This window comes from Pituophis catenifer, unplaced genomic scaffold (genome assembly GCF_029215685.1).
Source record: "Pituophis catenifer annectens isolate HBS135680 unplaced genomic scaffold, rPitCat1.0.hap2 SCAF_15, whole genome shotgun sequence".
NCBI classification, from domain to species: Eukaryota; Metazoa; Chordata; class Lepidosauria; order Squamata; family Colubridae; genus Pituophis; species Pituophis catenifer.
The window spans coordinates 6,135,872-6,207,327 of NW_027256895.1; the positions used below are offsets into that span (position 1 = coordinate 6,135,872).

Here is a 71,456-nt window from a genome sequence, read left to right on the forward strand (position 1 = left end):
CAGAGAAGATATCTAACAGACCTTCTTCCTTCTGTTATATCATATGATTGATATGATATGATATGATATGATATGATATGATATGGTATAGGATAGGATAGGATAGGATAGGATAGGATAGGATAGGATAGGATAGGATAGGATAGGATAGACATGATAGGAGTTTTCCAATATCTAAGGAGTTGCCATAAAGAAGAGGAAGGGTCAACCTATTCTCCAAAGCATTTGGAGGCAGGACACAAAGCAATAGATCGAAAATAATCAAGGAGAGAACTAACCTAGAACTAAGAAAAAATTCCTGACAGTGAAAATAATTAATAAGTGGGATGACCTGCCTCCAGAAGCTCTGAGTGCTCCATCACTGGAGGTTTTTAAGAAGAGATTGGACAACTGTTTGTCTGAAATGGTATAGGATTTTGTGCTGGAGCAGGGGATGGCACTAGAAGACCTCCAAGGTCCCTTCTAACTCTGTTATTCTGTTATTCCTATTTTCCTCACCAAATCAAAAAGGTGGGTTGGGCTGAGAGAGATTGACTGGCTCAAAGTTACCTAGTAGGCTGTCATGGCTAAGGTGAGGCTTGAACTCATAACCTTCTGCTTTCTAACCTGATGCATAAATCACTGGACCAAACTGACTCTCATATCTGAATCTGGCTCTTAAGTCAAATATTTCACTTATGAGTGAATGGAGCAATCTTTTTTTTGAGCAGGGAAGTCCAAAGCCACCAACCAGAGTAGGAGATATTGAACTGATACTCAAAAATTAGAAAAAATTGTGGTTGTTGGGTGTGACTGTCATAATTTCAATGGCTCTGTTTCAGTAGGTTGTGTGTTCCTCAGTGAATCCTTATCTTCATGTATGTTGTCACACAAGGACACTTGAATGTCTACTATGAAACTTTTATTGCTATCTTATGAAATTATGCAAAGTATTTCCAGAGTGCTGGTTCCATTATTTTTAGTTGTCCCAAAAGTGATTTTCCAAAAGCAACTGGACTGGGCATAGAAGCTCTATAACATTCACATTTCAAAGACCCCACACTTATCCAAAAAGGATATTCCCTTGATACCATGTTAAATATATCTTCATAAAATGCAATTCCCTTTTGACTATATTTATGAAGTCATTTATAAATAGACAATAGAAAAACCATGAAAATGTCCCTTAAGGCGGTACATTTGGTGGGACAGAGAAGAAGGGCCTTCTCTGTGGTGGCTCTAATCCTCTGGAATACCATTCCTTCAAAAATGAGACTGGCCCTCACTTGGACAGTCTTACGTAAGGCCGTGAAGGCCTGGTTTTACTTGCAGGTGTAGAGAGCCCATCAAATGGCTTATTTGACTGTGTGTTGTTGCCAGAGGGGAATATAGCTTTATTATTATTATTATTTTCTTTATTGTGTTTTAATGCTTGTAAACTGACTAGAGTCACTGTGAGAAAGTAGGCGGCTATATAAATTTTCTACATAAATAAATAAGGAAACTGCAAACATTGGACATGATTTTATTCAATATCTCTAATCTTCTAACATGAGAACAGTGATTCTCAGTGTCTTGCTATCTTGGGGTGTTGAAAGACAGAAAATGTTTAATTAAAGAATCTTGGAGAATGATTGCAAATGCAGCAGCATGAGCATTTTATTTGCAATTGGCAACTATAATAAATCTTAGTTGTCAGTATAATCCTCCATCAATGCTCTGTTGCAGTGGTGATATCCAATTTTTTTTTACTACCGATTCTCTGGGTGTGGCTTTCTGGGTGTGGGTTGTTGGGCATGGTAGGGGAAGGATACTGCAAAATCTCCATTCCCATCCCACTCTGGGGCTAGCCAGAGGTGGTATTTGCCGGTTGTCTGAACAACTCAAAATGTCTGCTGCCAGTTCTCTGAACTACTCAAAATGTCCGCTATCGGTTTTACAGAACCTGTCAGAATCTGTCAGAACTTGCTGCATTTCATCCCTACTCTGTTGTCAGAATTAAGGACTTCTATATGTCTCCTATGGATAGCAAAAAATCCTTCTCTCTTTTTTTTCTTGAGCAATTTCTCAAAGACAGAAATGTTACATGATGTTCTCATTCCTCTTTATCAGTTGCTCCCTGTGGTTGAGGTCAGGCCGCAAAACAATGATGTAACACTTTGGCAAGAATATGCATCCCAGTAATGCAGCACTGGAGGAGAAGATGGAGAAAACCTCCACAGCTACCATGGCTTTTCCTTTTGTGCTCAGATAGGCTGGAAAGAAGGAGATCCACACACTGCAAAAGGCCAACATGCTGAAGGTGATGAACTTGGCTTCATTAAAGCTGTCAGGCAATTTACGGGCAAAAAAAGCCACAATAAAGCTGGCAATGGCCAAGATACCCATGTAGCCCAAGACACAGAAGAAGAAGAAAGCTGACCCCTCATTGCACTGTAGAATTATTTCTTGGAGCTCTGAGTGCATGTCCAACTCAGGGAATGGGGGAAATGTTGACAACCAAATTATACAAATACATACTTGTAAGAGGGAGCATGAAAGGACAATAGCAAAGGCCAATCTTTTCCCCACCCATCTCCTCATCTGAGATCCTGGTTTAGTAGCCATGAAAGCCACAACCACGGTGATGGTTTTAGCCAGTACAGTAGAAATGGCCACTGAGAAGGTGATGCCAAAAGTTGGTTGTCGGAGAAGGCAGGTCACCTTGCCAGGTTGACTGAGGAAGAGCAAAGAGGAGAGAAAACAGAGCAGAAGAGAGACAAGGAGGTTGTATGTGAGGGACCGATTGTTGGCTTTGACAATGGGAGTATCCCTGTACTTAATAAAAGTTCCAAGTACCCAAGAAGTCAAGAAGAAGAAACAAAGAACTGCTGAGGATAAACCAATTCCTAAGGTTTCTTCAACAGTTAGAAAGACCAGCAATTTCAAGATACAGCCTCTCTTTTCTTTATTTGGATAATGATCTTCTGAACATTCAAAACAGTCATCCATATCTGAAAGCAAAGTCAAGGCAAGTTTTTATGCATTCCATATTTTTGAAAAAAATTCAAATTTATTAAAATTTAGAGCATTTTGTCTTTTCCTATTTTTCCAAAACACAAAGAAGAAATCTGAGGGGGGGGGGGGGTTATAAGAGTTTAGCTTTTATGGAAAAACTTTACATTCAGAACAACAGAATGTGATTCACAAGTATAGAAATGAATATTCACCTTGAAGAACTCACAAAACTATTTGCTACACGAAAACAGGGTATTATAGTTTGCTTAAGTCTATCCAATGAGAACTTGCTGGAATGTCTAACTTACCCTTTTCATTTGAAATCTTCCCTTCTGGGCAAGGAACACAGTTGTAGCAACAGAACTGCTCTCCTTCCAACCCTTTCTTCCAGTATCCAGGGGAGCAATGGTCATTACACTGAGAAAATGGAATAACCTGGTGATAAGCATAAAAGATTTTTGCAAAGGGAATTTTTAAAGCAGTTTATAATGTTCTCATTTGTGATAGTGGGAAGAATATTTGATTTCCTTAAGGGTTTGTCCAGGTTTATTATAAGGGAAAAGTTTCCCTCTGCAGTCATGTCCAACTCTAGGGCACAGTGCTCATCTCCATTTCTTGGCCAAGGGATCCAGCATTCTCTGAAGATATTTTCCATGGTCATGTAGCCAGCATGGCTATGTGCCAAAGGCACAAGGAACATTGTTACCTTCCCACCAAAGTGGTACCTATGAATCTACTCTCATTAGCATGCTTTGGAATTCCTAGATGGGAAGGAGCTGAGGCAGGAATGGGAGCTCACCCTATTGCATGAAACACAGGTCTCAAATCTTTCATCTTTCCAGCTGACAAGCTCAGTGTCTTTAACCAGTGAGCCATCACATATTTATAGTATCCATTAAAATGTTGACATTATAAGGATGTGCAAAGGGCGTGTTTGGAGAATGGCAGAGTAAATAAAGAAATACATGTGACTACAATATTATGGGAACACTATCTTATGATTTCAAATGGAAATGCAACCCAAATGTGAATACTTATCTTTTAAATTGCAATGTCATTTTGTCAATTTGATGAAAGCTTGATCATTGACAATATTTCTACAGATTATACCATTTCAAAAATCACAAATTAGATTCCTAAAGAGACTGTGTTCAATATTGGATCATAATGGATCAAGGAAGAGTTGATTAAATGAGTCCACACCTGGTTAAAAGCTGGGTGCCACACAATCAGTTCTTCATCAATGATTAATTCCTTCGCATTGGGAATATGAGGATCCATCTTTCCAACTCTAATTCTCTGAAAAGATCTGTTTGGAAAAGTGATCAAGTTGGTGATGTCAAGTCCACTTGTTGCTTCCCCTTTCTGGTTCAGGAACACACTCTCTCCAGCTGAATTGTTAAAAGAAATGCCTTGAAGAAATGAATGGAGCTGCTTGAAAGAGGATGAAAGAGAAAGAGGGAGAGAGGGAGGGAGGGAGGGGGAGGGAGTTGGAAGGATAATAATGAAAAAGTGGCCAGTATATTTAACTTTCACTTCCCATTGCTCTCACAAATAACAAATAACAACCCTTAGAATATAGATAATCTATATTTTAGAGAAAGACGCTGTTCTAGTATTAATTTAATATTACTTCCAGGGGAAAAATGAAAACAGCAGTTAATAAATCAAAATCAAAACGAGGTATTGACATTATACAACTTGATTCAGATATGATTTATATTCACTATTTAAACATCTAGACAATCAAATGTGGACCATATCTAAACACATCCTATATTTTTTGTTCTCTGTTAGTAGAAACGTATTTAACATCATGAGTCCTAACAAATTTCCTTTAGCCAGATTTGATCATCTGAGATTCAATTTTTCAGAGAGAGAGAGAGAGGGAGGGAGGGAGGGAGGGAGGGGGAGAGAGAGGGAGGGAGGGAGGGAGGGAGGGAGGGATTTTTTCAAACATAGAGTTGTTTTAAAGGGTGGATGCCAGAGCTGAAAAAAAAATGACATTTGGTCCATTCCTCTTGAACATTGATAGAGAGACAATGTTCTGCATCCCTACTTTGAAATGTTCATGAGCCAAGGAGAAGTAGATTAGAGAACTGGTTGAGGATAATTTTGGATAGCAATAGCACTTAGACTTATATACAGCTTCACAGTGCTTTACAATCTTCTCTAAGCAGTTTACAGAGTGGGCATACTGCCCATATCTGGCTCCTCATTTTACCAACCTCAGAAGGATGGAAGGCTGAGTCAACCTTGAGCCAGTGGGAATCGAACATATTAAATCCTAGTAAATATTAATATGAAATCATATTAAAACATATTAGATCATATTAGATCATATCAAAAGCAACTGCATTCTCATCGCTGCTGATGTAAAACTATTCAACACCACCGACAATACTGCTACCCTTCAAAAAGAACTTGACTATGTGTCAGAATGGTCAAATAAGTGGCAACTTCAAATCTCAACCAACAAATGCTCTCTCTTTTACATCGGCAAAAAAAAAAAATCAGAACATAAAATACAAGCTGGATGGACACGACCTTGTAGACGACCCTCATTTTGTTAAGGACCTTGGAGTACTCATCTCTAAAAATCTAAGTGCCAGAGTCCACTGTTACATTGTAACACTGTAACATTGCCAAAAAAGGCATTAAGAGTTGTTAACCTAATCTTGCGTAGCTTCTTCTTTGGTAATGTTGTACTACTAACTAGATCATACAAAACATTTGCTAGACTAATTCTCAAATACAGCTCATCTGTCTGGAACCTACACTGCATATTGGATATAAATACAATTGAAAGATTCCAGAGATATTTTCCTCCATTCTTCTACTCGTAATAAAACACCTAATGCCACCAGACTTCAAATTTTGGGCTTAGACAACTTTATGTTTTAAGTTTATGTTCATTCTCTTACTTTATAAAACTAATAGCTTTGTTGCCTCAGTCTCTATTGAGTTGTGGCCATAGACTAGGGTAAATAAGCTTTATTACATTTTGGATGATTGTGGATAATCATTGAAATACAAGATAGGTGAGGAATGGAACAATTACCTGCCAAGCCAGCAGATTTGGAAATTCAACCCTTTGCATCTTTCTTGGTTGGGATTTTGATCTCACTGCCTCATGCAAAGAATGTGCCACTGCATAAACAGCATTGTAGATACTGTAGCTTTCACCAGTCATCTGAAATTCAAAGAGAGGTGCGGGCAGATTCTCCAAATTCTCTTCCCCACTACAGGTTTCATTGATCAATGAAGGTAAGTCTGCCTTTGAAAATGAACAATCGAACAATCGCTCCCAAACCTCTTGAATAAATCCATCTTTGTGGGTTGAAGGTTTGATGACTTGAAGAAATTCTTTAAAGCCTTGAATGTCTCCTGAATGGACAGCAAAGGAAAAAGCCCCATGGAACATCTGGAGATCCCAACTCCTTTGAAATCCCATCAGGATGAAATCAATTGGATTCATCAGGATCCAAACCTTCCTAAATGATGCACTCTCTTTATTTTCAGGATCACTTAGAAACATGATAGTTCTGAGCCACACTATTGTGATGGATTCTCCGTGGACAAGAAAAACATTTACTTTTCGATCTATCAGTTTCTCAGAAATAATTGAGATTGAATTAGACAATTCAGGCATGTCTTCCAAGTCAAGATATTGTGGAATTTTTTGTGTGAAAGCTAAACAGACCCCCTTCTGTGAAAGCAATGGCTGCACTTTCTGAAAAAAACGTTCTTCCTTATTTTCAAAAGCAAAGACTCCAATCCATGTCCATTCAAAATGGAGAAGAAGTTGTATAAGTCCAGTGTACTGATGCTCCTCTTTTTGGACCATGTAATAAAGTGGAAATAACTCAGTAATTTGAAAGTCTTCTTGAGCAAAGGAACCATAAGTCAACTAAAGAAACGAAAAAGAGAAATACCGTTATTCATGAAAATCATGGGAAAAATATGAAGACTGCTTGTTAGAAACTTAATGATGAACATTTGTCCAATTCTATGTAGATTATCACAATTCTGATGAAAAAGAGAAGCAACTAAAATTCCTTGATGAAATATTTTCTCATCTGAAATTTAACTAGATTACAACCATACTGTTTCCTAATACAGAGTTCCAGTATGTTCATCCCCCTAGAACATCTGGAAACTTGCTAAATATCTGAGCTTGTGAACTCTTCTCAGCCTAAGGAAAGGATTCTTAAGAGCTAGACTTAATGGATTACCTTCTTGCCTTATTTGTAGCAGATAAAAAAAAAATACTTATAGATGGAAGACTATGCCCATGAGATTCCAGAGGAATAGAAAGAGTTAATCATCTCTTCGTTTACTACAATTATTATGGAGATCTCCAAAAGTACCTCACAGGCTCAATCCTTGAGTGTTAAATTCAATTATTACTATCATACCCAACCAAAATATACCAAGGGGAGTTGTCACCTATTGTCGGATAGCTTGATGGAATCTGGAGCTGAGTTGAGGGCATCAGTGAAAATGCTGATAGCTTTGATTTCAGGAAGTGGTTGAAAGGAAACCAACGGAAGAACTTAACTTCAGATGTTGTGGGTGCTCGATCACTGGAGGCTTTCAAAAATAGACTGGACATTTATCAGAAATGGTATAGGGTCTCCTGCTCGAAGAGGGGTTTGAACTAGAATACCCCCAAAAAACCTTCCCATTCTATTATTCTATGTTCTATGTTCTGTGTTCTATGTGTTAGTTGGCCTTTTCTACCCTCTTCTTGACACAGCTCCAGATTTCACCAGAGATAGTGGTCAAATCATCAGGTTACCCTCTCAATTAAGATAGACTTTAATTTATGATTTAAATTTAAATTTTCTAATCTATCATTGTAATAAAAGATTTAGATTCTCTTGAGTGATTATTTTGAGCCAACATTTTGAGTTGTGGGAACAATTGCAGAAGGGAGAGCAAAAATTGAAGTCCTGCAGAAAGACATGGCAAAATACTAACTTACCCTACAGCACCATCGGTCAACAACTGCTAAGAAAAACAGTTGAGTTTTACACTAAACTACTTTTATCCTACACCAAGCAAATTGTAGTAAGAATAGTTGTAACCTATTGTTGCATGGAAGTCAAATCACATGCATGATTGTAATGAAAGATTTTGATTTAATTGGATTACCTTGAGCCAGTCTATTGAGTTGTGGGAAAAACAGATGAGGGGTGATAAAAAGTGTATTTAATTGAATTTCTGGAGAAACGTATGGCAAGCAATTAGTATCTACTATCAATTACAAAAGACTTTTCTCTCTTACTCCACCCCAAACTACCTGTGGAATTTTGTAGACATGTACACTTTCTGCCATAAAGGATGATGTATCAGGACTTAGTCCCCCAATGATGGCCATGAGATTCTTCTGGCTATCACATTTGTAGTTTGGGAGAAATTGCTGTGATTTGAAAAGCAGGTCCAGGGTAGTGCGATAGGTCATCCTTGGGTTGTAGTAACTGTCACAGATGTGGAACCCGAGAGTGATGTTAGGTAAGATCTGGGAATCCTCATTGATCTCCTTCACAGCAAAGGCCAAGGCAAGGGCATGCTGGTAGAATTTGGTTATTACACTGCAAATAGGTTAAACACCCCCATTGAACAAAATAAGTTGACAATTCTTTTATGGTGAAAGCATTGATATATGAGTAACAACCATTTCTGTCTCTTTTGTAAATGAGAAGATGAGAGTCTTTGTAAAACCCTCAATAATTTGTGTAGTTTTCAACCACATACAGCATTTCCATGATTTGCAACAAATATGTATAGAACAAAGTTGTGATTATTTTTTTCAAGCTATGACATGTATTTCTATCAGTTTGGCACAAAATAGAATTTAGCTAGCAAGTATCACTCTTTTAATCTATGTAAGTTATGCAAGGAGTGACTGCATAGACTAGAAAATTATATTCCCTAAATATTGTCCAAAAAACTTCCTTCAGAATAGTTTCAGACATTTTGTGATTAAAATTTTAATACAATGAAAATGATTTGTTTTCCCACAATCAGATAATTTTGAAAGACAAGGAAGCAAGAGTAAGTTTATATTTTAAAAAACATGCATTTATTCTCAAAGAGCTATTAGTTATGTAAGCTATTTTGGGAGTCTGGCTAAGTTTAGAAAATGAATGGAAAGAAAAAGAAATCCTTACAGTGGTAAATGTTTTAGAGATGGCTGCTTTTTAAATTCAAGTCCAAAAACGTTGTGAATTATCTGAGACACCATCCCACCCACAATGAGATCCCCAGGCTGGTACCACTCATGGGGAATCAGGAAAGCATCAGTCTCAGGGCAGCTAAGAGTAACTGCTTTCTGCACCAAGAGCATCAGAAGAAACAATATCTTCAGGCATTTGTCATAGTGAAAATATTTGTGTCTCCTGTCCATAAGGAAGTTTGTATTTCAGTGGTTCATTCAATGATTGAGCCAAGGTTGATATCTGACAATGCACCTAATCAGAAATCCCATCAATTTCTATTTGAAGTTCCTTGTGTGTGCAAATTTTATACTGACTGTCACTAGGATTGAACAGATGTTCTGGAAAAGAAGAAAGGAGGGAGGAAACTTATAGCAATGAATCTGACAGAGCCATAATTATCCCTTTGTGACAAACTCCCTGGGGTTCAAGAGCTACTTTATAACCAAATTGATACCTTAATTGTTGCTGAATTTCAATACCTTTATGCACGGCTCTTGATGTTTTGGCCTAGCTAAAAGAAAATGCAGTGATTCCTGTAGGAGATAATTATTTTGTTTTTTTGTGAGTTCAACTGAAGGTTCAACTTTTTTTTCAAATTCTAATAAAATTAATCTAAGGGACATTGGCAATTGAAAATAGCCTTAAGTGTTATTAACCTTAAGGTCATGTTCATTCCTTACAATGGAGCAGAGTCCCCATTTTCCATATAACATGAATAGAATTGTTCAGTAGAGAAGAGGAAATATTTTTACATGTTTAAGGACTGACGAAAAAGCCAAAAATTTCTTTGAAATTTTATCCACATTTTCAGTCAAAGAATGTTGAAGAATGAAAAGATGACAACATTTATGCTGATATTTGGAAAGTAGCATTAGCCATTGGCTTGAGTTTAATAATCTAAATATCCATATCTTTAGTTATTTATTTACTTATTTGTGTCCTTAGTTGTATTATTTTTACAAATAACTCAAGGCAGAGAAGATATCTTACATACCTTCCTCCTCCTATTTAGCATATGATAGATATGATATGGTATATGATATGATATGACATGATATGATATGATATGATAGATATCATTGGATGTGATAGGATGTGATAGATAGGATAGGATAGGATAGGATAGGATAGGATAGGATAGGATAGGATAGGATAGGATAGGAGTTTTCCAATATCTAAGAAGGTGCCACAAAGAAGAGGAAGGGTCATCGTATTATCCAAAGCATTTGAAGGCAGGACACAAAGCAATGGATGGAAAATAATCCAGGGGAGAATTAACCTAGAACTAAGGAAAAATTTCCTGATAATGAAAATAATTAATAAGTGGGATGACCTTCCTCCAGAAGTTGTGACTGCTCCATCTCTGGAGGTTTTTAAGAAGAGATTGGACAACCGTTTGTCTGAAACAGTAATAGGGTTTTGTGCTTGAGCAGGAAGTGGTATAATCCAGTTTTATAAAACTATGTTTAATCACATCCCCATTTCTAATGGATATTGCCAGGTTTCTATTTCATGCAGTTGCCAAAGGCCACAATAATACTAACAACCTGCCTTCCATTGAAGACCTGTGTACTGCACGAGTCAAAAAGAGGGCTGTGAAAATATTGACAGACCCTTCGCATCCTGGACATAAACTGTTTCAACTCCTACCCTCAAAATGACGCTATAGAGCACTGCACCCCAGAACAACTAGATACAGGAACAGTTTTTTCCTGAACGCCATCACTCTGCGAAACAAATAATTCCCTCAACACTGTCAAACTATTTACTAAGTTTGCACTACTATTAATCTTCTCATCATTTCCATCACCCATCTTCTTCCACTTATGACTGCATGACTGTAATTTTGTTACTTGTATCCTTATGATTTATATTGACATTGTTTCCTCATTGCTTACTTGTACCTTATGACTATCATTAAGTGTTGTAACTTATGATTCTTGATGAATGTATCTTTTCCTTTATGTACACTGAGAGCGTATGCACCAAGAGAAATTCCTAGTGTGCCAATAAAGAATTCTCTTCTCTTCTCTTCTCTTCTCTTCTCTTCTCTTCTCTTCTCTTCTCTTCTCTTCTCTTCTCTTCTCTTCTCTTCTCTTCTCTTCTCTTCTATTCTATTCTATTCTATTCTATTCTAATTTTATTCTAATATCTTTTAATAACATGTTTATTAATTTTGCAACTTTGCTAAATGGTTGTGCATCTTGTGGCAAGTGACTCCTGACAGCATTCAAAAATCCAATACGCATGTGATAAGCATTAGTTAAAATCATTCTGTAACAATTAGTTAAAATAATGAAAAGTTATAAAGCTAAAATAGGAAAAGATGAAATCAAATCAAATAATTCTTTATGATGCTTATTGGCTAGCATACGCTTCTAGTAAAGGGTGAGATGGAAGGAAGAATACATTTCATTCCCCTTCACTAATTCTTTTTGTATTATTAAAAGAATAGGTCACAGTGGAAATAGGTAGATGAATAGAAAGTGGGCATGCTTTTAAAAAAAATGATATTTCAAAAACTCTATAGCATTCACATTTCAAAGACCCCAGACCAATCAAAAAAGGATATCCCTGATACCGTGTTGAGTACGTCTATAGTAAAATGCAATTCCCTTTTTACTATATTTATGAATTAAAATATATATTTGAAAAAGATGAACATGGCAACATTTGGTGGGACCCAGAAGAAGGACCTTCCCCAGGGTGGCTCCCACCCTCTGGAACCCCATCCCTTCAAAAATGATACTGGTCCCCACTTTGATACCCTTTTGAGAGGCCCTGAAGGCCTGGTTTTGTCAGCGGCCTGGGGAACTCAGAGTGGGATGGAGCCCATTAAATGGTGTATTTGAGTTTGTGTTGTCAACCGGGGAGATAGCATTTTTTAATTTCATTTTTGTCTATATTGTGTTTTATTGCTTATGAGCTGCCTAGAGTCACTGTGAGCAAGTAGTCAACTACATAAATTTGCTTCATTAATACAGTAAGTAAACTACAAACATTGCACATGATTTGATTCAATATCTCTCATCTTCTAACAAGACAACTGGATTCCCAATCTCTTGCAATCTTGGGGTGTTGAAAGAGGGAAGGTGTTTCATTAAAGAATTTTGGAGAATGATTGCAAACGCAGAAGCATGAGCATTTCTTTTGCAATTGGCAACTATAATAAATCTTAGTGATCAGGATAATCCCCCATCAATCCTCTGTTGTCAGAATTAAGGACTTCTATATGTCTCCTATGGATATCAAACAATTCTTCTGTCTTTTGTTTGTGTGAGCAATTTCTCAAAGGCAGAAATATTACACCAAGTGTTAATTCCTCTTTATCAGTTGCTCCCTGTGGTTGAGGTCAGGTCTGAAAACAATGATGTAGCACTTTGGCAAGAATATACACCCCAGTAATGCAGCGCTGGAGGACAAGATGGAGAAGACCTCCACAGCTACCATGGCTTTGCCTTTTGTGCTCAGATAGGCTGGAAAGAAGGAGATCCACACACTGCAAAAGGCCAACATGCTGAAGGTGATGAACTTGGCTTCATTAAAGCTGTCAGGTAAATTACGGGCAAGAAAAGCCACAATAAAGCTGGCGATGGCCAAAATACCCATGTAGCCCAAGACACAGTAGAAGAAGAAAGCTGACCCCTCATTGCACTGTAGAATTATTTCTTGGTGCACTGAGTGCTTGTCCAACTCAGGGAATGGGGGAAATGTTGACAACCAAATTATACAAATACATACTTGTAAGAGGGAGCATGAAAGGACAATAGCAAAGGCCAATCTTTTCCCCACCCATCTCCTCATCTGAGATCCTGGTTTAGTGGCCATGAAAGCCACAACCACAGTGATGGTTTTAGCCAGTACACTAGAAACGGCCACTGAGAAGGTGATGCCAAAAGTTGGTTGTCGGAGAAGGCAGGTCACTTTGCCAGGTTGACTGAGGAAGAGCAAAGAGGAGAGAAAACAGAGCAGAAGAGAGATAAGTAGGGTGTAGGTGAGGGACCGATTGTTGGCTCTTACAATGGGAGTATCCCTGTGCTTAATAAAAGTTCCAAGTACCCAACATGTCAAGAAGAAGAAACAAAGAGCTGCTGAGGTTAAACCAATTCCTAAGGTTTCTTGAAAAGTTAGAAAGACCAGCAGTTTCTGGATACATCCTTTCTTTTCTTTATTTGGATAACGATCTTCTGAACATTGAAAACAGTCATCCATATCTGAAAGCAAAGTCAAGGCAAGTTTTTATACATTCCATATTTTTGTTTTTTGTTTTTTTAAAAATAATTTTTATTGAATATAAATATTAAAAAAGACATATATAACATATACACAACAAACATTTATACAACATATACACAAACAGAGTATAATTTCTTCTTAAGCATTTTTTCAGAGTGACATTCTACAATTCTACTTATGATATATTCCTTCACCTCTCCTTAATCTAATAACATTTTTAATGATATATATATATATTTAAATTGGTAATATTTCCCCCTATATTTTTTGTATATTTCTGATTTTTAACCAATTATACCAATTATTCCATATTTTGTAATAATCTGATTCTTCTCTTTCTTTTAATTCTCTGGTTAACCTATCCATTTCAGTGCATTCTAAAATTTTTCCTATTACTTCTGTTTCACTTGGTGTTTTTTCTTGCTTCCAATTTTTTGCGTAGGTTATTCTTGCAGCAGTTAATATGTGAATTGTGAGATATTTTATATCCTTAGGATATGATTTGTTAAAGATTCCTAATAAAAATGTTTCTGGTTCTTTTTCAATCTGAGTTTCTGTTATTTGTTCCAACCATTTTTTGATGTTAGACCAAAATTTCTTTGCTGCCGGGCAAGTCCACCATAAATGATAGAAAGTCCCTTGTGCCTTTTGGCACTTCCAACAAATCGGTCTATTTTTAGGTTGTATTTTTGCCAATCTGGTTGGAGACATATGCCACCTATAAAACATTTTCAGTTGGTTTTCCTTGTACGCCATTGCTTTTGTTAAATTTAGGTTTACCTGCCAGAACTTTTCCCATTTTTCCAAAGGTATTGTGTGTTTGATGTTTTGAGCCCACTTAATCATCTTTTCTTTGACTGTCTCTTCTTCCAATTTATAACGTAGAAGAAATTTATAAATTCTACTAATTAATTTATTTTCTGAGTCTAATATAATTTTATCTATTTCTTGTTTTTGATTATAAATTTCATATGTTTTTATATGTTCTCTGTATTTGGATTGTATTTGAGTATAAGTCCACCAGTCTATTTCTCTGTGTAAATCTGTCTCCAATTGTTGTTTTGTCTTTAATTTGCCTTGATAGTCAATTATATCTTTATATCTAATTATTTTTATCTTCTCTGTTAAATTTGGGTGTCTAATTGATTCTGCCGGTGCTAGCCAATTTGGTATCTTCATATAATGTTGTTTTTTAATTTTAAGCCAAATTTGTAATAATGAGTTTCTTATTGTGTGTCTTTTAAAATATGAATGTGTTTTGTATTTCTCATCCCACATAAAAGAGTGCCAGCCAGTTTGGAGTTCATGTCCCTCAATTGTTAAAATTCTAGAGTCCTTTAATTCTATCCAATCTTTGACCCACAATAGTACTGCTGCTTGGTAATATACCTCCCAGTCAGGGAGTGCAGCTCCTCCTCTGTCTTTTGTATCCTGAAGCAGCTTAAATTTTATTTGTGGCCTTTTCCCTTGCCATATAAATTTAGATGTTATTTTATTCAGCTTTTCAAAAAACGGTTTATCTATTTTAATTGGGGTGACCTGAAACAAATATAAAAATTTAGGTAAAATAGACATTTTGATGGGCAAAATTCTTCCTAGGAATGAAATATGTAAATTTCCCCATTTTTCTAAGTCTTTCTTTGTTTGTTCTAGTAATTTATCATAATTGTTTTCTTTAATTGCTGATGTTCTTGTAGATAACCAGATTCCTAGATATTTTATTTTTGTTGTTGTTTGGATTAGTATATTATCTGTCAATTCTTTTGTTTGGATTTCTGTAAGGTTTTTTACAATTAGCTTCAATTTACTTTTATTGATTTTTAGTCCGGCCACTTCTCCAAATTCTTCTATTTTTTGGAACAAATTAGCTATAGATTCCATAGGATTTTCTATCAAAAACACTAGGTCATCAGCAAAGGCCTGAGCTTTGTATTCTTGTCTATTGATCCTTAAACCTTCAACTCCTTGGTCTTTTCTAATTTTTTTCAACAGGATTTCCAACGATAGAATATATAGTAAGGGGGAAAGTGGGCAGCCTTGTCTGACTCCTTTTGTTATATTAAATTTGTCTGTTATATCATCGTTCATAATTATCCTTGCTGATTGCTTGGTATAGATTTCTGCTATAATTTTCCCAAATTTTTCCCCAATTTGCATATTTTGTAATTGTTCAATCATAAATTTCCAATTTTGATTATCGAAGGCCTTTTGGGCGTCAAAAAAAACCAACGCTGCCTGCTTCTCTGGGTGTGATTCATAATATTCTAGAGCATTAAGTACTATTCTCATGTTGTTCTTTATTTGGCATCCCGGCAGAAATCCATTTTGGTCTGGGTGTATATATGTATTTAATACTGATTTAATCCTTTCAGCCAAGATTGCTGCAAATATTTTGTAATCGGCATTCAATAATGAAATAGGTCTGTAGTTTTGAATTAACTGGGGATCTGTATCTTCTTTTGGAATGATTGTTATTATGGCTTCTGTCCATGAATTTGGTATTTTGGCTTTCTCCATAGCTTCATTATATAATCGCAACATATTCTCTCCCAATACTTCTTGCATTGTTTTATATATTTCTACCGGTAGCCCATCGGGTCCCGGTGTTTTATTGTTTTTTTTTTTTTTTTTTTTTGCTTTTTCAGTACTTCATCTAGTTCTAATTTGGTTATTGGCCTATTGAGAGTTGTTCTTTGTTCTTCTGTGAATTTTGGCATTCCTGATTTCCCTATGTACTGTTTTATCTTGTCTTCCTCTATTTTTCCCTGATTATATAAATTCGCATAAAATTTCTTAATAATTTCTTTTTTGGCCTCTTTACTATGTTGAATTTCTCCTTTATCATCTTTCAATTGGTATATTGTTCTATACATTCCATATTTTTGAAAATAATATTTTTCATGGGTGCCAACCATTATCCCTCTCAAGTTTTTTTCCCCTATTTACTACCAGTTAGATCATGTTTCTATAGAAACACAGTTTTTCCATCATTGTATAAACTGGCAACCACCATAACAGAAGTACAATGGAAAGAGCAACTATTCACTGAAATACAGTCTTGTCTAATAAATCTTCCAATTTTTTAAATTTTGGCCATTTTGACATTTCCCATTTTTCCAAAACACAGAGAAGAAATCTGTAGGGGTAAGATATAAGAGCTCAGCTCTCATGGGCGTTCTGTTTCAGAGGTATAGAAACTAATATTCACCTTGAAGAACTCACAAAACTATTTTCTATACTAAAGTAGTATATTAAAATTTGCTTCTATTGAGGAGTTGCCGGAATGTCTAACCTACCTTTTTGATCTGAAATCTTCCCTTCTGGACACAGAACACAGTCATAGCAACAGAATTGCTTTCCTTCCAACCCTTTCTTCCAGTATCCAGGGGAGCAATGCTCATTACACAGAGAAATTGGAAGAACCTGGTGATAAATGTAAAAGGATTTTGCAAAGAGGGTTTTTTAAGCAGTTTGTATTGTCCTCCTTTCTTATGGGAGGAAGAATATTTGAATCCTCAAAGGGTTAGTCCAGGTGTTTTTATGAGGTAAAGGTTTCCCTGTCCAGTTGTGTTCAACTGTAAGGCACAGAGCTCACAGTGTTTCTTGGGCGAGGGAGCCAATAATATCTGAAGATATTTTCCATGGTCATGTGGCCAGCATGGCTATATGCCAAAGGCACAAGGAACATAGTTACCTTCCCACCAAAATGGTACCAATGACTCTACTCATAATTCCATCCTTTTGAATTCCTAGGTGTGAAGGAGCTGAGGCAGGAATGGGAGCTCAACCTATTGCATAGTGCTCAGGTCTCAAACCCTGGCTGTCAGATTTCCAGCTGTCAAGCTCAGTTTCTTTAACCACTGAGCCATCACATATTTATACTATCTATATTAAAATATTGACATTATAAGGATGGCAAAGGACATGTTTGGAGAATGGCAGGGTGAATAAAGAAATATATCTGATTTCAATATGATGGAAACAGTATCTTATTATTTCAAATAGAAATGCAACCCAAATTTGAATACTTGTTTTTTAAATTGTAATGTCAATCTGTCTATTTGATGAATGCTTGATCATTGACAATATTTCTACAGAAGATGGCATTTCAAAAATCACAAATTAGATTTCTAAAGAGGACTGCGTTCAATATTGGATCATAATGGATCAAGAAAGAGTTGATTAATTGATTCCACACCTGGTTAAAAGCGGGATGCCACACAATCAGCTCTTCATCAATGATTAATTCCTTCACATTGGGAATATGAGGATCCATCTTTCCAACTCTAATTCTCTGAAAGGATCCGTTTGGAAAAGTGATCAAGTTGGTGATGTCGAATCCACCTGTTGCTTCCCCTTTCTCATTCAGGAACACTCTGTCCCCAGCTGAATTGTTGAAAGAAATGCCTTGAAGAAATGGATGGAGCTAGTTGAAAGAGAATGAGAGAAAGGCGGGGGGGGGGGAGAGGGAGATGAAAGGATAATAATGAAAAAGTGGCCAGTATATTTAACTTTCATTTACTCATTCAAATAAGTACACTTAAAATATAGATATGTAGTCATATCCAATAGTACTCTTAGAATACAGATAATCTATATTTCAGAGAAAGACACAAGTCAGTTCTAGTCTTAATTTAATATTACTACCAAGGCAAAAAATGAAACAACAGCAGTTAACAAATCAAAATAAAAAAAAGATTGATATTATACAACTTGATTGATCTATGTTTTATATTCACTATTTAAACAACTAGACAATCAAATTTGGACCATATCTAAACTCATTCTACATTGTTTGTTCTTTGTTAATACAAAGCTTCTTGACATCCTGAGACATGACAAATTTCCTTTAGCCAGATTTTATCATCTGAGAATCAATTCTTTTGTGAGTGTGTGTGTATGTGTGTGTGACTTTGTGTGTGTGTGTGAGAGAGAGAGAGAGAGAGAGAGAGACAGAGAGAGAGAGATTGTGAAAATGAGCTATATATATTCTTTCAAACATACAGTTGTTTCAAAGGGTGCAGGACACAGCTGAAAAGGATTGATATTTGGCCCATTCCTCTTGAACATTTATAGAGACATATTGCTTTGCATCCAAACTCTGAAAGGTTCATGAGCCAATGAGAAGTAGATTAGAGAACTGGTTGAGGATAGGTTTGGATAGCAATAGCACTTAGACTTGTATACTACTTCAGGCTTTGCAACCCTGTCTAAGTGGTTTACAGAGTCACCATTTGCCCCCAACAATCTGGCTCCTCATTTTACCAACCATCGAGGGATGGAAGATTGAGTCAAACCTTGAGCCAGAGGGCATCAAACTGCCAAACTGCTGGCAACTGGCAGCCAGTACTAGTAGCCTGCAGTACTGCTTTCCGACCACTGCGCCATCAGTGCTCTGGTGAGAACCATTCAAAAGCTAATAAGAAAAGTGAAATCTCTACACTTCAGAAATGTATTTGGGGCACAATAAAAGAAAGACTGCCTTCAGGCACAATACAATTGAATTCTTCTTGGAACCAGATTGTATAAATTCACATGACAGGCCAATTCTACAATAAAAATTGATGCATACAGTAAATCCCATTGAGTATCCTGAAATTAGGAAAGACATCATTTAGGTTCATCCTCTTATTTTAAAAAACGAATAGCTTTGTTGCCTCAATCTCTCTATTGATTTGTAACCATAGCCATAGACCACGGTATGTAAGCTATATTAGATTGTGGATGATTGTGGATATCTGTCTGTAACCTACACTGCATATTGGACATACTGTAAATACAATTGAGAGTGTCCACAGATATTTTCCTCCATTCCTCTACTTGCAATAAAATACGTAATGCCACCAGGCTTCAAATTTTGGGCTTAGACAACTTTATGTTTTAGGCTTATCTTCATTCTCTTACTTTATAAAAGTAATAGATTTCTTGCCTCAGTTTCTCTATTAAGTTGTGGCCATAGACCATGGTAATAAGCTATATTAGATTGTGGATGATTGTGGATAATCATTGATATACAAGATAGGTATGGCATGGAAGGATTACCTGCCAAGACAGCAGATTTGGAAATTCAACCCTTTGAATCTTTCTTGGTTGGGATTTTGATCTCACTGCCTCATGCAAAGAATGTGCCACTGCATAAACAGCATTGTAGATACTGTAGCTTTGGCCAGTCATCTGAATTTCAAACAGAGCACCAGGTAGATTCTCCAAATTCTCTTCTCCACTACAAGTTTCATTGATCATTGAAGATAATTTTGTATTTGAAAATGAACAATCGAACAATTGCTCCCAAACCTCTTGAAGAAATGCATCTTTGTGGGTTGAAGGTTTGATGACTTGAAGAAATTCTTTAAAGCCTTGAATGTTTCTTGAATGTACAGTAAAGGAAAGAGCCCCATGGAACATCTGAAAATCCCAACTCCTTTGACCTCCCATCAGAACGAAATCAATAGGATTCATTAGGATCCAAATCTTGCTACATAATGCACTCTCTTTATTTTCAGGATCACGTATAAACATGACAGTTCTGAGCCATGCGATTGTGAATGTTTCTCCATAGGCAAGAAAAGTATTTGCTTTCTGATCTAACAGTTTCTCATTAATAGTTGAGACTGAATGAATTAATTGGGACAAATCTTCCAAGTGGATATGTTGTGGAATTTTTTGTGTGAAAGCTAAACAGATCCCATTCTGGGAAAGCAACAACTGCAATTTTTGCAAAAAATATTCTTCCTTATTTTCAGAAACAAAGACTCCAATCCACGTCCATCCAAAATGGAGAAGAAGTTTTATAAGTCCAGTGTACTGATGCTCCTCTTTTGGGACCATGCAATAAAGTGGAAATAACTGAAAGTGTTCTTGGGCAAAGGAACCATAAGTCAACTAAAGAAACAAAAAAGAGAAATTTGTTAATAATGAAAATCTTGGGAAAAATATGAAGACTGCCTCTTAGAAACTTAATGAAGGTCTTCCTACATTGAACATTTGTCCAATTCTATGTAGATTATGACAATTCTGATGAAAAAGAGAAGCCAGTAAAATCCCATGATGAAATATTTTCTCATCTGAAATATAACTAGATTACAACTACACTCAGTTTCCTAATACAGAGTTCCAGTATGTTCATCCTTTTAACAGTGTTCCAATATTTGAGGGGCTCCTACAAAGATGAGGGTGTAAAACTATTTTCCAAAGCACCAGAAAGCAAGACAAGAAACATTTGAAGGAAACTAATCAAGGAGAGAAGCATCTTAGAACTAAATAGAAATTTCCAAACAGTGAAAACAATTAACCAATGGAGCAACTTGCTTTCAGAAGTTGTGGGTGCTCCATCACTGGAGGCTTTCAAAAAGAGACTGGACAGTGAAGTATATGAAATAGTATAGGATCCCCTTCTCAAAGAGGGGGTTGGACTAGAATATCCCCAAGAAACCTTCCCATTCTATTATTCTATGTTCTATGTTCTGTGTTCTACATGCTAGCTGGCCTTTTCTATCCTCCTCTTGACACAGCTCAAGATTTCACCACAGATAGTGGTCAAATCATAGATGACCTTCTCAAATAAGATAAATTTTGTACTGTAATTTATGATTTAAATTTAAATTTTCTAATCTAGGATTGTAATAAAAGATTTAGATTTTCTTGACTGATTATTTTTAATAACATATTGAGTTGTGGGAAAAATTTCAGAAGGGAGAGCAAAGAGAGCAAAATTGAAGTCCTGCAGAAAGGAATGGCAAAATACTAACTAAATGTATACAACCACACTGTCAACAATTGCTAAGAAAAACAGTTTAGTTTTACACTGAACTATTTTTATCATACACAAAGCAAAATTAAGTAAGAAGAGTTGCAACCTATTGCTGCATGGAAGTCAAAACACCTCTATGTTTGTAATAAAAGGTTTTGATTTATTGGATTACCTTGAGTCAGACTATTGAGTTGTGGGGAAAACAGATGAGGGGTGATAATAATGTATTTAATTGAATTTCTATAGAAAGGTATGGCAAACAACTAGTATCTACTATTAATTACAAAAGACTTTTCTCTCTCACTCCATCCCAAACTACCTGTGGAATTTTGTAGACATGTACACTTTCTGCCATAAAGGATGATGTATCAGGACTTAATCCCCCAATGATGGCCATGAGATTCTTCTGGCTATCACATTTGTAGTTTGGGAGAAATTGCTGTGATTTGAAAAGCAGGTCCAGGGTGGTGCGATAAGTCATCCTTGGGTTGTTGTAACTATCATAAAGGTGAAACCCGAGAGTGACGTTAGGTAAGATCTGGGAATCCTCATTGATTTCCTTTACTGCAAAGGCCAAGGTGAGGGCATGCTGGTAGAATTTAGTTATTATACTGCAAATAGTTTAAACAAAATATGTTGACATTTCTTTTATGGTGAAACCATTAAAGTAATAACCATATGAGTAATAACCACTTCTGTCTCTTTTGTAAGTGAGAAGATGAGAGTCTTTGTAAAAACACTCAATAATTTGTATAGTTTTCAACTATGTACAGTGTTTCCATGATTTGCCACAAATAAGTAGAGAACAAAGTCATGGTTTTTTTCCCAAGCTATGACATTTATTTTAATCAGTTTGGCACTATATAGGAAGGATCACTCATTTGATATATGTATGTTATGCAAGGAGTGACTGCACAGACTAGATAATTTTAATTATTTTACACTCCATAAATGTTCTCCAAAAGACTTCCTGCAGAATAGTTTCAGACATTTCGTGAGTAAGATTTTAACACAATGAAAATGATTTGTTTTCCCACAATCTGATAACTTTGAAGTAAGAGTAAATTGATATAAAAAACCATGCATTTATTCTCAAAGAGCTATTAGTCATATAAACAATAAAATTAGAAAATAAATGGAAAGACAAAAAATCCTTACAGTGGTAACTCATAAGGTATTAGAGAAGGATGTTCTTTAAATTCAATTTCAAAAAAAGAGTTAATTATCTGAGACACCATCCCACCCACGATGAGATCACCAGGCTGGTGCCACTCATGGGGAATCGGGAAAGCATCGCTCGCAGGGCAGCTCAGAGTAACTGCTTTCTGCATCAAGAGCACCAGAAGGAATAACATCTTCAGGCATTTGTCATAGTGAAAATATTTGTGTCTCCTGTCCATAAGAAAGTTTGTATTTCAAGTGGTTCATTCAATGATTGAGCCAAGGTTTATGTCTGATAATGAACCTAATCAGAAATCCCATCATTTTCTATTTGAAGTTCCTTGTGTGTGAAAATTTGTATAGTGACTATAACTAGGATTGAACAGATGTTCTGGAAATGAATAAACTTGTAGCAATGAATCTCATGGAGCCATTATTATCCCTTTGTACCAAACTCCCTGGGGTTCAAGACTTACTTTATAACCAGATTGATACCTTCATTGTTGCTGAATTTAAATACCTTTATGCACAGTCCTTGATGTTTTGATTTAGTTAAAAAAAAAAACACGATTCCTGCAGGAGATAATTATTTTGTTTTTGGTGAGGCAATAAGTGGTTCCAGTGATGGTTCAATTTTTTTTTCAAATGAGCAAATGGTAATAAAATTAATCTAGGGGACATTGGCAATTAAAAACAGCCTCAAGTGTTGAAATTCATGTTCATTCCTTACAATGGAACAGGATTTCCATTTTCCATAGAAAACAAATATATTTGTTTAGTAGAGAAGAGGAAATTTGTCAGACCTCTTAAGGTCAGACAAATAAGCCAATAATTTCTCTGGAGGTTTTGTCCAAATTTTCAGTCAAAGAATGTTGAAGCATGAAATGATAATAACATTAATACTGTTGGAAGAAATGTCCAACTGGGTGCAGTTCCAAAACAAAAACCATAAAAAAGGCATGGTCCCTTTCCCTAAGGAGATACATTTGTCGGGATACAGAAGAAGGACCTTCTCCATGGTGGCTTCCACCCTCTGGAACATCATCCATTCATACATTAGACTGTCCCCCCACTTTGACACTCTTCTGTAAAGCCCTGAAGGCTTGGTTTTGCCAGCTGGCCTAGGGAACCCAGAATGGGATGGAGCCCATCAAGTGGCTTATTTGTCTGTGCCACAGATGGTTTTTCAGGAGGCAACTGGAGTTTCTCTTGTGTGTGTGTGTGTGTGTGTGTGTGTGTGTGTTTTAAGATGTTTTGCTTCTCATTTAAAAAGCTTCTTCAGCTTTGACAGGATAGTGGGGAATAGAAGGATTTATATTCCTTGCAGACAGTTGGTCATTTGCATCCTTTTAGAGGGTCGTTAAAGCACTTGGAGGTTTATCTGTGTCCTCAGGGTCACCTGAGTATGTTAGAAAGGGAGGATCTCACCCAATAACTCTCGATACAAAGTAGTAATTGTTGCAGTTTCTTTATTTGCAGTTTAAAATATATCACAGGTTCAGGTATGCAATAGTAACTGACCTACTGTATGTCCTTTCTCCTCAGGTATATATCTGGAACTGCCTGGTGCCCATGTGGATGGTCCTTTTTTACCCTGGGGGAGGAGTCAAGGTAAGGTGGGATTGTGGGAGTTATGGGTTGTGTAGTAGAGTTAACCCTTGATGGACCATGGAGTAGTGGGTACATATATAGGTTAGACATTTTATGTGACAAAATCCCCTCTAAATGTGTAACTGATACACATATGATTTACATATAAACACATAATTTTGACATAAGGTATGAGTGTTGTTTTTGTTGTAATGGCTTGGTGAGTACGTCTCGTGTTTGCTCCTCGGTGTTGCAATGTATGGCTCTGATGAAACCGATCTCTGAGAGTTGCCTGACGTGTTTGCATTTTATATCAATGTGGCGTGATCTTTGACCAACTGCGTCGGCTTTTGATATTTCGATGGACGCTTTGTTGTCCTCATCTATTACTATAAGGTACAGTGGTTGTGTCCAAATATCATTGAGTAGGTCATCGAACCAGGTTAGGTTATTAGCGGCCTTGGACATACAGACAAACTCTGCCTCGGTGGTGGATGTGGCTACTAGTTTTTGTTTACCTGTATACCAGTGTATTGGGCTGTTGTTGAGGAAGAATATGTAGCCAGAAGTGCTCTTCCGGCTTTTAATGTCCCCTGCCCAATCGGCATCAGCGTAGCATGATAGTTTTGGTTCCTTGGATATGTCGGGTTCAAGACATAAATGGGCATCAGCACTGTACTTTAAATATCTGAGTATCTTCTTAATGGATTCCCAGTGGTACACAGTGGGTTGGCTGACATGTCTGGATAGTAAGTTGACTGCTAATGCAATATCAGGCCTTGTCCAATTGGCTATGTATAGTAGTGATCCTATGGAAGATCTGTAATATTTGTTATCTGTGAATGGCTTCATTATACATATTCTTTAGGAAGTCCGGTTGCATGGAGATTCCGCTGGTTTTGGCTTCTGACATGTTACATTTGTGTAATAGCTCTATGATTTTCTCCTTTTGGGAGAGTCTGAAACCCTTGTCTGTTTTGATTATGTGAACCCCTAAGTACTTATCCACTGTTCCCAATGATTTTAGTGAGAAATGCTAACTTAATTCAGCAGCAAAACTATCACACCTGGATTTCTGCTTCCCTATATCGTCTACATAAAGAAGAACACTCTCAATTGACCCTTCTTCCCTTTTTGTGAAAAAACATTTGTCTTCTGAGGTAGCTGTGAACCCCATTGATTTAAGGGTCCTGGCTAGGCAGTCATACCATCTTTTGCCTGACTGCCTGAGACCGTATAGGCTTTTGTTCAGGAACCAAGTGCTACCTTGCCCATCATCAATTCCGGGTGGGGCCTTGACATAAATTTTCTTGTCTAAATCGGCATGCAGGTATGCTGTCTGTACATCAAACTGATATACCCCTAGTCCTAGTATGGAAGCTATGACTAGGGCGCTCTTGACACTCTCGGCCCTGACTGTGGGGGAGTATGTGTCTGTGTAGTCCTCTGGGTATTTTTGAGCAAAACCTTGGGCAACCAGTCTTGCTTTGTACAATACCTTATTATCTTCCAGTGGTTTAATCTTGAATACCCATTTAATCCCAATTGGTTTTTTATCATCCGGCGCTTTGGCTGGTGTGTACACTTGTAGGTCTTGAGGCTCTTCATCTCCCTTTCCATGGCCTGCTCCCACTTCTCTTTTTCTTCTTGAGGGAGCTTGAGAATTTCATTGTATGAGCTGGGGGTGATGTTGTTTGTCTGTATTCAGATGACGTAGTCCTCGAATCTCTTTGGTTTCTTATTTCTGTTTGCCCTGATTGGCCTGTCCGGTGATGCGTCTGTCTCATGTAGGCATTCGTCTTCTTTGTCTGTGAGTTTGTCGAAGCTTAGTGTGGGATGTCCTTCCTTCCATTCTTCAATCTTGAATCCTTGGTGTTTGGGTCTGAGAGCCTTGGTATCATCAACTTTGTCTGAGCCCTGGTCCCTTTCCTTCTGTTCGTGTCTGGATATGTCTCCCCCAAGGAAGATGGCGTTGGAGTGCAGTTTAGACCAGTTGGAGTGTTCATGAAAATCTGCTGATTTTGACACCACAAATTTGTTGTTGCTGTCTATGAATCTGAAGCCTTTCATTCCTGGCTTGTCCCTATGAACCTTAGTCTCTTGGAGACCTTGTCTCCTTTTCTCCTTAACTGTTTGGGTATATGTACGTCTGCTGGAACGCCAAACACGTGAAGGTGTGCCAGGTTGGGCTTCCTTTTGTGCATCATCTCATATGGTGTCTTATCAATTACGCTGGACCATAACCTGTTTAATGTATAATTTGAGTAATGGAGGGCTTTTGACCAGAAGGCTTGGCCCATCCCTACATCTTCCAGAACACATCTCATCATGGTTTGTAGGATGCCATTTTTGTGTTCTACCATGCCGTTTTGGAAGGCCGAAAAAGGGGGGGAGGTGAAATGCAGTATGCCGCGTTCCTTCAACCATTTGGAAAAGTCCCTAGACAAGAACTCGGAACCGCGGTCTGTCATTATCTGTTTGATCTTGGTGTTATATTGAACCTCCACCCTCTTATAGAACTCCTTGAATCTCTAGAATGCTTCGTTTTTGTGTTTAAGTGTGTATACAAAGCTGTAGCGGCTAAAATCGTCCACTATGGTTAAGAAAAACCTCTCTCTGTATCTAATAGACGGTCTCAGTGGCCCTACCAGGTCCATGTGTATTAATTGGAAGGCGGAGTTAGTAGTCTGCCCTGATTTCCTTGGCCTTGGCCTAGGTTTGATCTTTGAGTATTTACAGACAGAACACTCAAGGTAATTTTCACAACTCTTTATTTTCAATCCCTCAGTACATTCAAACATCTTTTTGACAACTGAGAAACTAATGTGGCCTAGTCTCCTATGGAGGAGGTGAGCGCAGTTATCGTGGACCGGTTTCCCTAGGGAAATCTTGGCACATATGGATGACTTAGAGCTGGTGGGCTTCTGGCTGACCCCCTCTGTTTCTCTGCCCTCCCTTCCTTCACTGGCCACGTTTGTGTTTACACACTGTTGGTCACCCTCGTTTGGCGTGAAGTATGGTAGGCCATCACGTATAGTTACTCCCCCAACGTTTTCTCCATTGCAGGACATGTGTACGCTACCTTCTCTGAGTACCACCTCAATGTTGGTGTCACAGCTTAACTTTATGGTAGCCAGTATGTTTTATGGTATATCAGGTACGAAAAGTACCCCCTCTATTTCTCCTATCCCTGGGATGTGTACGTTTCCTTTCCAATCACTCTGATGCTGCTCTGGTTGGCTACCTTTATTTCAAAATTCACCTCAGTGAAAGTGGTGAATAATTTATCATTGTATGTGGTGTGATTGGTGGCCCCTGAGTCTATGAGCCAAACGTTCCTCTTGTCTTCCTGACTGAGAGTTGGTTCCCCGTGCCTAAAGCCATAGACGGATCCTGTGTTACTGTCCCGGGAGCTGTCCCTGTGCTCTCTACCTCATCTGGGGTTGGGAGACCACCCACACCCTCGTTCCTGTGTGGGTCTGTCATCTGGAGATTGCCCCCTTTGGTACCTTCATCCGGGATCAGGCCTTCCCCTGCGCTCATTATAACCCCTGTCCCTAGTATTTCTGGGACAGTTCCTCTTAAAATGGTTCCTGGAACCAAATGAGAAGCATTCAGGGATGCTGTTTATTCTGTCCTGGAACTCGACCCTCTTTATGGGTCTGTAGTCTTTTCTGGACAGGTGGCGGTCCTTTCTTAAACTGTCTTCCACAATCAATTTGTTGGTGAGACTATCTAATGACATGTGTCCTATACTCAAGCTGTCTAGCTGCGTGACAAAGTTATCCCAGCTGGTGTCCAGTGAATTTATAATTATGCTCATCATGCTTTCCTCCGTGATGGCCTCACCCCTCTGCAGTAATTCAGCCCTGGTAGCATTGAGTTTTAATAAATGCTCACTCATGGACACCCCTGGTCTGAGCCTGGCTGAGTGAAAATCCCTCGATATTCTCATGGTGGTGGCCCTGCTTTTACTGTAGAATAAGCCATAGAGTTTCTGCATAACCTCATACACGGTCAGGTGGTTACCTATGCTGGGATACATGGTGGGTGATATACTCGCTAACAACAGACAAAACGCTTTGTGGTGCATACAATCAATCTCAAAAGACCATGGCTTATTGGGTGGCTTAGAAATTAGAAAAAGTACATTCTCCCTCATAAATACTATTTGGAGTTGTTGGCTCCACTCCAGGAGATTTTTCCCATCTAATTGGAGCTTGGGAAAGCCATTGGGTAAAGCCCCAGAATTGTGAGAACTGCTACTTACAAAAGGCAGCTGTCCATGGTCCTGGATATGAGGGAACTCACAGTAGGGGATTGGTATACAGGCTGACAGGTTAAAAAAGCAAGCATCTATTTTTTTTCCTCCATTTTCAACAGAGGCAAACTGGACATGCACAAAGCTGATTCTGTGCTGGGATCCATCAGGTGAGGAGCTCGCGGCTGTGGCTCCTGAAGTTAGGCCCAGACATGCCAGGTGAAGGTCGGACTCACCCCTGGGGGCCCGGAGCTGGGCAGTGGAAGTCCGGAACTGGTTCTGGGCTGCGGAATTGTCGTCGGTCGTCGACAGGAGGCCTGGAACACTTGCGTTTGCTGGATGGGGCCTCCAGAAGATCGGCTGGTCAGTGGTCCTGGCGAACGGCTCCGGTCTGCAGATGCTGGTTGCGGAGCGGGCCGAGAATCCTGGCGGAGGTCTCGGTGCCGGTGAGTAGTCCGCTTGGGCCCTGGGCCTCAGGTCTTGTGCCAGTTGATTTGTGGTGCGCCATGGGATTGGTGGGTTGAGGCGGGTGGCTGTGTCTTGTTGGTGGCCAGTGTTGTGTCCCTCTGGTGCATCACGGTCGGTGTCTCGGCTTCGGTGGGCACTTGGTTGTATCTTCGGGACTCGGGTGTCGTTCCAAGGCTGGGAGGAAGGCTGGGTGGCTTGTAAGAGGGGCCGAATGCCGCTGCGAGGGTCTCGATGGCCCTTTCTATTTCGAGCTCGGTAGGGGAGCTCCTGGCAACTAGTTTTTGTTTTTCTTCATTATTTTTGGGTGCTCCCTTATTTTTTTTGGATTCGGAGCTAGTTCGTGCCAAGAGGTTGTAATTCAGGCCTCCCATTGGCTGTTGATCATTCCAAGATGGCCACCACGAAAAGGGCACAAAAATGGATTTGGCTGCTTCTGGCGTGCCGGGTTGGGGTAGCTCTTCTCTTACCGCAGTGGTGGCTTTTTGGGTTGGTTCTGGTCCTTCGGTTGCTGCTCCACGGCTCTTGAGTAGGCTGGGGAGGTTCACGACGAGGTCCTCGTTAGATGCAGGCATCTCCATCATGTTAAGTATGGCTTGCCTGATGTCATCATTTATTTGTGATGCGTCTCTGCAGTCATCGTTTTCTTCTCCCTGCAGTTCTTCACAACTCGATGGCGTGCTCAAGTCTATGGTCCTAACCTTTCCAGTTGGGGTGATCTTCAGTATGGCTCTGGTGAGTGTTAGCTGCGCTGCCATCTGCCTGGTAAATGCTCTGGTGTTTACTCTCCTCTTCTTCGTTGAGTAAACAGCTTGCTCAGAAATCCATTCCTACTCTCACACGTTCCAAACTGTGTTCATCCTAAATTGCTAAAATTTTATCGAGATTCTCAGTCATCCAGGTCATGGTTGCCCCAAAGCAGAGGTGAAATTTTCCTGGATCGGTCCGGTTTGCCCGAACCGGTAATAAAAAGTGTAAAAGAAAGAAAAGTTCCAAAGATCATGTGAGCGATGCGCAATCATCAGAAGGTTTTTTTTTTTTTTTTTAATTTTCTAGTATTTTTTTACTACCGGTTCTCTAGAATCGGTACTAAAAATGCTTTAGAAAAGTAAAAAAAGAGGCTCCGATGATAAAACCTGTGGCATGTGATCGCCAGAGACTTTTTAAAAAAAACTTTTAAAAGCATTTTTTTACAACCTATTCGGATAAAAAGTAAAAGTAAAAAAAAAGGCTCTGAAGGTCATGCACCACAGCTGATCACAACTCCCTGCGCACTCTTCTACTTACCCCATGCCTCCTTTTGGCATGCACTGTGTACGCACACACACACCCCTCACATTTGGTGCGTGGTGAGCACTGAGCATGCACGCGCACAGCACACCTTTGGTGCACAATGCTCATGCGCAGCCAGCGAACTGGTAGTAAACCAGTTCAGATTTCACCACTGCCCCAAAGGTGCTTTTTCAGGAGGCAACTGGACTTTCTTGTTTTTTCTTTTGAAGACGTTTTCAAAAGAAAAAAGGAAGAAAGAAAGAAAGTCCAGTTGCCTCATGAAAAAACACCTTTGGGACAACCATGACATGGATGACTGAGACTATCTACAGACTTATTTGACTGTGTGTTGTTGCCAGAGGGGGATATAGTTCTTTATTATCTTCTATGTTGCTTTTTTTTATAAATATAATTTTTATTAATATATTCTATACACTAATACACAAATAAAATATACAATCCTCCACCATGGTATAATATGATTACATTGTCCATAAGTATAAAGTCATTCCTTTATACATACATATTTGCCATCATATATATATATATATATATATATATATATATATATATATATATATATATATATACACACATCATCATATATCTATTCTATCCCACCTTTTCTGGACCCAATCGTACCATACTTTCCAACTGTTATAAAATTCTGAATCTTTTTTACCATTGATCAATCTAGTTAATCTATCTGATTCCGCACACTCATTAATTTTATATATTATTTTCAAATCTATTGGTAAGTATTGATTTTTCCGCTCCTGCGCATACGCTAATCTTGCTGCAGTGATAATGTGAATCAACAAGAACCATATATCTGATTTAACATTCAAAGGTTTTGCCCCCAATAGGAAAATCTCAGGTCTTAATTCCAAATTAATCTGTGTAATTTCCAAAATCCATTGCCGTATTTTTTTCCAATATTTAACTGCCTGCGGGCAGGTCCACCATTGGTGAAAATAGGTTCCATTACTGTAACCGCACTTCCAACAGCAGGCAGATGTCCCGGGAAACATTTTAGCTAATCTGGCCAGGGGGAGATGCCACCGGTAGACCATTTTATATATGTTTTCTTTATATGAGGAGGCCATGGTTAATTTCATATTTTTCAACCAAATCTGTTCCCATTGTTGGAAGTCAAGGGGATATCCAAAATTTTGCCCCCATGCTATCATACAATCCTTCACTACATCCTGTCCTATCTGCAGAGACAATAAATATGCATAACATTTAGATAATATCCCTTTCCCTCCTTCTAATAAGATCTTATCCAATTCTTGTCTTTTACGGTAGATTCCTTCACTATATAAATCTTTTTTATACCTGGAGTGCACTTGAGAATAAGACCACCAGTCTATCTTATATCCTTGAAGAGTTAATAATTCTCGTGACTTCGGATTACCCTGAACATCCAAGAAACCTTCATACGTCAAGGTTTTCTCCCCTTTATACAATGTCGGGTAAATCTGAGCTTCCTGCGCCGAAATCCAACATGGAACTTTTGAATATACTCTTCTTCTAACCTTTTCCCAAGTATACCCAAGCGTCCTACGTAAATAGTGATCATCAAAGTGTCTAGGGTGGCCGGATGCTCCCGGCCACAGAAAATAGTGCCAGTCATGTTGAAGACCGGCTCCCTCAAATGTCAAAAGTCGTCTCTTTTGTAGGACCATCCATTCTTTCACCCAAATCAAGTTCGCTGCTTGGTGATAGAGCTCCCAATTTGGGAGTCCAAATCCTCCTCTATTTTTGGGTTCTTGTAACATTTTAAGTCTAATCCACGGCCTCTTTCCCTGCCAGATAAATTTAGATATACTCCTATCCAAATTTGTAAAAAACTGGATAGGAAACTGCAAATATTGGACATGATTTGACTCAGTATCTCTAATCTTCTAACACAAGAACTGGATTCTCAATGTCTTTCTATCTTGGGGTGTTGAAAGACAGAAGTTGTTTAATTAAAGAATATTGGAGAATGATTGCAAATGCAGCAGCATGAACATTTCTTTTCAAATTGGCAACTATAATAAATCTTAGTGTTTGGGATACTCCTCCATCAATCCTCTGTGTCAGAATTAAGGACTTTTATATGTCTCCTATGGATAGCAAACATCCTTCTGTCTTTTTTCTTGTGAGCAATTTCTCAAAGGCAGAAATATTACATGATGTGCTAATTCCTCTTTATCAGATGCACCCTGTGGTTGAGGTCAGGTCTGAGAACAATGATGTAGCACTTTGGCAAGAATATGCATCCCAGTAATGCAGCGCTGGAGGACAAGATGGAGAAGACCTCCACAGCTACCATGGCTTTGCTTTTTGTGCTCAGATAGGCTGGAAAGAAGGAGATCCACACACTGCAGAAGGCCAACATGCTGAAGGTGATGAACTTGGCTTCATTAAAGATGTCAGGTAATTTACGGGCAAGGAAAGCCACAATAAAGCTGCCGATGGCCAAGATACCCATGTAGCCCAAGACACAGTAGAAGAAGAAAGCTGATCCCTCATTGCACTGTAAAATCATTTCCTGGAGCTCTGAGTGCATGTCCAACTCAGGGAATGGAGGTGATGTTGACAACCAAAGAACACAAATACATACTTCAATAATAGAACAGGAAAGAACAACAGAAAAAGCCAATCTTTTCCCCACCCACTTCCTCATCTGTGATCCAGGTTTAGTGGCCATGAAAGCCACAACCACAGTGATGGTTTTGGCCAGTACACTAGAAATGGCCACTGAGAAGGTGATGCCAAAAGTTGGTTGTCGGAGAAGGCAGGTCACCTTGTCAGGTTGGCTGAGAAAGAACAAAGAGGAGAGGAAACAGAACAAAAGAGAGACAAGGATGGTGTAGGTGAGGGAACGATTGTTGGCTTTGACAATGGGAGTATCCCTGTGCATAATAAAAGTTCCAAGTACCCAAGAAGTCAAGAAGAAGAAACAAAGAGCTGCTGAGGATAAACCAATTCCTAAAGTTTCTTGAAAAGTTAGAAAGACCAGCAATTTCAAGATACAGCCTTTCTTTTCTTTATTTGGATAATGATCTTCTGAACATTCAAAACAGTCATCCATATCTGAAAGCAAAGTCAAGGCAAGTTTTTATGCATTCCATATTTTTGAAACATTTTAAATTTCTTAAAATTTAGAGCATTTTGACTTTTCCTGTTTTTCAAAAAACACAAAGAAAAAATCTGAGGGGAGATATAAGAGTTTAGATCTTATGGAAAACTTTATATTCAGAACAAAAGATTGTGATTCACAAGTATAGAAATGAATATTTCTATACTTGTGAATATTTGTTTACACTAAAGTAGTGTATTATAGTTTGCTTAAATCTATTCAATGAAAATTTGCTGGAATGTCTAACCTACCCTTTTCATTTGAAATCTTCCCTTCTGGGCAAGGAACACAGTTGTAGCAACAGAATTGCTTTCCTTCCAATCCTTTCTTCCAGTATCCAGGGTAGCAAGGGTCATTACATTGAGAAAAAGGAATAACCTGGTGATAAATATAAATGATTTTGTAAAGGAAAATTTTTAAGCAGTTTATAACGTTCTCCTTCATGGTAGCGAGAAGAATATTTGAATTCCTGACTTCTGGCTGATATCACAGCGATATCGGACATGAGAAGGGGGTCTCCGAGCTCCCACACCAAGTTCTCCACATTAAAGGGCTCTGAAAGGAGAGAAAGCCACCCTGGAGGGATGGTGAAGAAAAGAGGGGCACCCTGCAGGTCGCAGAGAGTCACAATCTCTCCTGTTGAGAGCACCATCTACTGACAAAGGAAAACATACCATATTCTACAACCCTTGGAAAATTTTCGATTAGAAAAATAAACAACATTTATTTGGAAAACAGTGGTGATATTTACTGTTCTATCCTTATCTGCCTTATAACTATGTGAGAATGGTGAGAACAAGGAAGATACCTAAGTAAAGCAATTTTTGAATGTTAAGATATATGATTAAAGTTATAGAGGGGACATAAGAGATATTTGGAGAGTTCCCTGGACTACCTGAACATCTGAATGAATAACCCTGGGATATAAAAGAACTGTGACTAAAGTATTCTTTGAAGAGTAACATTAGGCCTGAATATATGGTTGTTGAACTATTGAGTAAAAGTGGACCTTATTAATATAAGACGAGATACTCCATATGGGGGAAATGAGTGGAAGTTCAAAAAAAATATTGTTGATGTTCAAAAGCATTAAGGACTCTATGACAAAAAACTTCATTGAGATAAACAATTTAATTCAAAGCATAGATGGGAAAATAGAAAAGATTCTACAAGGTACAATGAATAAAGGCCAAGATGCCCAGGAGAGGGAGGAGAGAATAGAAAGAATGGAGGAAAAGACAGAACAGATAAATCAACAAGCAAAACAAGAAGAGAAAATAATAAAGACTATAATGATGAATGAAACAAATCAGGGGAAAAGTATTTTAAGAGATTTCAAAATGGAATGGGAAGACACCATTGAAAAAGAGATAGGAGTTTGGGCAAATACCCTGGAGGCTTGGCAGCATAAGAGGATAGAGATGGAGGAATATAGGAAGAGTAAACAGAAAAAGTCGAAACAGTAAAAATTCAGAGGTAGTTAGAGACAAAGATTCAAGAGAGGAGTATGGGAGGTATGTCAAAAAACAAATAAGAATTGAAATATTAAAATGGGCAAGAGATGGATAGAAAGGAAAGGGGTTTCCTTGTTCCCCCCTTCTTTCTTTAATATGTTGGGGGCCTGATTAAAAGTTATTTATTTATTTATTTATTTATTTATTTATTTATTTATTTATTGGTTTGATTTATATGCCGCTCTTCTCCAGAGACTCAGGGCGGCTTACAATGCGTTAAGCAATCACCTTCATACTTTTGTATATACCTACTTAGTAGGGCTTTTGGCCCTCCCTAAGCGGTGTTCTTTTTTATACAAAGTCAGTTTATTGCCCCCACAATCCGGCTCCTCATTTTACCTACCTCGGAAGGATGGAAGGCTGAGTCAACCTTGAACCTGGTGACATTTGAACTCGCAGTAAATGCAGGCAGCTGGCAGCTAAGTGCTACTTTAACAGCACTTTAGTCCGCTGCTCCACCAAGGCTCTTTTTCTTCTGATACTTCTTATAATAGAAGTAGAAGTAGAAATAAAGATACATGTGATATAAAATGAATAAATGGGCAGAAGATTAGAGGTTGAAAGATGGATTTAATATGTATGTATAAATAATATGGTGATTGTTGTCAGGATGGAGTAAGGGGATTAAATTTTAATACAATATGTGTACTATACTAGGATTAGTAAGATTGGCCTGATTAAATAGAATAAATTAAAGACTTAAATGGCAAGATTAGAGGTTGAAAAAGAGTATTATTATTATGCATGCTTAAACAATGTTGTAATTGGCATTAGAATGATACATTGAAATATTGAATAATTTCATAATAAAGTTTTATATCTTAATACAAATAGTAAAATAGTATCAAATAATACTGAGTCCACACCTGGTTAAAAGCTGGGTGCCACACAATCAGTTTTTCATCAATGATTAATTCCTTCGTATTGGGAATATGAGGACCCATCTTTCCAACTCTAACTCTCTGAAAGGATCCGTTTGGAAAAGTGATCAAGTTGGTGATGTCGAAACCACCTGTTGCTTCCCCTTTCTCATTCAGGAACACTCTCTCCCCAGCTGAATTGTTAAAAGAAATGCCTTGAAGAAATGAATGGAGCTATGAGAGAGAGAGAGAGAGAGAGAGAGAGAGAGAGAGAGAGAGAGAGAGAGAGAGAGAGAGAGAGAGAGAGAGAGAGATGGAAGATTAATAATGAAGACGTTTCCAATATATTAAACTTTTACTTACTCATTTTTCCCATTGCTCCAACAAATATCAAATAGGTACACTTAGAATATAGATAATCTATATTTCAGAGAAAGACAGAGGTCTGTTCTAGTATTACTTTAATGTTACTTCCAGGGGAAACAGGATGGAAACAACATCATCTATCTACAATCTACAACAGAGTCCTTTCAACAGTTCCAAGAAGAAAGTACACCCATTTGTACCACACAGGAAATCCTGATGACTCAGATAAACCTCCAGGTGATCTTAACAACTCGTTAAAAGAATGCAAATGACCACTTGTCTGCAAGGAGTATAAATCCTTCCATTCCCCACCATTCAATCAGAGCTGAAGAAGTTTCTCGGATGAGAATTGAAACGTCTTCAAAGAAAATCCAGAAAGTCCAGTTGCCTCTTGAAAAAGCACCTTTAGGACACTTATACCACTTCACTGTGCTTTACAATAATAAATAAATAATTTTCTTGTCATTGTACGTGTATACACAGTACACCCATACAACGAAATTCACTTAACACCCAAAGACCAGGTCCAACACACATAACAACCCCCAAACACACTCCCACCCACTGCAATTCCCCACCCTTAAACCTCCCAAACATCCACACAACAGACCAAGTAATACTGTCCAACAGCTCACTGATGGTGGCCCTTTAGTTCATTGTTGAGTGCAATTATAGCTGTGGGATAAAAACTATTCAGAAAATGTGTGGTCCGAGTTTTAATTGTTCTGTATCTTCGGCCAGAAGGCAACAGTCCAAAAAGATTGTAAGCAGGATGGGAAAAGATGGAAGGCTGAATCAAACTTGAGCCGGTGGGAATCAAACTGCTGAACTGCTGGCAACCAGCAATTCAGGACAATTAGCCTGCAGTACTACTTTCTAACCACTGCGCCACCATGGCTCTGGTGAGAATTATTATTCACAATCTAATAAGAAAAATGAAAAATGACAGGAAAATATTCATTGGGGTGGGTTGGCACAAAAAGAAGAAAGACTGCCTTCAGACACAATGCAATTGAATTATTCTTGGAATCAGATTGGATAAATTTACAAGACAGGCCAATTCTATGTGGAGGTGAAAAGTTTTATTTATTTATTTATTTATTTATTTAATTTGTATACCGCCCTTCTCCCAGAAGGGACTCAGGGCGGTGAACAGCCAAAATTAAAAAACATACAAATGCAAAAGTTAAGATAATTAAAAGAATTAAATCATTGGCTACCCAAATTTAAAATCCCAAATCCATAAAATTTAAAATCCCAATTAAAAAACCATTTAGGCTAGGCCGGCTTGATGAAATAAAAACGTCTTCAGGGCTTTACGGAAGGTCCGGAGGTCCGGGATCAATCGTATTCCAGGAGGCAGCTCAAATAAAAGTTATTTATACAATGAAAATTGATGCATACAGTAAATCCCATTAAGTATACTGAAATTAGTAAGGACACAGTTTATGTTCACCCTCTTATTTTATAAAACTAATAGCTTTGTTGCCTCAGTTTCTCTATTGATTTGGAGCCATAAATGAGGGTAAATAAGCTATATTAGATTGTGGATGATTGTGGATAATCATTGAAATACAAGATAGGTGTGGTATGGAAAGATTACCTGCCAGGGCAGCAGATTTCGAAGTTCAACCCTTTGAATCTCTCTTGGTTGGGATTTTGATCTCACTGCCTCATGCAAAGAATGTGCCACTGCATAAACAGCATTGTAGATACTGTAGGTTTGGCCAGTCATCTGAAATTCAAACAGAGCACCAGGTAGATTCTCCAAATTCTCTTCTCCACTACAAGTTTCATTGATCTTTGAAGATAATTCTGTATTTGAAAATGAACAATCGAACAATTGCTCCCAAACCTCTTGAAGAAATGCATCTTTGTGGGTTGAAGGTTTGATGACTTGAAGACATTCTTTAAAGCCTTGAATGTCTCTTGTATGCACAGTAAAGGAAAGAGCCCCATGGAACATCTGGAGATCCCAACTCCTTTGAGTTCCCATCAGAATGAAATCAATTGGATTCATCAGGATCCAAACCTTCTTACATAATGCACGCTCTTTATTTTCAGGATCCCTTAGAAACATGGCAGTTCTGAGCCACACTATTGTAAATGTTTCTCCATAGACCAGAAAAGCATTTGCTTTCTGATCTAACAGTTTCTCATCAATAATTGAGACTGAATTAGACAATTGGGACAAATCTTCCAAGGGGATATGTTGTGGAATTTTTTCTGTGAAAGCTAAACAGACCCCATTCTGTGAAAGCAACGGCTGCAGTTTCTGCAAAAAACATTCTTCCTTATTTTCAGAAGCAAAGAGTCCAATCCACATCCATCCAAAATGGAGAAGAAGTTGAATAAGTCCAGCGTACTGATGCTCCTCTTTTGGGACCATGCAATAAAGTGGAAATAACTCAGTAATCTGAAAGTCTTCTTGTGCAAAGGAACCATAAGTCAACTAAAGATACAAAAGAGAGAAATTCGTTCTTCATGAAAATCATGGGACAAATGTGAAGACTGTTAGAAATTTAATGAAGGTCTCCCTATATTGAACATTTGTCCAATTCTGTGTAGATTATGACAATTCTGATGAGAAAGAGAAGCAACTAAAACCCCAAGATGAAATATTTTCTCATCTGAAATATAACTAGATTACAACCACACTCACTTTCCTAATACAGAGTTCCAGTATGTTCATCCTTTTAGAACATCTGGAAACTTGCTAAATATCTGAGCTTGTGAACTCTTCTCAGCCTAAGGAAAAGATTTTTAAGAGCTAGACTTACTGGTCTACCTTCTTCCCTTCTTTGTAGCAGATAAAACAAAATACTTGTACATGAAAGACTATGCCCATGAGATTCTGGAGGAATAGAAAGGATTAATCATGTCTTCCTTTACGACAATTATTATAGAGATATCCAAAAGAATTCAGTTACAGGAATTGGGTATGTCTAGTGTGATGAAAAGAAGGACTAGGGGAGGCATGACAGCAATAGCGCAACATTTGAGGGGCTTCTACAAAGAAGAGCTGACAACTATTTTGCAAAGCACCAGAAGGCAAGACAAGAAACAATGGATGGAAACTAATCAAGGAGAGAAGCAACCTAGAACTAAGGAGAAATTTCCTAACTGTGAAAACAATTAACCAATGGAGCAACTTGCCTTCAGACATTGTGGGTGCTTCATCACTGGAGGCTTTCAAAAAGAGACTGGGCAGTGATTTATATGAAATGGTATAGGATCTCCTGCTCAAAGAGGGGATTGGACTAGAATACCCCCAAGAAACCTTCCCACTCTATTATTCTATGTTCTATGTTCTGTGTTCTACATGCTAGCTGGCCTTTCTATCCTCCTCTTGACACAGCTCCAGATTCCACCACAGATAGTGGTCAAATCATAGGTGACCCTCTCAAATTTTGTAGTGTAATCTATGATTTAAATTTAAATTTTCTAATCTATGATTGTAATAAAAGATTTAGACTTTCTTGACTGATTATTTTGAGCCAACATTTTGAGTTGTGTGAACAATTGCAGAAGGGGGAGCAAAGAGAGCAAAATTGAAGTCCTGCAGAAAGGCATGGCAAAATACTAACTAACCCTACAGCACCAATCTGTCAACAATTGCTAAGAAAAATAGTTTAGTTTTTCACTAAACTATTTTTATCATACACAAAGCAAAATTAAGTAAATAGAGTTGCAACCTATTCCTTGTTGGCTGTCAAAACACCTCTATGATTGTAATAAAAAGTTTTGATTTCATTGGATTACCTTGAGCCAGTCTATTGAGTTGTGGGGAAAACAGATGAGGGGTGATAATAGTGTATTTAATTAAATTCCTGGAGAAAGACTTTTCAAAAGACTTTTCTCTCTCACTCCACCCCAAACTACCTGTGGAATTTTGTAGACATTTATACTCTCTGCCATAAAGGATGATGTATCAGGACTTAGTCCCCCAATGATGGCCATGAGATTCTTCTGGCTATCACATTTGTAGTTAGGGACAAATTCCCGGGATTTGAAAAGCAGGTCGAGTGTGGTGCGATAGGTCATCCTTGGATTGTTGTAACTATCATAAAGGTGAAACCCGAGAGTGATGTTAGGTAAGATCTGGGAGTCCTCATTGATTTCCTTCACAGCAAAGGCCAAGGTGAGGGCATGCTGGTAGAATTTCGTTATTACACTGCAAATAGGTTAAACAAAATACGTTGACAATTCTTTTATGGTAAAGCCATTAATATATGAGTAATAACCACTTCTGTCTCTTTTGTAAGTGAGAAGATGAGAGTCTTTGTAAAAACATTCAATAATTTGTATAGTTTTCAACTATGTACAGTGTTTCCATGATTTGCCACAAATAAGTAGAGAACAATGTTGTGATTTTTTTTCAAGCACTCACATTTATTTCTATCAGTTTGGCACAAATTCGAATGCAACCAGCAACTATCACTCTTTTAATACGTGTAAGTTATGCAAGGAGTGACTGCACAGACTAGATCATTTTAATGATTTTACATTCCCTAAATGTTCTCCAAAAGACTTCTTGTTAGACTTAATACAGTGAAAAGAAAATGATGATTAATATATGTAAGTTATGCAAGGAATGACCGCATAGACTAGATAATTATACTCCTTAAATATATTTTTTTTAAATTTGATTTATATGCCGCCCTTCTCCGGAGACTCAGGGCGGCTTACAATGCGTTAAGCAATAGCCTTCATACTTTTGTATATTCATACAAAGTCAGCTTATTGCCCCCACAAACTGGGTCCTCATTTAACCTACCTTAGAAAGGATGGAAGGCTGAGTCAACCTTGAGCCTGGTAAGATTCGAACCTGCAGAAATTGCAGGCAGCTGTGTTAATAACAGGGTGCTTTAGACCACTGTGCTACCAAGACTCTTTTATTGTCCAAAAGGCTTCCTGCAGAATAGTTTCAGACATTTTATGAATAAGATTTTAACACAATGAAAATGATTTGTTTTCCCACAATTTGATAACTTTGAAGCAAGAGTAAGTTGATATAAGAGCCTGGTGGCACAGTGGACTAAGTGCTGTTAAAGTAGCACTTAGTTGCCAGCTGCCTGCAATTACTGCAAGTTCAAATCTCACCAGTCTCAAGGTTGACTCAGCTTTCCATCCTTTCAAGGTAGGTAAAATGAGGACCCAGATTGTGGGGCAATAAGCTGACTTAGTATAAAAAAAACACCGCTTAGGGGGGCCTGAAAGCCCTACTAAGCAGGTATATACGAAAGTATGAAGACTATTGCTTAATGCATTGTAAGCCACCCTGAATCTCCGGAGAAGGGCAGCATATAAATTGAACTAATAAATAATAATAAATAAATATAAAAAAACCATGCATTTATGGCATTTATCAAAGAGCTATTAGTCATATAAACAATAAAATTAGAAAATGAATGGAAAGACAAAAAATCCTTACAGTGGTAACTCATAAGGTATTAGAGAAGGATGTTCTTTAAATTCAATTTCAAAAAAGTAGTGAATTATCTGAGACACCATCCCACCCACAATGAGATCACCAGGCTGGTACCACTCATGGGGAATCAGGAAAGCATCACTGGCAGGGCAGCTCAGAGTAACAGCTTTTTGCACCAAGAGCATCAGAAAGAACAACATCTTCAGGCGTTTGTCATAGTGAAAATATTTGTGTCTCCTATCCATAAGGAAGTTTGTATTTCAGTGGTTCATTCAATGATTGAGCCAAGGTTGATATCTGACAATGCACCTAATCAGAAATCCCATCATTTTCTATTTGTGTGCAAATTTCTATACTGACTATCACTAGGATTGAACAGATGTTCTGGAAAAGAAGGAATGAGGGAGACATCTTGTAGCAATGAATCTGACGGAGCCATTATTATCCCTTTGTGCCAAACTCCCTGGGATTCAAGAGTTACTTTATAACCAGATTGATACCTTAATTGTTGCTGAATTTCAATACCTTGATGCACAGTCCTTGATGTTTTGGCCTAGTTAAAAAAAAAAAAAATACGGCGATTCCTGTAGGAGATAATTATTTTGTTTTTGTGAGAGAATAAGTGATTCAACTTTTTGCTCAAGTAAGCAAATGCTAATAAAAGTAATCTAAGGGACATTGGCAATTAAAAACAGCCTCAAGTGTTGAAATTCATGTTTATTCCTTACAATGGAGCAGGGTTCCCATTTTCCATAGAAAATGATTAGAATTGTTTAGTACAGAAAGTGGAAATGTTTTTTACATGTTAAGATCTGACAAATAAGCCAATAATTTCTATGGAGGTTTTATCCACATTTTCAGTCAAAGAATATTGAGGAATGAAAAGATCACAACATTTATTCTGATATTTGGAAAGTAGCATTAGCCATTGGCTCGAGTTTAATAATCTACCCCTCCAAATCTTTATTTATTTCTTTACTTATTTTATTTGTCTTCTGATTTCTATAATTTTTACAAATAACTCAAGGCAGAGAAGATATCTAACATTCCATCCTCCTCCTATTACAGTGTACGATAGATATGATATGGTATATGATATGATATATATGATGTGATGTGATGTGATACGATAGATATCATAAGATAGGATAGGATAGATATGATATCAGTTTTCCAATATCTAAGGAGTTGCCACAAAGAAGAGGGGGTCAACTCAGGGGTGGGCTTCAAAAATTTTAGCAAGGAGTTCTCTGCCAGTTTGCTGGGTGGGCATGGCCATGGTGGCTGTGGCCTAGTCAGCATCCTGCACCACGGCGGAGGGACCATTTCTGGCCTTCCCAAACTTCTGGTAGGCCCATTTTTCGCCCTCCCTGAGCCTCCGCACATGCCCTGCACTTACCTGTATCCAAAACAGGCTGCATGGGGACTCCTGGGTGGGGTGGGGTCAGTGGGACAGGGCCAGCTAGGAGTGGGATTTGGGGCTTCTCCGAGTTGCAGAGAAACTTAGCTAGAGGTTCTCCTGAACCCCTGTGAAACCCCAGTAGCCCAGCCCTGGGTCAACCTATTCTCCAAAGCACTTGAAGGCGGGACACAAAGCAATAGATGGAAAATAATCAAGGAGAGGACCAACCTAGAACTAAGGAAAAATTTCCTGACACTGAAAATAATTCATAAGTGGGATGACCTGCCTCCAGAAGTTCTGAGTAGTCCATCACTGGAGGTTTTTAAGGAGAGATGGGACAACCGTTTGTCTGAAATGGAGTAGGATTTTGTCCTTGAGCAGGAGGTGGGACTATAAGACCTTCAAGGTGCCTTCCAACTCAGTTATTCTGTTATTCCTATTTTCCCCACAAGAAGCAAGAAGGTGGGTTGGGCTGAGAGAGAGAGAGTGATTGACTCACAGTTATCCAGTAGGTTTTCATGGCTAAGGTGAGGCTTGAACTCATAACCTCCCACTTTCTAACCTGGTGCATAAATCACTAGACCAAACTGACTCTCATATCTGAATCTGGCTCTCAAGTCAAATATTTCACTCATGAGTGAATGGAGCAATCTTTTTTTGAGCAGGGAAGTCCAAAGCCATAAACAAGAGTAGGAGATATTGAACTGATACTCAAAGAAAAGAAAAACTGTGGTTAGTGGGTGTGACTGTCATAATTTCCATGGCCCTGTTTTAGTATGTTGCGTGTTCCTCAGGGAATCCTTATCTTCATGTATGTTGTCTCACGAGGACACTTGAATGTCTTCTCTGAAACTTTGATTGCTATCTTATGAAATTATAGTCTGCAATATATTTCCTGAGTGCTGGTTCCTTTATTGTTGGTTGTCCCAAAAGTGATTTTCCAAAAGGAAACTGGACTGGGCATAGAAGCTCTATAACATTCACATTACAAAGACCCCACACTTATCCAAACAGGATATTCCCCTGATATCATGTTAAATACATCTTCATAAAATGCAATTCCCTTTTTACTATATTTATGAAGTCATTTATAAATAGACAATAGAAAAACCATGAAAATGTCCCTTAAGGAGGTACATTTGGTGGGACAGAGAAGAAGGGCCTTCTCCGTGGTGGCTCTAATCCTCTGGAATACCATTCCTTCAAAAATGAGACTGGCCCCCACTTGGACAGTCTTACGTAAGGCCCTGGAGGCCTGGTTTTTCTCGCAGGCGTAGGGAGCCCATCAAATGGCTTATTTGACTGTGTGTTGTTGCCAGAGGGGAATATAGTCTTTTTTTTTCTTTATTGTGTTTTAATGCTTGTAAACTGATTAGAGTCATTGTGAGAAAGTAGGCAGCTATATAAATTTTCTACATAAATAAATAAGTAAACTGCAAACATTGGACATGATTTGATTCAATATCTCTATTCTTCTAACACGACAACTGGATTCTCAATGTCTTGCTATCTTGGGGTGTTGAAAGAAGGAAGGTGTTTAATTAAAGTTTAATTGGAGAATGATTGCAATTGAAGCAGCATGAGCATTTCTTTTGCAATTGGCAACTATAATAAATCTTAGTTGTCAGGATAATCCTCCATCAATCCTCTGTTGTCAGAATTAAGGACTTCTATATGTCTCCTATGGATAGCAAATCTTTCTCGGTTTCTTTGTGAGCAATTTCTCAAAGCCAGAAATATTACACCAAGTGTTAATTCCTTTTTATCAGTTGCTCCCTGTGGTTGAGGTCAGGCCTGAAAACAATGATGTAGCATTTTGGTAAGAATATGCATCCCAGTAATGCAGCACTGGAGGCCAAGATGGAGAAGACCTCCACAGCTACCATGGCTTTGCCTTTTGTGCTCAGATAGGCTGGAAAGAAGGAGATCCACACACTGCAAAAGGCCAACATGCTGAAGGTGATGAACTTGGCTTCATTAAAGCTGTCAGGTAATTTACGGGCAAGGAAAGCCACAATAAAGCTGGTGATGGCCAAGATACCCATGTAGCCCAAGACACAGTAGAAGAAGAAAGCTGACCCCTCATTGCACTGTAGAATTATTTCTTGGTGCACTGAGTGCTTGTCCAACTCAGGGAATGGGGGAAATGTTGACAACCAAATTATACAAATACATACTTGTATGAGGGAGTATGAAAGGACAATAGAAAAAGCCAATCTTTTCCCCACCCATCTCCTCATCTGAGATCCTGGTTTAGTAGCCATGAAAGCCACAACCACGGTGATCGTTTTAGCCAGTACAGTAGAAATGGCTACTGAGAAAGTGATGCCAAACATTGATTGTCGGAGAAGGCAGGTCACTTTGCCAGGCTGACTGAGGAAGAACAAAGAGGAGAGAAAACAGAGCAGAAGAGAGACAAGGAGGGTGTAGGTGAGGGACCTGTTGTTGGCTTTGACAATGGGAGTATCCCTGTGCATAATAAAACTTCCAAGTACCCAAGATGTCAAGAAGAAGAAACAAAGAGCTGCTGAGGTTAAACCAATTCCTAAGGTTTCTTCAACAGTTAGAAAGACCAGAAATTTCAAGATACAGCCTCTCTTTTCTTTATTTGGATAATGATCTTCTGAACATTCAAAACAGTCATCCATATCTGAAAGCAAAGTCAAGGCAAGTTTTTATACATTCCATATTTTTGAAACATTTTCAAGTTTATTAAAATTTAGAGCATTTTGACTTTTCCTATTTTTCCAAAACACAAAGAAGAAATCTGGGGGGGGGGGGATATAAGAGTTTAGCTCTTATGGGAAAACTTTACATTCAGAAGAACAGAATGTGATTCACAAGCATAGAAATGAATATTCACCTTGAAGAACTCACAAAACTATTTGCTACACGAAAACAGGGTATTATAGTTTGCTTAAGTCTATCCAATGAAAACTTGCTGGAATGTCTAACTTACCCTTTTCATTTGAAATCTTCCCTTCTGGGCAAGGAACACAGTTGTAGCAACAGAACTGCTCTCCTTCCAACCCTTTCTTCCAGTATCCAGGGGAGCAATGGTCATTACACTGAGAAAATGGAATAACCTGGTGATAAGCATAAAAGATTTTTGCAAAGGGAATTTTTAAAGCAGTTTATAATGTTCCCATTTATGTTAGTGGGAAGAATATTTGAATTCCTCAAGGGTTTGTTCAGGTTTATTATAAGGTAAAAGTTTCCCTCTGCAGTCACGTCCAACTCTAGGGCACAGTGCTCATCTCCATTTCTTGGCCAAGTCCTCCAGCATTCTCTGAAGATATTTTCCATGGTCATGTAGCCAGCACGGCTATATGCCAAAGACACAAGGAACGTTGTTACCTTCGCACAAAAGTGGTACCTAAGAATCTACACTCATTAGCATGCTTTGGAATTCCTAGATGGGAAGGAGCTGAGGCAGGAATGGGAGCTCACCCTATTGCATGACACACAGGTCTCAAACCTGGGCTATCATCTTTCCAGCTGACAAGCTCAGTGTCTTTAACCAGTGAGCCATCACAGATTTATACTACCCATTAAAATGTTGACATTATAAGGATGTGCAAAGGGCGTGTTTGGAGAATGGAAGAGTAAATAAAGAAATACATGTCACTACAATATTATGGGAACACTATCTTATGATTTCAAATGGAAATGCAACCCAAATGTGAATACCTATCTTTTAAATTGTAATGTCATTTTGTCAATTTGATGAAAACCTGATCATTGACAATATTTGTACAGAATATACCGTTTCAAAAATCACAAATTAAAAATGGGAAAATTTACAGCTTTCTTTGATTGGAAGGTTATCAACTATAAAGATGAATATTTTGCCCAGAATTTTATATTTGTTCCAGACAATTCCAATTAGATTGGGGAAAGACTTCTTTGAAGAATTGAATAAAATGGTGTTAATATATATTTGGCAGGGAAAGAAGGTGAGGATAAGACTTAAATTGCTACAAGATGCTAGAATGAGAGGGGGTTTTGGCCTACCTAATTGGGAACTTTACTATCAAGCGACAAGTTTGATGTGGATTAAAGAATGGATAACATTAAGGAATACTAGACTATTGAATTTAGAAGGTCATGATTTGTTGATGGGGTGGCATGCTTTTTTATGATATAAGGGAACAAAAATCCAGGGGTATTTTAGGAGACATCATATACGTGAGGCTTTGTTATTGAATTGGGAGAAGATTAAAAAACATTGAAAATTCCAGTCTGGGTTTCAACGATTGAAGCTTTTTCATATTCAGTAATATTTAGAAGAGAACAAATTGTTAGATATAGTGAATTAATGGATGAAAAGGGTGAACTTAAGTCGAAGCAAAAATTGGAAGAACAAGGTTTTAAGATGGATTGGTTTTCTTATCTGCAAATCCGTTCTAGAAATGAAGAAGATTCTAAGCAAGAAGGTTTTTACAATGTTTTGACTAATTTAGATAAGATATTGACAGTTATAAAGCTAAAGCAGGAGAAGATCAAATCAAGTCAAGTCAGTCTTTATGATGCTTATTGGGCAGCACATGCTTCTAGTAACGGATGAGATGGAAGGAATTTCCCTTCACTAATTCTTTTTGTATTATTAAAAGAATAGGTTAAAGTGGAAATAGGTAGATGAATGGAAAGTGAGCATGATTAAAACAACAGCATAGAAACTCGATAACATTCACATTTCAATGATCCCACACCTATCCAAAAAGAATATCCCCCTGATACTGTGTTGAGTACATGTTCATAAAATGTAATTCCCTTTTTACTACATTTATGGAGTCATTTATGAATAGAAAATACAAAAACCATAAAAAAGGCATGGTCCCATTCCCTAAGGAGGTACATTTGGTGGGACACAGAAGAAGGACCTTCTCCATGGTGGCTTCCACCCTCTGGAACATTGTCCATTCAGGCATTAGACTGTCCCCCCACTTTGACACTCTTCTGTAAAGCCCTGAAGGCTCGGTTTTGCCAGCTGGCCTAGGGAACCCAGAATGGAATGGAGCCCATCAAGTGGCTTATTTGTCTGTGCCACAGATGGTTTTTCAGGAGGCAACTGGAGTTTCTTGTGTGTGTGTTTTTTTTTTTTTTAAAGATGTTTTGCTTCACATTTAAAAAGCTTCTTCAGCTTTGACAGGATAGTGGGGAATAGAAGGATTTCTATTCCTTGCAGACAGCTGGTCATTTGCATCCTTTTAGAGGGTCGTTAAAGCACTTGGAGGTTTATCTGTGTCCTCAGGGTCACCTGAGTATGTTAGAAAGGGAGGATCTCACCCAATAACTCTCGATACAAAGTAGTAATTGTTGCAGTTTATTTATTTGCAGTTTAAAATATATCACAGGTTCAGGTATGCAATAGTAACTGACCTACCGTATGTCCTTTCTCCTCAGGTATATATCTGGAACTGCCTGGTGCCCATGTGGATGGTCCTTTTTTACCCTGGGGGAGGAGTCAAGGTAAGGTGAGATTGTGAGAGTTATGGGTTGTGTAGTAGAGTTAACCCTTGATGGACCATGGAGTAGTGGGTACATAAATAGGTTAGACATTTTATGTGACAGAGTAGTGCTCCTGGTTCATCTAGTCTGCATTTTTTTCCCTCTGGAAATCCATTTCTATTCTCACACATGCCAAACGGTGTTCATCCCAAATTGCTAAAAGTTTGTAGAGATTCTCAGTCATCCAGGTCATGGTTGCCCCAAAGCAGGGGTGAAATGTTCCCGGTTCAGTCAGGTTCGCCCGAACCGGTAGTAAAAAATGTAAAAAAAAAAAAAGTTCCAAAGATCATGTGAGCGATGCGCGATCATCGGAAGCTTTTTTTTTTTTTTTACTTTTCTAGTATTTTTTTACTACCAATTCTCTAGAATCGGTACTAAAAATGCTTTAGAAAAGTAAAAAAAAGGCTCCCATGATAAAACCTGTGGCACGTGATTGTCAGAGACTTTTTTTAAAAAACTTTTAAAAGCATTTTTTTACAACCTATTCGGCCGAATAAAAAGTAAAAGTAAAGAAAAAAAGGCTCCGAAGATCATTCACCACAGCTGATCACAACTCCCTGCGCACTCTTCTACTTACCCCATGCCTCCTTTTGGCATGCACTGTGCACGCACACACACACACACACACACACCTCACATTTGGTGTGTGGTGAGCACTGAGCATTCACGCGCACAGCACACCTTTGGTGCACAATGCTCATGCACAGCCAGCGAACTGGTAGTAAACCAGTTCAGATTTCACCACTGCCCCAAAGGTGCTTTTTCAGGAGGCAACTGGACTTTCTTGTTTTTTCTTTTGAAGACGTTTTCAAAAGAAAAAAGGAAGAAAGAAAGAAAGTCCAGTTGCCTCCTGAAAAAACACCTTTGGGACAACCATGACATGGATGACTGAGAATATCTACAGACTTATTTGACTGTGTGTTGTTGCCAGAGGGGGATATAGTTCTTTATTATCTTCTATGTTGTGTTTTATTGACGATAAGTTGCCTAGATTCACTGTGAGCAACTAGGCGGTATAAATTTTCTACATAAATAAATAAAGAAACTGTAAATATTGGACATGATTTGATTCAGTATCTCTAAACTCCTAACACAAGAACTGGATTCTCAATGTCTTGCTATCTTGGGGTGTTGAAAGACAGAAAACGTTTAATTAAAGAATATTGGAGAATGATTGCAAATGCAGCAGCATGAGCAATTCTTTTCAAATTGGCAACTATAATAAATCTTAGTGTTTGGGATACTCCTCCATCAATCCTCTGTTGTCAGAATTAAGGACTTCTATATGTCTCCTATGGATAACAAACATCCTTCTGTCTTTTTTCTTGTGAGCAACTTCTCAAAGGCGGAAATATTACATGATGTGCTAATTCCTCTTTATCAGTTGTTCCCTGTGGTTGAGGTCAGGTCTGAGAACAATGATGTAGCACTTTGGCAAGAATATGCATCCCAATAATGCAGCGCTGGAGGACAAGATGGAGAAGATCTCCACAGCTACCATGGCTTTGCCTTTTGTGCTCAGATAGGCTGGAAAGAAGGAGATCCACACACTGCAAAAGGCCAACATGCTGAAGGTGATGAACTTGGCTTCATTAAAGCTGTCGGGTAATTTACGGGCAAGAAAAGCCACAATAAAGCTGGCCATGGCCAAGATACCCATGTAGCCCAAGACACAGTAGAAGAAGAAAGCTGACCCCTCATTGCACTGTAAAATCATTTCCTGGAGCTCTGAGTGCATATCCAACTCAGGGAATGGAGGTGATGTTGACAACCAAAGAACACAAATACATACTTGGACAATAGAACAGGAAAGAACAGCAGAAAAAGCCAATCTTTTCCCCACCCACTTCCTCATCTGTGATCCAGGTTTAGTGGCCATGAAAGCCACAACCACAGTGATGGTTTTGGCCAGGACACTAGAAATGGCCACTGAGAAGGTGATGCCAAAAGTTGGTTGTCGGAGAAGACAGGTCACCTTGTCAGGTTGGCTGAGGAAGAACAAAGAGGAGAGGAAACAGAACAAAAGAGAGACAAGGATGGTGTAGGTGAGGGAACGATTGTTGGCTTTGACAATGGGAGTATCTCTGTGCTTAATAAATGTTCCAAGTACCCAAGATGTCAAGAAGAAGAAAAAAAGAGCTGCTAAGGATAAACCAATTCCTAAAGTTTCTTCAAAAGTTAGAAAGACCAGCAATTTTAAGATGCAGCCGCTCTTTTCTTTATTTGGATAATGATCTTCTGAACATTCAAAACAGTCATCCATATCTGAAAGAAAAGGCAAGGCAAGTGTTTATACATTTCACATTTTTGAAACATTTTCAAATTTCTTAAAATTTAGAGCATTTTGACTTTTCCTGTTTTTCAAAAAACACAAAGAAGAAATATATGAGAATGGATATAAGAGTTTAGCTCTTATGGGCAAACTTTATATTCAGAACAACAGATTGTGATTCACAAGTATAGAAATGAATATTCACCTTGAAGAACTCACAAAACTATTTGCTACACTAAAGTAGTGTATTATAGTTTGCTTAAGTCTATCCAATGAAAACTTGCTGGAATGTCTAACTTACCCTTTTCATTTGAAATCTTCCCTTCTGGGCAACGAACACAGTTGTAGCAACAGAATTGCTTTCCTTCCAATCCTTTCTTCCAGTATCCAGGGTAGCAAGGGTCATTACACTGAGAAAAGGGAATAACCTGGTGATAAAGATAAATGATTTTGTAAAGAGAAATTTTTAAGCAGTTTATAATGTTCTCATTTATGGTAGTGAGAAGAATATTTGAATTCGTGACTTCTGGCTGATACCACAGCGATATCGGACATGAGAAGTGGGTCTCTGAGCTCCCACACCAAGTTCTCTACATTAAAGGGCTCTGAAAGGAACGAAAGCCACCCTAGAGGGATAGTGAAGAAAAGAGGGGCACCCTGCAGGTCACAGAGAGTCGCAATCTCTCCTGCTGAGAGCGCCATCTACTGACAAAGGAAAATATACCATATTTTACAACCCTGGGAAAATTTTTGATTAGAAAAATAAACAACATTTATTTGGAAAACTGTGGTGATATTTACTGTTCTATACTTATCTACCTTATGACTATGGGTAGTGCAATTGTGAGAACAAGGAAGATACCTAAGTAAAGCAATTTTTGAATGTTAAGATATATGATTAAACTTATAGAGCGGACATAAGAGATATTTGGAGAGTTTCCTTGACTACTTGAACATGTGATTGAATAACCCTGGGATATAAAAGAACTGTGACTAAAGTATTCTTTGAGGAGCTATATTAGGCCTGAATATATGTTTGTTGAACTATTGAGTAAAAGTGGACCTTATTAAAATAAGACGAGATGCTCCATATAGGGGAAATGAGTGGAAGTTCAAAAGAAATATTGTTGATGTTCAAAAGCATTAAGGACACAATGACAAAGAACTTCAGGGAGATAACCAATTTAATGCAAAGCATAGATGGTGAAAATAGAAAAGATTCTACAAGGGACAATGAATAAAGACCAAGATGCCCAGGAGAGCGAGGAGATAAGAGAAAGAATGGAGGAAAACACAGAACAGATAAATCAACAAGCAAAACAAGAAGAGAAGATAATAAAGACTATAATGATGAATGAAACAAATCAGGGGGAAAGTATTTTAAGAATTTTAAATTGGAATGGGAAGACACCATTGAAAAAGAGATAGGAGTTTGGGCAAATACCCTGGAGGCTTGGCAGCATAAGAGGATAGAGATGGAAATATATAGAATGAGTAAACAGAAACAGTCGAAACAGTAAAAATGCAGAGATAGATAGAGACAAAGATCCAAGAGAGGAGTATGGGAGGTATGTCAAAAAACAAATAAGAATTGAAATACTAAAATGGGCAAGAGATGGATATAAAGGAAAGAGGTTCCTTTGTTCCCCCCTTCTTTCTTTAAAATAATGGGAGCCTGATTAAAAATTAGAATAGAAGTAGAAGTAGAAATAAAGATACATGTATTATAAAATGAATAAATGGACAGAAGATAAGAGGTTGAAAGATGGATTTAATATGTATGTGTAAATAATATGGTGATTGTTGTCAGGATGGAGTAAGGGGATTAGATTTTAATACAATATGTGTACTATACTAGGATTAGTAAGGATGGCTTGATTAAATAGAATAAATTAAAGAATTAAATGGAAAGATTGGAGGTTGAAAGAGAGTATTATTATGCATGCTTAAACAATGTTGTAATTGGCATTAGAATGATACATTGAAATTTTGAATAATTTCATAATGAAGGTTTATATCTTAATAAAAATTGGAGTATTAATACTAGGAGTATATAAGCTTAAACAAATATTATTGATATTAGTATTGTTATTTTTATCAAAATGAATGATACCCAGATGCCACACTGTTCATGTATTGATGTTGATGTATATATAAAAATTAAATAAAAAAAAACATAAAACAAACAAACAAAAAAGAATATTTGAATTCCTAAAGAGTATTTATCCAGGTGTATTTATAAGGTAAAGGTTTCCCTTCTCTCTAGGTGGGAAGGAGCTGAGGCAGGAAAGGGAGTTCATCCTATTGTGTGGTGCTCAGGTCTCAAACACAGGCTGTAAGCTTTCTTCTGACAAGCACAGTGTCTTTAATCACTGACCATCATATATTTATACTATCCATTGAAAAGTTGACATTATAAGGACGTGCAAATGGCATGTTTTGAGAATGGCAGAATGAATAAAGAAATATATGTGATTACAATATTATGGAAGCACTGTGACTCCTGTGATTTCAAACGGAAATGCAACCCAAATATGAATACCTGTCTTTTAAATTGTAATACCATTTTGACAATGTGATGAAAGCTTGATCATTGACAATATTTGTACAGAGTATGCCATTTGAAAAATCACAAATTAGATTTCTAAAGAGGACTGTGTTCAATATTGGATTACAATGCATCAAGGAATAGTTGACTAAGTGAGTCCACACCTGGTTAAAAGCTGGGTGCCACACAATCAGCTCTTCATCAATGATTAATTCCTTCGTATTGGGAATATGAGGACCCATCTTTCCAACTCTAACTCTCTGAAAGGATCCGTTTGGAAAAGTGATCAAGTTGGTGATGTCGAAACCACCTGTTGCTTCCCCATTCTCATTCAGGAACACTCTCTCCCCAGCTGAATTGTTAAAAGAAATGCCTTGAAGAAATGAATGGAGCTACTTGAGAGAGATAGCGAGAGATAGAGAGAAAGAGAGATGAAAGATTAATAATGAAGAAGTGGCCAATATATTAAACTTTTACTTACTAATTTTTCCCGTTGCTCTAACAAATATCAAATAAGTACATGTAGAATATAGATAATCTATATTTCAGAGAAAGACACAGGTCTGTTCTAGTATTACTTTAATCTTACTTCCAGGGGAAACAGGATGGAAACAACATCATCTATCTCCCATCTACAACAGAGTCCTTTCAACAGTTCCAAGAAGAAAGCACACCCATTTGTACCACACAGGTAATCCTGATGACTCAGATAAACCTCCAGGTGATCTTAACGACTCGTTAAAAGAATGCAAATGACCACTTGTCTGCAAAGAGTATAAATCCTTCCATTCCCCACCATTCAATCAGAGCTGAAGAAGTTTCTTGGATGAGAAGTGAAACATCTTCAAAGAATATCCAGAAAGTCCAGTTGCCTCTTGAAAAAGCACTTTTAGGACACTTATACTGCTTCCCTGTGCTTTACAATAATAAATAAATAACTTTATTGTCATTGTACGTGTATACACAGTACACCATACAACGAAATTCACTTAACACCCAAAGACCAGGTCCAACACACATAACAATCTTCAAACACACTCCCACCCACCACAATTCCCAACCCCTAAACCACCCAAACATCCACACAACAGACCAAGTAATACTGTCCAACAGCTTACTGATGGTGGCCCTTTAGTTCATTGTTGAGTGCAATTATAGCTGTGGGAGGAAAACTATTCAGAAAATGTGTGGTCCGAGTTTTAATTGTTCTGTATCTTCTGCCAGAAGGCAACAGTCTAAAAAGATTGTAAGCAGGATGGGAAAAGATGGAAGGCTGAATCAAAGTTGAGCCAGTGGGAATCAAACTGCTGAACTGCTGGCAACCAGCAGTCAGCACAATTAGCTAATTTCTTTTTTTTTTTTAATACTTTATTGAATTTTTTTTACACAAATAAAATATAATAACAATTCTGTTTGACATCGGATTCACAGTGTTTATACATATATACATGAAAAATTATCTGGTGTCATTTATACTATACATTTCAAATTAATTTCTAATTAATTTCTGTGCCTTTTACTCCTTCCTTAATTCTGATTGATTTCTACACCTTTTTCTCCTTCTTTGATTCTATCATTTATCCATTCGTACCATCTTCCCCACACAGTATCATAGTCTGAATTTTCATCATCATTTATCTCATGTGTTAATTTACTTATCTCTGCACACTCTAATATTTTGCTAATTATAAGGTCATCTGGTGGTGGGTCTTTCTTTTTCCAGTATTGAGCATACGCCAGTCTGGCAGCTGTAGCTATGTGTATTAGGAGGTGGACCTTTTCCTTTCCGTACCCTTTCTTTGCCATTCCCAGGAGAAATATTTCTGGATTCAAATCGATTTCTTCTTTAATTATGTCTTTCAACCATCTCCGAATTTTGCTCCAGTATCTTTTTGCTTCGGGGCATGTCCACCACATATGAAAGAAGGTGCTAATTTCTAACCACTGTGCCACCATGGCTCTGGTGAGAATTATTATTCACAATCTCATAAGAAAAATAATATATCTACATGACATGAAAATATTCTTTTTTTGGGGGGGGGGGTGGCACAAAAAGAAGAAAGACTGCCTTCAGACACAATGCAATTGAATTCTTCTTGGAATCAGATTGGATATATTCACAAGACTGGCCAATTCTATGTGGAGGTGAAAAGTTATTTATACAATGAAAATTGATGCATACAGTAAATCCCATTAACTATACTGAAATTAGTAAGGACACAGTTTATGTTCATACTCTTATTTTATAAAACGAATAGCTTTGTCACCTCAGTTTCTCTATTGATTTGGAGCCATAAATGAGGGTAAATAAGCTATATTAGATTGTGGATGATTGTGGATAATCATTGAAATACAAGATAGGTGTGGCATGGAAAGATTACCTGCCAAGCCAGCAGATTTTGAAGTTCAACCCTTTGAATCTCTCTTGGTTGGGATTTTGATCTCACTGCCTTATGCAAAGAATGTGCCACTGCATAAACAGCATTGTAGATACTGTAGGTTTGGCCAGTCATCTGAAATTCAAACAGAGCACCAGGTAGATTCTCCAAATTCTCTTCTCCACTACAAGTTTCATTGATCGTTGAAGATACTTCTGTATTTGAAAATGAACAATCGAACAATTGCTCCCAAACCTCTTGAAGAAATGCATCTTTGTGGGTTGAAGGTTTGATGACTTGAAGAAATTCTTTGAAGCCTTGAATGTCTCTTGTATGAACAGTAAAGGAAATAGCCCCATGGAACATCTGGAGAGCCCAACTCCTTTGAGTTCCCATCAGAATGAAATCAATTGGATTCATCAGGATCCAAACCTTCTTACATAATGCACGCTCTTTATTTTCAGGATCTCTTAGAAACATGGCAGTTCTGAGCCACACTACTGTGTATGTTTCTCCATAGACCAGAAAAGCATTTGCTTTTGGATCTATCAATTTATCAGAAATAACTGAGAATGAATTAGACAATTGGGACAAATCTTCCAAGTGGATATGTTGTGGAATTTTTTCTGTGAAAGCTAAACACACCCCGTTCTGTGAAAGCAACGGCTGCAGTTTCTGCAAAAAACATTCTTCCTTATTTTCAGAAGCAAAGAGTCCAATCCACGTCCATCCAAAATGGAGAAGAAGTTGAATAAGTCCAGTGTACTGATGCTCCTCTTTTGGGACCATGCAATAAAGTGGAAATAACTCAGTAATCTGAAAGTCTTCTTGAGCAAAGGAACCATAAGTCAACTAAAGATACAAAAAAGAGAAATTCATTCTTCATGAAAATCAGGGGACAAATGTGAAGACTGCTTGTTAGAAATTTAATGAAGGTCTCCCTATATTGAACATTTGTCCAATTCTGTGTAGATTATGGCAATTCTGATGAGAAAGAGAAGCAACTAAAACCCCATGATGAAATATTTTCTCATCTGAAATATAACTAGATTACAACCACACTCAGTTTCCTAATACAGAGTTCCAGTATGTTCATCCTTTTAGAACATCTGGAAACTTGCTAACTATCTGAGCTTGTGAATTCTTCTCAGCCTAAGGAAAAGATTTTTCAGAGCTAGACTTACTGGACTACCTTCTTCCCTTCTTTGTAGCAGATAAAGTAAGATACTTGTACACGAAAGACTATGCCCATGAGATTCTGGAGGAATAGAAAGGATTAATCATGTCTTCCTTTACTACAATTATTATAGAGATATCCAAAAGAGTTCAGTTACAGGAATTGGGTATTTCTAGTGTGATAAAAAGAAGGACTAGGGGAGGCATGATAGCATTAGTGCAACATTTGAGGGGCTTCTACAAAGAAGAGGTAGACTTACTGGATTACCTTCTTCCGTTATTTGTAGCAGATAAAATAAAATACTTATAGATGAAAGACACTATGCCCATGAGATTCTGGGTTAATCATGTCTTCATTTATTGCAATTACGATAGAGATCTCCAAAAGTACCATGTAGGTCCAATACTTCAACAATTTCAAGGAAAATCAGTTGAGTTTTAAATTCAGTTATTACTATCAGACCCAACCAAGACATACCAAAGAAAGTTGTGATCTATTATCAGGTGGCTTTGTGGAATCTGGAGTTGAGTTGAAGGCAGCAGTGAAAATGCTGGCTAGCTTGGAGTTGGGAATGGGAAGGAAGTGGCTGAAAGGCGATCTTCCGTAAAACCATGAGATATGACAGCAGTGTTCCAATATTTGAGGGGCTCCTACAAAGACGAGGTGGTCAAACTATTGTGCAAAGCACCTGAGGGCAGGACAAGAAACAATGAATGGAAACTAACCAAGGAAAGAAGCAATCTAGAACTAAGGAGAAATTTCCTAACTGTGAAAACAATTAACCAATGGAGCAACTTGCCTTCACACATTGTGGGTGCTCCATCACTGGAGGCTGTCAAAAAGAGACTGGGCAGTGATTTATTTGAAATGGTATAGGATCTCCTGCTCGAAGATGGGGTTGGAGTAGAATACCCCCAAGAAACTTTCCCACTCTATTATTCTATGTTCGATGTTCTGTGTTCTACGTGCTAGCTGGCCTTTTCTTTTTCTTTTTCTCTTTTTTTAAATTTATAAACTTTATTAAAACAGATATTGAACACATATAACACATATGACAAAAACATAAAACTACATTATACAATAAACAATTATAAATAATCAATCATTTGAAGCGTTTGTTTCGTAATGGTCTTTCAAGTAATACAGTTATACTTATTCCCCTAAATCTTAACTTTATAATTTCTTTTTGCCTTTTCTCCCTCTCCTCTCTTCTCCTCTCTAAGACTTCTACTTTAATAATCTGTGTATTATATATTTGGATTATATCTTTGCTTTCTGGGTTTTTCTCTGTGGTTTTATTTGCCCATAAGAAAATATTTGTATACACTCTTGTGTTTCTATTCTATCTGACTTCTAGTTATATTTCTTCCATAATAGCCGTATGCCATTGATACCATTTATTCCAAACTTTATAAAATTCTGTGTCTTCTTTTTCCTTTAGCTCTTTTGTCAGCCTATCCATTTCAGCACATTGTGTAATTTTATCCATTATTTCTTCTTCCGATGGGTTTTTTTTCCAGTTTCCAATTTTTGGCATATGTTATTCTCACTGCCGTTAAGATATGTATTAACAAGTATTTTATTTCTTTGGGGTAAGTTTTTGTGAAAATTCCTAACAAAAAAGTTTCGGCTCTCTTATCTATTTGTAATTTGGTGATTTGTTAAGTAAGAGCCTTGATAATACAGGGGTTTAGTGCACCCTGTTATTAACACAGCTGCCTGCAATTTCTGCTGGTTCGAATCTCTCCAAGGCTCAAGGTTGACTCAGCCTTCCATCCTTTCTAAGGTAGGTGAAATGAGGACCCAGTTTGTGGGGGCAATAAGCTGACTTTGTATAAAATATACAAAAGAATGAAGGCTATTGCTTAACGCATTATAAGCCACCCTGAGTCTCCAGAGAAGGGCGGCATATAAATCAAATTAAAAAAAAAATTAAGTAAGAAGAGTTGTAACCTATTGCTGCATGGAAGTCAAAACACTTCTATGATTGTAATAAAAGGTTTTGATTTCATTGGATTACCTTGAGCCAGTCTATTGAGTTGTGGGGAAAACAGATGAGGGGTGATAATAGTGTATTTAATTGAATTCCTGGAGAAAGGTATGGCAAACAACTAGTATCTACTATTAATTACAAAAGACTTTTCTCTCTCACTCCACCCCAAACTACCTGTGGAATTTTGTAGACATGTACACTTTCTGCCATAAAGGATGATGTATCAGGACTTAGTCCCCCAATGATGGCCATGAGATTCTTCTGGCTATCACATTTGTAGTTTGGGACAAATTCCTGGGATTTGAAAAGCAGGTCCAGAGTGGTGCGATAGGTCATCCTTGGGTTGTTGTAACTATCATAAAGGTGAAACCCGAGAGTGACGTTAGGTAAGATCTGGGAGTCCTCATTGATTTCCTTCATAGCAAAGGCCAAGGTAAGGGCATGCTGGTAGAATTTGGTTATTACACTGCAAATAATTTAAACAAAATATGTTGACAATTCTTTTATGGTGAAACCATTAATATATGAGTAATAACCACTTCTGTCTCTTTTGTAAGTGAGAAGATGAGTGCCTTTGTAAAAACACTCAATAATTTGTATAGTTTTCAACTATGTACAGTGTTTCCATGATTTGCCACAAATAAGTAGAGAACAATGTTGTGATTTTTTTTTCAAGCTCTCACATTTATTTCTATCAGTTTGGCACAAAATCGAATACAACCAGAAACTATCACTCTTTTAATCTATGTAAATTATGCAAGGAGTGACTGCACAGACTAGATCATTTTAATGATTTTACATTCCCTAAATGTTCTCCAAAAGACTTCTTGTTAGACTTAATACAGTGAAAAGAAAATGATTATTAATATATGTAAGTTATGCAAGGAGTGAATGCATAGACTAAATAATTATACTCCCTAAATATTGTCCAAAAGAATTCTTGCAGAATAGTTTCAGACATTTTATGAGTAAGATTTTAACACAATGAAAATGATTTGTTTTCCCACAATCTGATAATTTTGAAGCAAGAATAAATTGATATAAAAAACCATGCATTTATTCTCAAAGAGCTATTAGCATATAAATAAAATCAGAAAATGAATGGAAAGACAAAAAATCCTTACAGTGGTAACTCATAAGGTATTAGAGAAGGATGTTCTTTAAATTCAATTTCAAAAAAGTAGTGAATTATCTGAGACACCATCCCACCTACAATGAGATCACCTGGCTGGTACCACTCATGGGGAATCAGGAAAGCATCACTCGCAGGGCAGCTCAGAGTAACAGCTTTTTGCACCAAGAGCATCAGAAGGAACAACATCTTCAGGCGTTTGTCATAGTGAAAATATTTGTGTCTCCTGTCCATACGGAAGTTTGTATTTCAGTGGTTCATTCAATGATTGAGCCAAGGTTGATATCTGACAATGCACCTAATCAGAAATCCCATCATTTTCTATTTGAAGTTCCTTGTGTGTGCAAATTTCTATACTGACTATCACTAGGATTGAACAGATGTTCTGGAAAAGAAGAAAAGAAGGAGGAAATTTGTAGCAATGAATCTGATGGAGCCATTACTATCCCTTTGTGCCAAACTCCCTGGGGTTCAAGAGTTACTTTATAACCAGAGTGATACCTTAATTGTTGCTGAATTTAAATACCTCGATGCACAGTCCTTGATGTTTTGGCCTAGCTAAAAAAAAAAAAAAAAAATGCGATTCCTGTAGGAGACAATTATTTTGTTTTTGTGAGAGAATAAGGAGTTCAACTGATGGTTCAACTGTGTTTAAATGAACAAATGCTAATAAAATTAATCTAAGGGACATTGGCAATTGAAAATAGCCTTAAGTGTTGAAGGTCATGTTCATTCCTTACCACTGTAGAGCAGAGTTCCCATTTTCCATATAAAACGAATAGAATTGTTCAGTAGAGAAGAGGAAACATTTTTTACATGTTAAGGTCTGACAAAAAAGCCAAACATTTCTTTGGAGGCTTTATCCACATTTTCATTCAAAGATTATTGAGGAATGAAAATCTTTATTTACTTATTTGTGTTGTGAGTTGTATTATTTTTAGAAATAACTCAAGGCAGAGAAGACAGCTAACATACCTTCCTCCTCCTATTTAGTGTATGGTAGATATGATATGGTATATGATATGATATGATATGATATTCTATGATATGATATGATATGATATGATATCTTTATCTTTCTTTATCTTTATTTGATTTGTATACCGCCCTACTCCCGAAGGACTCAGGGTGGTGGACAGCCAAACAGTAAAATACATAAATACAAAATTTAAAAACAGGATAAAATTGAATTATACAAATTTGGCCCAGACAAATTAAAACACCCCAATCATTTAAAAAACAGATAAAAATTTGCATGTTTAAAAAGAAAAGATGGAAAAAAGATTAGCCAGGTCTGCCTGGTGGAATAAAAAGGTCTTCAAAGCACGACGGAAGGTGCGCAGATTCGGGATCCTCCGTATCTCCGGGGGGAGCTCATTCCAGATAGTAGGTGCCCCACAGAGAAGGGTCTCCCCCTAGGGGCCGCCAGTTGACATTGTTTGACTGACGGCACCCAGAGGAGCCCCTCTCTATTGGAGCATACTGGCCGGTGGGAGGCTATTGGTGGTAGTAGGCGGTCCCGTAGGTAACCAGGTCCTAAGCCATGGAGCGCTCTAAAGGTGGTAACTAAAACCTTGAAGGTCACCCGGAAGACCACTGGGAGCCAGTGCAGCTCGTGCAGGAGAGGTGTTACATGGGAATGCCATGTCGCTCCCATTACCACCCGCGCAGCCGCACTCTGCGCCAGTTGGAGCCTCCGGGTGCATCTCAAGGGGAGCCCCATGTATAGGGCATTAAAATAGTCCAGGCGGGAAGTGACGAGGGCATGAGTGACCCTGCATAAGGTGTCCCAATCCAGAAAGGGACGCAACTGGCGAATCAGGCAAACCTGATGAAAAATCCTCCCGGTCACGGCCGTCAAATGCTCTTCTAAAGACAGCCGTGAATCCAGGAGGACGCCCAAGTTGCGAGCACTCTCCGTGGGGGCCAATGATTTGCCCCCAATAGTCAGTGATGGCATCAACTGACTATATCGGGACGTCGGAAACCACAGCCACTTGGTCTTGGATGGGTTGAGCCTGAGCCTATTCCTCCCCATCCAGATCCGCACGGCCTCCAGGCACCGGGACATTACTTCAAAGGCATCGTTGGGGTGATTCCGGGTGGAGATGTACAGCTGGGTGTCATCAGCGTACTGGTGGTACTTCACCCCGAAATCATGTATGATCTGATATGGTATATGATATGATATGGTATGATATGGTATGGTATGGTATGGTATGGTATGGTATGGTATGGTATGGTATGATATGATATGATATGATATGATATGATATGATATGATATGATATGATATGATATTATGATATGATATGATATGATATGATATGATATGATATGATACATATCATATCATTTATGATAGGATAGGATAGGATAGGATAGGATAGGATAGGATAGGATAGGATAGGATAGGATAGGATAGGATAGGATAGATATGATAGGAGTTTTCCAATATCTAAGGAGTTGCCACAAAGAAGAGGGGGTCAACCTATTCTCCAAAGCATTTGAAGGCAGGAAGAAGCAATTTTCCCTACAAAAGGAAAAAGGTGTGTGTGTGAGAGAGTGGCTGGCTCAACGTTAGCCAATAGGCTTTCATGGCTAAGGTGGGAGTTGAACTCATAGCCTTCCATTTTCTAACCTGGTGCCTAAATCACTAGATCAAACTGACTCTCATATCTAAAGCTGGCTCTCAAATAAAATATTTCACTTATGAGTGAAAGCAGCAATCTTTTTTGAGAAGGGAACTCCAAAGCCACAAACCAGCGTAGAAAATATTGTGGTTGCTGGCTGTGACTTTCACAATTTCCATGGCTCTGTTTCAGTAGGTTGTGTGTTCTTCAGGGAATCCTTATCTTCCTGTATGTTGTCACACAAGGACACTTGAATGTCTCCTCTGAAATTTTCATTGCTACCTTATGAAATTAAAGTCTGCAAAGTATTTCCAGAGTGCTGGTCCTTTTATTGTTGGTTGTCCAAAAGATGACTTTTTAAAAGGCAATTGGACTTTCTTTGGTTTTGCTCAAAGACATTTTACTTCTCATCCAGGAAGCTTCTTCAGTTCTTGGTCAGAATCAGAACTGAAGAAGCTTCTTGGATGAGAAGCAAAACATCTTCAAGGAAAAACCAAGAAAGTCCAGCTGCCTTTTGAAAAATCACTTTTGGGACAACCATGACCTGGATGACTAGAAATCTCCGTAGACATTGATTCTTGGTTGTTCATCCTGAGATGCAAAATCGACATAAATATCAGGATCTCGTTCATTAATTCTAAGGATTTTTGCATTCTTTTTGTATTATTAAAAGTATAGGTTACAGTGGAAATAGGTAGATGATAGAGAGTGAGCATGATTTTTTTTTTAAAAAAATCATAAACTCTATAATATTCTCATATCAAAGACCCCAGGCCAATTCAAAAAGGATATCCCCCTGATACCGTGTTAAATACAACTTCATAAAATGCAATTCCCTTTTTATTACATTTATGAAATCATTTATAAATAGAAAATATAAAAACCATGAAAATGGCAAAGTCCAGCCCCTAAGGAGGTACATTTGGCAGGACTGAAAAGAAGGGCCTTCTCCACGGTGGCTCCCACCTTCTGGAACATCATCCATTCAGAAATGAGACTGTCCTCCATTTTGACGCTCTTATGCAAGGCCCTGAAGGCCTGGTTGTGCCAGCAGGCCTAGGGAACCCAGAATGGGATGGAGCCCATCAAGTGGCTTATTTGACTGTGATTTGTTGTCAGGAAATGGTTAGGAAATGGTTATTGCCTAATTGGTTGGCCAGGAAATATATAAGCCAACATTGTATGTTTGTATTATGTAAATGTATTATGTAGCTTTAAGAATTGTGCTGAGTCATTCTGCATTTAATTGGCTGAGCTCTGTAGCCAATGTATTTAAGGAGAGCTAAATTATGGTTAATGTGGACTACTACACCATTTTATCTGCTGCTTTATCTGCTGCTGTAACTCTTTTTGATCTCTCTATGATCAACTGTTTTGATCATGATGATATATTTAACTGCTTTCTGATATTTATTGAACTGTTTTTATATTGTTCCCGATTGTTCCTTGTATTTTTCTACAAACTGATAAGAAGATTTTATATCCCTGGATTGATCTTATATTGCACTTTATATGGCTAAGACTTGGATCGTTAAAGGACTAATAATTTGCTTTTCCCTAACAGTAAAATATATAAAACCCAGTTTGTCTGTATGTTATTCACAATTATTCTAAAACCATTTCCGTGTGTAAAACTCTAACGGTATTCTGCTTTATAAGCCACAACTTCGGGTTTAACTCAAAAATATCCTTATCAGGGGGATATAGTGTTTTTTTAAATTAATTTCTATATTGTGTTTTATTGTTGTAAGTTGCCTAGAGTCGCTTTGAGCAAGTAGGCGGATACATACATTTTCTACATAAATAAATAAGGAAACTGCAAACTTTGGACATGGTTTGATTAAATATCTCTAATCTTCTAACACGAGAGCTGGATTCTCAATGTCTTGCTATCTTGGGGTGTTGAAAAACAGAAGTTGTTTAATTAAAGAATCTTGTAAAATGATTGCAAATGCAGTCATCTTCTCTTCTCTTCTCTTCTCTGCTCTTCTCTTCTCTGCTCTTCTCTGCTCTTCTCTGCTCTGCTCTGCTCTGCCCTTCCCTTCCCTTCCCTTCCCTTCCCTTCCCTTCCCTTCCCTTCTCTTCTCTTCTCTTCTCTTCTCTTCTCTTCTCTTCTCTTCTCTTCTCTTCTCTTCTCTTCTCTTTTGTCAGCAATTTCTCAAAGCCAGGAATATTACACCATGTATTAATTCCTCTTTATCAGTTGCTCCCTGTGGTTGAGGTCAGGCCGCAAAACAATGATGTAGCATTTTGGTAGGAATATACATCCCAGTAAAGCAGCACTGGAGGCCAAGATGGAGAAGACCTCCACAGCTACCATGGCTTTTCCTTTTGTGCTCAGATAGGCTGGAAAGAAGGAGATCCACACACTGCAAAAGGCCAACATGCTGAAGGTGATGAACTTGGTTTCATTAAAAGTGTCAGGTAATTTACGGGCAAGAAAAGCCACAATAAAGCTGGCGATGGCCAAGATACCCATGTAGCCTAAGACACAGTAGAAAAAGAAAGCTGATCCCTCATTGCACTGTAAAATCATTTCCTGGAGCTCTGAGTGCATGTCCAATTCAGGGAATGGAGGTGATGTTGACAACCAAAGTATACAAACACATACTTGTAAGAGAGAACAGGAAACAACAAGAGAAAAAGCCAATCTTTTCCCCACCCATCTCCTCATCAGAGATCCTGGTTTAGTGGCCAAGAAAGCCACAACCACAGTGATGGTTTTGGCTAGTACACTAGAAATGGCCACTGAGAAGGTGATGCCAAAAGTTGGTTGCCGGAGAAGGCAGGTCAGCTTGCTAGGTTGGCTGAGGAAAAACAAAGAGGAGAGAAAGCAGAGCAGAAGAGAGACAAGGAGGGCGTAGGTGAGGGACCGGTTGTTAGCTTTGACAATGGGAGTATCCCTGTGCTTGATAAATGTTCCAAGTATCCAAGATGTCATGAAGAAGAAACAAAGAGCTGCGGAGACCAAGCTAATTCCTAAGGGTTCTTTGAAATTTAGAAAGACCAGCAGTTTCAGGATACATCCTTTCTTTCCTTTATTTGGAAAATGATCTTCTGAACATTCAAAACAGTCATCCATATCTGGAAATAAAAGCCACTGAATTTATCACCTATCCATTTCATATTTTTGAAAGACATAGCCTGAGTGGATGCCAGTTCTTAATGTGGTTTCGAATAGCTAGGTTAGCAGAAGCTGGGACAAGTTACAGGAGGTCACCTGGTTACGCGGCGCTAGGGATTCGTACCACTGAACTGCTGACCTTTCGATCGACAAGCTCAGCATCTTAGTCACTGAGCCACCACTTAATTAATCATACATTAATTCAGCCCAAAAGAACAGATCAAGGAATTTCTCAGTTAAGCCCATGCTCATAGATTCAAATAGAAACATAGAAACTGATGGCAGAAAAAGCCCCTCCTTTTTCTTCATAAGGATCAAATATTTTACCCTTGTCTTTTTCCATTACACTTTTTCTTTAATCCTGAATCTACTCTGCTGGTCCTATAATAGGCTGGTCATCTCCCATTCATAAATTTGTTAGATCAGACATTGCTTCGCTGGAGTTATTACGAGGTTGAGGCCCAACACACAATCCAGGAATCAACATCACAACACCAGCTTTTAATCATAGCCAATGAAAATTCATATGCCCACCTAGCACCCAAAGTTCATTAAGACAATGGATGACCATCAGCATTTGCAATATTTGTTACTGTTGCAAAAACACAGAAAACATAGGGGCCAGAAGACCAATGCAAAGGAGAATGCAAGTGTGAACAAGAGCAACTTCCACTAATAAACTAATAATCACAGGGTTCTGTGATGAAATGAGATCTGCCTGACTGACCTCTGACTCTCTCCCTCTCCCTCTCCCTCCCTCTCTCCAACTCCCTCTCTTCCTTTCTCTTTCTCTCTCACTCTCTCTTTATCTCTCTCTCTCTTTCTCTCCCTCCCTCTACCTCTCCCTCTCTCTCTCTCCCTCTCTCTCTCCAGCTCCATCTCTACTTCTACCTCTCTATTTCTATCTCTACCACTCTCTCTCTCTCAATCTCTCTCATTCTATCATTTATCATCTCTCTCTCTCTCTCTCTCCATCTATCTATATCTTCTATCTATCTATCTATCTATCTATCTATCTATCTATCTATCTATCTATTAATCTATTAATCTTGTCATCATTCCTATCACCCATCTCCTCCCACTTATGACTGTATGAGTGTAACCTCATTGCTGGTATCCTTATGATTTATATTGACTGTTTCCTAATATAATTTGATTGCTTATTTTTACCCTATGACTATCATTACGTGTTGTACCTTATGATTCTTGACAAATGTATCTTTTCTTCTATGTACACTAATAGCATATGCACCAGGACAAGTTCCTTGTGTGTCCAATCACACTTGGCCAATAAATAATTCTATAATTCTATAATAATTCTATAATATCTATAATAATTCTATAATTCTATAATAATTCTATAATAATTCTAAATTCTATTATTCTATAATTCTATCTGTATCTGTATATCTATTAATGATCCTGCAATTCTTTGCTTTGGGATAGGGTCGGGGCAACTGACTGAAGCTGGATGCCCTTCCTGACACCTAACTTGGAGTTCACAGCAGACAATTACTCATTGTGCCAGAGAGAAAAATATCTGCTTTTATCTATCATCAAAGGCTCCTGATTAGGAGGTGAGGGCGATCATGCTGCTCTTTTGAACACTAAATAATGAATGTTTAATTTATGAAATAACAACGGGTTGAAGAAAAATATACAGTGAAACTGATAACCTACCAGTTTGATTAGAAATCTTTCCTTCTGGGCATGGAACACAGTCATAGCAACAGAACTGACTGCCTTCAGCCCCTCTCTTCCAGTATCCAGGGGAGCAATGGTCATTACACTGAGAAAATGGAATAACCTGGTAGTAAACATAAAAGATTTTGGAAAGGAAAAACTTTAAGCAGTTCATAATGTTCTCATTTATGGAAGCGGGAAGAATATTTTAATACCTAAAAGTGTATTATAAAGGTTTCCCTCTCCAGTGACGTCTGACTCTTGGGCACAGTGCTCATCTCCATTTTTTTGGCCAAGGGATCCAACATTGTCTGAAGATATTTTCCATGGACATGTGGCCAGCATGGCTATATGCCAAAGGCACAAGGAACATTGTTACCTTCCCACCAAAGTGCTGCCTATTAATCTACTAACGTTTGCATGCTTTTGAATTAGGTAGGCGGGAGCTGAGGCAGGAATGGGAGCTCAAACTATTGCATGGCACTCATGTCACAAACCCGTCAGTGTCTGTAACCACTGAGCCATTGCATATTTATACTATCCATTAAAATGTTGACATTACATGGATGCGCAAAGGGCATGTTTGGAGAATGGCAGGGTGAATAAAGAAATATATGTGATTACAGTATTATGGAAACAGTGTGACTCCTGTGATTTCAAATGGAAATGCAACTCAGCTATGAATACCTGTCTTTTAAATTGTAATGTCATTTTATCAATTTGATGAAAGCTTGATCATCGACAATGTTTCTACAGAAGATAGCATTTCAAAAATCACACATTAGATTTGTAAAGAGATTGTGTTCAATATTGGATCATAATGGATCAAGGAGGAGTTGATCAAACAAGAGCACACCTGGTTAAAAGCGGGGTGCCACACTATGAGCTCTTCATCAATGATTAATTTGTTCGCATTGGGAATATGAGGATCCATCTTTCCAACTCTAACTCTCTGAAAGGATCTGTTTGGAAAAGTGATCAAGTTGGTGATGTCAAATCCACCTGTTACTTCCCCTTTCTCATTCAGGAACACTCTCTCCCCAGCTGAATTGTTGAAAGAAATGCCTTGAAGAAATGAATGGAGCTACTTGAAAGAGAATGGACGAGAGAGAGAGAGAGAGAGAGAGAGAGAGAGAGAGAGAGGGAGGGAGGGAGGGAGAAGGAGAGAGAGGGAGGGGAGGAGAAGAGAGGAGAGGAGAGGAGAGGAGAGGAGAGGAGAGGAGAGGAGAGGAGAGGAGAGGAGAGGAGAGGGAGTTCAAAGGATAATAATGAAAAAGTGGCCAGTATATTTAAATATCACTTATTCATTCTTCCCATTGTTCTCACAAGTGTGAAATAAGTACACTTAGAATATAGATAATCTATATATCAGAGAAAGACACAGAACTGTTCTAGTATTAATTTAATGTTACTTCCAGGGGAAAAAACATAACAACAGCAGTTAACAAATCAAAATCAAAACAAGGTATTGACATTACACAAGTTGGTTCAGATATGATTTATATTCATTAGCTAAACAACTAGACAATCAAATTTCGACCATACTTAAACTCATCCTACATTGTTTGTTCTTCATTAGTAAAAGGGTGTTTGACATCCTGAGACCTGGCAAATTTCAGTTAGCCAGATTTTATATTCTGATACTCAATTGTTTTGTGTGTATGTGAGAGAGAGAGGGGGGGGGGGAGGGAGAGAGAGAGAGAGAGAGAGAGATTGTGTGTGTGTGTGTGTGTGTGTGTGTGTGTGTGTGTGTGTGTATCTTACAAACTATTCTAAAAATACGAGTTCCAGGTATATTAGTAAAGAAAGAAGCAGAGATACTGCGAACTCCAGAACTTAAAGTTTTAAAATTTTAAAAGAATTAAAATTTTATTTTATTAAGCTTTTGTCAGTCATCTGCTGACATCATCAGAGTATTAAACTACCATTACAGAGATATCTGCCTTTATATGCCATTAATCAATTTAGCCCTTGCTAATCCTGTAATCGGCCCTTCCAGCTGTCTCCCAGTTGGAATCAGCTGTGTTGTTTTTGCTGCCATCATGTTTGCTGCCCTAGTTTGCTTATCAGTGGGGGATGATGTTAGCCTGTCAGCCATTGCAATTTGCTGCCTTGTCTGTGACCTCGTGGTCGGCCAGGTATGTTTCTCATTGATCCTATCTGTTACAGTTTGAGACAGCCCTGCTGGGTTGCTCTGTGTTTGGTCAGGACTAACTATGCCTTCACAGGCTGAGTCTGCATGCCCAGAGGTGGGGGGTGGGTGCCTCTGCTCCCTGATGGAAAGGCACCTCTGCTCCTCCTGCAGGGTCTTTCCTGGTGTCTCAAAGCCTGGTAGGCCGGTGGCAGTTCAATATGCCTGTTGATGGAATTGTTATTGCAGAACCAGGCTTCTTTTAGTAGGTGTCCTCCTTTGGTCCTATCATGGGCAATAACCTCAGCTTCTTGAAAATCAAATGTATGGTTGTGCTCCTTCATATGCGTCCAGATCTGGGAGCGCTGTTCCTTGCGTCGGGCAGCCAGTTCCTGTTCGTGTACTCTGGTCTGTAACTGCTTGGCCATTTCTCCTACATAATTGCTTGCACAATAACTACAGTTGATGCGGTAAACTGTTGAAGATGTCTCCTCCTTGGATAATGCTTCTTTTGGGGGCATCACTCTCATTCTTAGTGTTTGGTCTGGCTTATGCGCCACTTTGACTCCATGTGCCGAGAGGATGCATGCAGCGGTTTCAGATACCCCATGTACATATGGGAGTACCCTCCACGCAGCAGTTCCACTGGCACCTTCAATAGGCTGCAGAACCCTAGGTGTAGTACACCTTCGCATAAAGTCCATTGAGTATCCATTGAGCTTGCAGATCTAATAAAGATATGCCCGCTCCTTGGCTTTAGCTGCTGGAGTACTACCTCTGAGGTTTATTCAACTGCCTAACATGCAGGAAGCCCAATTTCGAATCCGAATAAGGGTATGGCTAGCTGATGAGAGCTAATTAGCTTGAAATAGATCTATACTAGTTTCCCTTTATTTCTTTATCAGCAAAATATAAATTTGATATAAAATGGTTTGTCGTGAATGCGATTGCTTGAGGGCTCCTGGATTGGAGCTGAAAAACAAAAGGGAGCAGAATGCCCTCTCCCACATGTTGGGGTAGACCAGGTGTCTCGATAGAAAAACACTTTATATATATATACATATATATACATATATATACATATATATTGTATTTCCCCCAAAATAAGACACTGTCTTATATTCTTTTGAACCCTGAAATAAGCCAAGGAAAAATAGAATTTTGGATAGCAATTGCATTTAGTCTTATATACTGCTTCACAGTGCTTTACTGCCCTCTCTAAGCATTTTACAGCATTTGCCCCCAACAATCTCGGTCTTGATTTTACAATTCTCAGAAGGATGGAAGATTGAGTCAAATCTTGAGCCAGTGGGCATCAAACTGCCAAACTACTGGCAACCAACAGCCAGTACAAGGAGCCTGCAGTACTGCTTTCTAACCACTGTGCCACCATGGCTCTGCTGAGAATCATTATTCACAAGCTAATAAGAAAAGTGAAATGTCTACATTTCAGAAAATTTGTGGGGGGCGGGGCACAGAAAGAAAGACTGCCTTCAGACACAATGCAATTGAATTCTCCTTATAAATCGGTTGGATAAATTCACAAGGCAGGTCAATTCTATGCGGAGGTGAAAAGTTATATATATACAATGAAAATTGATACATACATTAAATCCCATTAACTATACTGAAATTAGAAAAGACATGATTTAAGTTTATCCTCTTATTTTATAAAAGAATAGCTTTATTGCCTCAGTCTCTCTATTGAGTTGAAGCCATAGACCAGGGTAAATAAGCTATATTAGATTGTGGAGGATTGTGGATAATCATTGAAATACATGATAGGTGTGGCATGGAAAGATTACCTGCCAGGGCAGCAGATTTGCAAATTCAACCCTTTCCATCTTTCTTGGTTGGGATTTTGATCTCACTGCCTCATGCAAAGAATGTGCCACTGCATAAACAGCATTGTAGATACTGTAGCTTTGGCCAGTCATCTGAAACTCAAACAGAGGTGCAGGCACATTCTCCAAATTCTCTTCCCCACTACAAGTTTCACTGATCAATGAAGGTAAGTCTGCCTTTGAAAAAAAACAGTCAAACAATTGCTCCCAAACCTCTTGGAGAAATGCATCTTTGTGGGTTGAAGGCTTGATGACTTGAAGAAATTCTTTAAAGCCTTGAACTTCTCTTGAATGCACAATAAAGGAAAGAGCCCCATGGAACAACTGGAGATCCCAACTCCTTTGAAATCCCATCAGGATGAAATCAATTGGATTCATTAGGATCCAAACCT

The 71,456-nt window shown here is 38.1% G+C and overlaps 5 protein-coding genes across 5 annotated transcripts in view; all 5 read right to left on the reverse strand.

Annotated features, from left to right (window-relative positions):
- Nucleotides 1–5,998: 5,998 nt before the first annotated feature.
- Nucleotides 5,999–20,264, reverse strand: LOC139324795 (vomeronasal type-2 receptor 26-like). The gene is made up of 8 exons (XM_070954543.1): nt 19,479–20,264; nt 17,635–17,862; nt 16,733–16,859; nt 12,519–13,414; nt 9,680–9,760; nt 9,153–9,313; nt 8,282–8,573; nt 5,999–6,886 (listed from the first exon to the last, which is right to left on the reverse strand). The coding sequence occupies exons 1-8, from the start codon at nt 20,262–20,264 to the stop codon at nt 5,999–6,001; spliced, it is 3,459 nt and encodes a 1,152-aa protein (XP_070810644.1).
- An 11,856-nt stretch (nt 20,265–32,120) lies between these two features.
- LOC139324796 (vomeronasal type-2 receptor 26-like) lies at nt 32,121–41,481 on the reverse strand. Its single transcript, XM_070954544.1, has 5 exons — nt 41,240–41,481; nt 39,688–39,979; nt 37,409–38,257; nt 33,317–33,443; nt 32,121–33,019 (listed from the first exon to the last, which is right to left on the reverse strand). Exons 1-5 carry the CDS (start codon nt 41,479–41,481, stop codon nt 32,121–32,123), a joined length of 2,409 nt encoding a protein of 802 aa, XP_070810645.1.
- A 2,908-nt stretch (nt 41,482–44,389) lies between these two features.
- Nucleotides 44,390–48,342, reverse strand: LOC139324797 (vomeronasal type-2 receptor 26-like). Its single transcript, XM_070954545.1, has 3 exons — nt 48,277–48,342; nt 45,598–45,724; nt 44,390–45,288 (listed from the first exon to the last, which is right to left on the reverse strand). The coding sequence occupies exons 1-3, from the start codon at nt 48,340–48,342 to the stop codon at nt 44,390–44,392; spliced, it is 1,092 nt and encodes a 363-aa protein (XP_070810646.1).
- A 1,173-nt stretch (nt 48,343–49,515) lies between these two features.
- LOC139324798 (vomeronasal type-2 receptor 26-like) lies at nt 49,516–59,883 on the reverse strand. Its single transcript, XM_070954546.1, has 5 exons — nt 59,642–59,883; nt 58,692–58,983; nt 55,351–56,199; nt 50,723–50,849; nt 49,516–50,414 (listed from the first exon to the last, which is right to left on the reverse strand). The coding sequence occupies exons 1-5, from the start codon at nt 59,881–59,883 to the stop codon at nt 49,516–49,518; spliced, it is 2,409 nt and encodes an 802-aa protein (XP_070810647.1).
- A 4,584-nt stretch (nt 59,884–64,467) lies between these two features.
- Nucleotides 64,468–71,456, reverse strand: part of LOC139324799 (vomeronasal type-2 receptor 26-like) — a 7,344-nt gene continuing 355 nt past the window's right edge. Inside the window, exons 1-4 of the mRNA XM_070954547.1 lie at nt 71,026–71,456; nt 67,946–68,173; nt 67,087–67,213; nt 64,468–65,366 (exon numbers count right to left, since the gene is read on the reverse strand). The exon at nt 71,026–71,456 is cut by the window's right edge and continues 355 nt beyond it. Of these exons, the coding sequence (XP_070810648.1) occupies nt 64,468–65,366; nt 67,087–67,213; nt 67,946–68,173; nt 71,026–71,456 (1,685 nt within the window). The remainder of the gene's footprint in view (nt 65,367–67,086; nt 67,214–67,945; nt 68,174–71,025) is intronic.

Excerpts from the sequence above, each read along its gene's own strand:
- LOC139324795 (XM_070954543.1), bottom strand. The coding sequence starts at position 20,264 with ATGGTCCCAAAAGAGGAGCATCAGTACACTGGACTTATAAAACTTCTT. Across the intron at positions 17,863-19,478 it reads CAAATCTGCTGTCTTGGCAG|CTCCATCCATTTCTTCAAGG; the intron begins GTAATCCTTCCA and ends TCTTTCAACTAG. Across the intron at positions 13,415-16,732 it reads GAAGATTTCAGATCAAAAAG|ATATGGATGACTGTTTTCAA; the intron begins GTAGGTTAGACA and ends CTTTGCTTTCAG.
- LOC139324796 (XM_070954544.1), bottom strand. The coding sequence starts at position 41,481 with ATGGATAGGAGACACAAATATTTTCACTATGACAAACGCCTGAAGATG. Across the intron at positions 39,980-41,239 it reads ATACCTTATGAGTTACCACT|TGTAATAACGAAATTCTACC; the intron begins GTAAGGATTTTT and ends ACCTATTTGCAG. Across the intron at positions 33,444-37,408 it reads GAAATCTGCTGCCCTGGCAG|GTTATTCCTTTTTCTCAATG; the intron begins GTAATCTTTCCA and ends ATTTATCACCAG.
- LOC139324797 (XM_070954545.1), bottom strand. The coding sequence starts at position 48,342 with ATGACCTGGATGACTGAGAATCTCTACAAACTTTTAGCAATTTGGGAT. Across the intron at positions 45,725-48,276 it reads ATGAACACCGTTTGGCATGT|GTTATTCCATTTTCTCAGTG; the intron begins GTGAGAATAGAA and ends GCTTATCACCAG. Across the intron at positions 45,289-45,597 it reads GAAGATTTCAAATGAAAAGG|ATATGGATGACTGTTTTGAA; the intron begins GTAAGTTAGACA and ends CTTTGCTTTCAG.
- LOC139324798 (XM_070954546.1), bottom strand. The coding sequence starts at position 59,883 with ATGGACAGGAGACACAAATATTTTCACTATGACAAACGCCTGAAGATG. Across the intron at positions 50,850-55,350 it reads AAAATCTGCTGGCTTGGCAG|GTTATTCCCTTTTCTCAGTG; the intron begins GTAATCTTTCCA and ends CTTTATCACCAG. Across the intron at positions 50,415-50,722 it reads GAAGATTTCAAATGAAAAGG|ATATGGATGACTGTTTTGAA; the intron begins GTAAGTTAGACA and ends CTTTTCTTTCAG.